The sequence below is a fragment of the Amblyomma americanum genome, chromosome 6 (genome assembly GCF_052857255.1).
Source record: "Amblyomma americanum isolate KBUSLIRL-KWMA chromosome 6, ASM5285725v1, whole genome shotgun sequence".
In the NCBI taxonomy this organism is placed as follows: Eukaryota; Metazoa; Arthropoda; class Arachnida; order Ixodida; family Ixodidae; genus Amblyomma; species Amblyomma americanum.
Window position 1 is genome coordinate 112,198,737 of NC_135502.1, and position 71,827 is coordinate 112,270,563.

A 71,827-nucleotide genomic window follows, 5' to 3' on the forward strand; every position below is an offset into this window, starting at 1 on the left:
TTGTAAGAGCACAAGCGTCACTGAAAACTAAGACCTCAAGTGTTACGTCGCTGGGAGCACCACCCTGTTACTGAAAACTAAGTCCTCAAGTGTCACGTCGCTGGGAACACCACCCTGATCGCAGAGTAGCTGCCATGAGTCACCGACGTTGTGGGGACCTGCCCTGCAGTCCCCTGTGTTTGCTTTCCCACGAAGCACCGTGCAGCAGCAGCCTCGCCTCGAGGAGGAACACATTCCCTTGTCAGTTACATTAACTAGCAAGAGAGGACGCCAGCGTCGCAGCGAGACAGACTGCTTGCAGCCCACGCGCGGGAGAGGCCATGGGGCTCTTCGGCTGAGATCGTCGGCGCGAGCAGATGTGTCGCTCACAGCTCCTTTCTTCGCCAGCGGGGCAAGGAAGCGGCGGGAAGACTGGCTCCCGTATCTCGTCCCGTCCGGCCATCGGAGTATCCCTTGCCCTAGCATGGGCGAACATTCGCTCGTAACCTACCTTGCTGGCGAGTCGGACGACCTTGATTCATTAGCGCACCTTGTTGCTAGCTGGCGTTATTGTTGCTGTAGCAATAAATGCCTGCTTGTGTCAGCTAATGTGTCATTCCTTTGTTCCCTCGGAGCAAGGCCTGCCGTGGTCGGCGAGCGCTCGGTAGCGTACGCGACCACGGGGTGGGGTCTGGTTGGTTTGAATCGTGTCAGCCATGATTAAGCGGGGGAGAAACTATTTATCTCCCCAATCCAACCCCAAAACGTCTGTGCTGGATGTGGATGGCATGCTTTCGTCGTTGTCGTCGTCATTCGCTTCACAACCCAGTTCTTGGTTTGAGTGCATGCTATCCTTGAAGCCCGCCTTTTTGAAGCAGTTCGTTATAACCTTGCTGCTCATTGACTCCCATCACCATGATAGCATCTCCAAAGCCATGAACACATCGATTTTAGTCTCTCTTTTGAGCTCAGTGTTGAGCAGCAGCCTTTCAATGACCCGCTTGCGGTATGAGCACTTGACGCTGTTAATAATACCCTGGTCCAGTGGTTGTATCAGGGAGGTGCAATTTACAGGAAAATACTCGAGCTGAACGTTAGTGAGTGCACAGCCTTGAACATGATGTGCGGAGCAATTGTCCACAAGTAGGGAGATGCTTCTTTTCTGCTTGCGCAAAGTCCTTTAGCCATTTCGTGAACAAGTCCCGTGTCATCCACGCCTTCGTGTTTGACGTGTATTTAACCGGCATTGCTTTTTGCCGCTAAAGCAGCGCGGCTTCTTGCTTGTTCCAATTACGAATGGCACGTGTTTATCACTGCCATTCATGTTGGCACAGAAAAGAACAGTCAAACGCTGCTTACTCTGTTTGCCATCATGGCACTTTTCATTTCGCAGAGCCAATGTTTTCTTTTACAACAGCAGATAGAAAAATGCTGTCTCGTCGGCATTGTAAATGTCGGCGACGTCAAAACGTGCCAATATAACCGGGACATAGATTACACAGCCAGTCGGCTGCTCCAATCTCGTTCGCTTCTGCCGACTCGGCACTGGCCACCTTTCCAACAGAGTTGTGCCTCTCCTTAAATCGTTGCAGCCACCCGCTGCTGGCCTTGAAGTTGTCGCACCCAAGAATGCAAGCGAAATTCAGAGCCTTCTGTTGTAGAATTGCCCCGCTCAACGGCTTGTTTTTGGCACGCATATCCAAAAACCATGTGAAGAGGGCAGTCATAATGCTTTCTTTCAATTTAAGAATCGTAGACATTGAACTCTGCGAAAGTCCATACCTTTCGGCAACAGTCTTCTTCTTTTCTTTTGCGAGAAGCGCTCATCTTGAACAGAAAACGCACTGCACGATGAATGGAGCCAAGTCGAAGAAACGCTGCTGCTGTTCGTAGGCTTTAGTAAAGCGAGCTTGCTCAACAACAAAGTGACTCTCTTTGGCAGCCTCCTCAGGCCTCATGCGCACGTATTTCCAGTTTGTTCAGAGTCTCCGACTGGCCAGTGGCGCCATGGCGTGACCTGTCCTGAAACTTCCGTGCCGCGGGTTTTGTATGCGCATGACAGATGGCGCAGCAGTACGTTCCTATCTTCATCATTTTGTTTTGCTCGCATATTCCCATACTGCCGGAAAAATTGGCGCGTAATAGGGAAAATGCAAAATGCGTTTTGTCTCGGCTGAAGTTTTAGCTCTCATCCGATTGTCAAGGTCGTTCTTGGCACATGCATGCGATGCGCAACGACTTCGTTACATCGAAAGTGCGGCACAAAATTATGCCGGATCGCCAGGGACAGTGGAGCCTTAGACTAGGGGCGCCAACCGTGCTCAGCCTGGAAGACATCGGCAATCTTCGGGCAAGCAGCAAGACTCCTTTATTAGAGCAATAAAGTTTATTCACTCACTCACTTCGTTCAATTGCGAAAAAAAATACATGATTTTTAATGGCAAAGTGATAGGGAAATGAAAAAAAAATGCATTACATAGCAAATTTCATTACATTAAGGTTCATTACATCCGAGGTTCGACTGTACTCTCAAATGCAGAATATAAGCAACACAGTCACTGCCATAACTTGTTTCGAGCCAAATCAGGGCTCCGAAAATAAAACACAGGATGAAGTTGGAAAGCCTTGATTAAAAGCTATAAAGGTGATCTTTGCAGTGTCTGGCATAAATAAAACACGCACAGCGCACTTGGCACGTACAATTATCACATGCAGTTGTGCTCATGCTGTACATTTTCTTCATAAAGTCTTGCACTCTACAGTTGTGTCCGCATGTTTTGCTACCCAGGGGTGAGTCAGCACCTCATCAAGAGAGATGCGGTCAGCAGGCCGTCTCTTCACCAACTGTTCCAAGAAAGAAAAGAAGCCGATGTAGTAGAGTACAGGCACTCTCCTGTGCTCGAATGAAAATGGTCTGTGCCATTTAGAAAAAGAATTTGTGGATCACAAATCCCCTATAATAATAAATTTCCGCTCATCATGGGCATGCAGCATAGAACCTGCTATTTTACTTTCACATGTGGTGCCCTCTAGGAAGCAAGTGAAAATTCGTCTGCTACCCAGGACACTGGTTGAAAACAAATGAGTGAGGTTCTGTTGTGCCTGCTACTGGCACGCTTCATTGCAACACGGTGCCAACTGTACGTGCGAAGTGCAGATGTACACTTGCAGCCATCACCTGCACCTGTCAGCAACGTGTGGTGTAAGCTGGCGATTTCTCAGCCAATTTGTTTTAAACTAGGGGACAGAGGAGAAGAAGCGTGGCATGTGCAGGAAAGCTGTGTGAAAAAGGCAGATTCAGAGATGCAGCTGGAACTTGTATGAGCGCTCACCGTCTTTCCTAGGACAGCTTTCAATGCTATTCAAGTAATTTTTACTTTGTGGCCCTGGAGGTCACTAATGTTTCATCCACAATAACACACTAGCTTTGCAGTACAATACTCTGCGCATATGGTTACACTCCTTCCTTTACAAATTCGACCTAAAGATGCTCATACAGAGCTGCAAGAAGTTGTGCCTTAGAAAAAAGAGACAGTACAAGGACTGCACATCGGTTCCAAGAATAAAGAGGAAATCTCAGGTGTTCATCGGGTACTCCTGAGTGCGGCTCAATTCTATTTGTTTTGCTTTTTTGCACAGTGGTTGCCTTCACCGGGGCTCACTTGCACGAAGCAAATTAGACAGTCTATTTCCCAGTCTAATCTTATTCACAGTCTACACCCTCCCTTGATTTTAAAGGCAAGGAATAACCGGCTCACTTTGTAGGTAGACACCAGCGGTCTAGGAGGAAAAAGAAGGCTACCTAGCAACTCAAGCTTTTAGTCTGGTGCACCTGAGGTGTCCACCGGCAAATTGAACCAGTTATACGCCTTTCCTTTTCTCAAAACCAATGGAGGGTTTAGTCCGCAAATAAGATTAGACTGGGAACTAGGCTGTCTTATTTTCTTCACGTGGTCTTGGTGTATTCAAACGAAAAGCTTTGTAGTGCCATTATGTGTAGCACGCTTGGCAAAAGTTTTGAATATTGGAATACTGCAAGTTACTGTTAGGAAATATTGAAGGTAGTGGTCACTCTTCTAATGCATAGCAAAGTCTTTCTCTTAAAGTTTTGCATCACTCACATTGAGCAGTTATAACTGGCATAGAAAACCAATGGGAACATTTTTGACGATAGCAAAAACGTTAACAAAAAATGCAAGCCTGCTGACAGGAGATCTGCCCATATATTCATTGTTATAGTGAAACCTTACAGTATATGAAAAAATTGTGTTCATAAACTCCTTCCCATTGAAGAATGGTTTTGTCCAGAATTGCACGGTACCGTATTTATTCGAATCTAAGCCGATGGTTTTTACTGAAATTCCGAATACGAAACTGAGGTGTCGGCTTAGATTCGAGGATGTGGCTGCGCAAGCACCATCGCCATCGCCATCACGTTTTTTTTTTTTTTCTCCATTTGCGTTGGGGGCTTTGTGGCTAGTGGACTCTCCGTGCGGTGCGGTTCTTTTGTGCACTTCGTCGACTTCGGTTCACGACGCGATGGCGCCGACAAATAAGCGGTGTCATTATACCGCTGCTTTCAGGCGAAAAGTTGTGCTTGCGGCGGAAAGTTCGTACAACCTTCAAGCACAGCGAGAGTACGGCGTGGACGAAACAAATATCCGCCGCTGGCGAAAACAACGGGGCCAGTTATTGAACTGCGCTGCAACCCGAATGGCATTTTCCGGACCCCGCAAAGGCCGTCACCATGCGGTGGAAGATGAAGTCGCAAAGTTTATTAGGACGCAGAGGGCCGGAGCACTTCCTGTTACGACCGGAATTATTCAGGCGAAGGCAAGGGAGGACGCGAAAGCACGCGGCATTCCCCGCACTACGTTCAAGGCAAGCAGAGGCTGGCTTCAAAGGTTTATGAAGCGGTTTGGCTTCAGCCTGCGGCGACGAACGTCAGTGTGCCAGAAGCTGCCCGGAGATTTTGAAGAAAAATTAATTTCTTTTCAACGGTATGTCATAAAGAAGAGGCTTGAGAAAGGGTATGGACTTGGGCAAATTGGCAATGCAGACCAAACCCCCGTTTACTTCGACATGCCCATGGCGTACACAGTGGCCGAAAAGGGGTCAAAAGAAGTAAGACTGCGTACTGCGGGCTACGAGAAGGCACGTTCGACTGTGATGCTCTGCTGCACTGCCGATGGACGGAAGATGCCACCTTATATAGTCTTCAAGCGGAAGACACTTCCTGCGAAGGAAGAGTTTCCTAAAAACGTCATCGTTCGTGCGCACGAAAACGGATGGATGACCGCGGCAATGGTCGAAGAATGGATTAGGCTGGTTTGGCAACGTCGACCAGGTGCATTGTTGTGTCGAGATTCCCTCCTGGTCTTAGACTCGTACAGCGGACACCTGACGGACGGCGTGAAGGCTGCACTCTCACGAGGTGGGACAGATTTGGCTATAATACCCGGCGGCATGACCAGTCAACTTCAGCCACTCGATGTCGCCATCAACAAGCCCTTTAAATCTAGAGTGCGCAAATATTACACAGATTGGCTGACTGAGCAAGATCACGAGCTTACTCCGGCAGGTCGAATTAAACGCGCATCGCTGAGTCAAGTGGCCAAATGGGTTGCAGCAGCGTGGGAAGATATTCCCGCGGAGATGATCGTGCGATCATTCCGGAAATGCAGCATCTCAAACGCGCTGGATGGTACCGAGGACAGCGCGCTGTGGGATGAAGATAGTGAGAAGGAAACCTCCAGCGAGGAAGACGACGCCGAGTGATCAGTCGGTCTCGTGAAGAGCACAGCCAGCTTTTATTTCAATACATGTCTTTCTTGTTCAGGATGGTCTCTTTCTGTCGGCTTGCATTCGAGTTTTTTTTTTTTTTTTCGGGTTCGCGAGTTTTGGGGGGGTCGGCTTGCAATCGCGGCCGGCTTAGATTCGAGCAAATACGGTATGTAAAATTTTTATCGTCCCCCAAAGGAATGAAGCAGGATTGTGACGTATGAAATAAAGCGAAAGATAAAGTCAACTTTCTAGACTTGCCTCGCCTCTGTGCCATTATTAAGTGTTAGAGGAAGAGGGTGCATGAATAAGAAATATTCTCGGTTATTTCAGAAGACCAGCATATCAGATTGCAGCACTTTACTCTACCACCTTGTGATTAAAGATGCACTAAAGAGGACTCTGAACTCCTCTTTTTACCGTGGGATCTCGGTCTACATGTTCGGAGCATTCTTATAAACTTCAAATTATTATCGTGTGCGGGCGATTGCCCTAATTTAAAGCGGATTAAACGACCTGGCTGCCGCCTTTTTTGAACTCAACACTGAAGGTAGGAGGAGGAGACAAACAACGTGTCGAGGCATTTCAGCCAGTCCCGTGGCGGCTTCGCTTTTGCTTTGATTTTGTTTTTTAGGTTTCTGTGAATAATTAGTTTCAGTCGCAGACAACACAGCTGCAAACTAGGCCCATGGTACAGGTGGACTTTTCGAGATTTACATATTGTTACGGTGCACAGGCGCGAAGCAAAGAGGAAGTTGGTCTGTCGCTGGACAGTAGACGACGACAAGGACGCTGCAGCTAGCGCTAGTGCTGGTTTCTGGTGTTTCTTCTGTGTACGGCCCATCGTTCCTCCTGCTGAACTAACCCCGTAGCATTTGGTGGAGGTGCTGGGTAGCACAGCGTCGCTCACGCAGTGCTGCCCGTCGAGGGGTCCCAAAGGCAGGTCGACGGTGGGCGACTGCACGCTTGGGTCGCAGCAGATGACACGCCGCAGGAAGTCCCACGAGCAGAAGTGCTCCCAGCGGGAGACGTAAGGGCGCACGGCCGGTGACTTCCTCGACGCAGCCTCCTTCCTCAGCTCCTTCACGAGGTAGTTGCGCAGGGACTTGATCTTGTCCTTTATGTTCACCACATTAAACTTGTTGTCCAAGCCCTGAGCGATGGCGTTGATGGCGCGTTCGCGACTGTCCTTGTAGTACTCCGGGTGATGGCTGTCCCACAGTAGGCGGTACATTCCGTACAGGCTGATCAGTCGAGCCTCCTTCTCGTTCGTCCAGCTGTGGTTGTTGCTGCGCTGACCGCCGCCACTTGTCGAGCCGCCCGCGGAGTCCATGGTCCCCAAGTAGCCGCCTTGCCGCTGTCAAATCTCCGCCGATGGCAGAGCAGCAAGCCACCACGAGAGTGGCTCAAAGGCACTCCACGCGTTGTTTGACTGCTGCTACCTTCAGCATTGAGTCAAAAAAAAAAAAAAAACGCAGGAGCCAGGGCGTTTAATCCGATTTAAGTTATGGAAATTGGCCGCACAGGACAATAATTGGAAGCTTCTAAGAGTGCTCAGAACGTGTAGATCGAGTTCCTGCGGTAAAAAGACTACTTCAGATAGTTCTTTAGTGCACCTTTCAGACAGACCTGCTTCTCTGATTTGGGCTCTGCTTTGGCCTCTAACCATAAACTTCACCCGTAGGAGTGTCCCCACCAGAATGTCACTAGGATGTTCTCCACAGCTGGGTGTGACAGCTTGGCAAAACCAAGCAAATAACAGCACTGCCAGCAAGCAGGTGCACTACAGGTCCCTCGGTCAGCTGGCTTGGCGGCAATGTTCCTCACCTTTCCAATGATATCACGAGCATCGGCGCTGACGTACGGCGGAAACTGGACTTTGGCATCACGAATGCGCCGATACGTCTCCTGTGTGGTGGGTGATTCGAATGGTGGCTTGCCAACCAGGAACTCATAGATGAGGATGCCCAAGGCCCAGTGATCGACTTTCTCGTCGTACACAGTGCCCTCGATCATCTCTGGTGGCAGGTAGTCCAGTGTGCCACACATGGTCACTCGTCTGCAAACCCAACCCCCGCACCTGAGTGTGAGCACAAAGGAATGCTGCAACCGTTGCTTTACATTCAGAGCCAGAAGCAGTTTGGGCAAACACAAGACGACAGCATTGCATTTCAGTGGCCAACAACAGACGGCTGCTTGAAGAAGTTAGCCGAGGGAAAAAAATGCATTGTTACTGGCAGTCTAAAATCTTGATGGAAATGCTAGGCAAAGATGTTGGGCCTCTGATGACACAGATTGGCATGCAAAGTCTTCACATGAGCACACCACGCATATTTCCACATACTGTAATAAACTTTTGTGAGGACCATGTGCCTCACCATTTCCAAATAGTTGGAAAATACCCCCCCACTAACAAAGCCCACAAGAATGACTGATAACAATGGCTAAGAACAATGGCTCGTAGCAATAATCAACCGTTAATGGCAGCAGCATTTCAGTTTTGGAAGCACGGCTTGGAGCGGCCAAAATATTAATTTGGAGCAGCTAGAGATACATTTGGAGCAAGTGCTGATACAAGTTTGTTTACTACTTAAACATAAAAATGCCTCGAAGAGGGTCATTCGTGCTAGCAAGGTTTATTGCACATGAAAGCAAAAAGCAAAAAAAAAAACGTTCTTTAAGTCATGACTAGGAAAGGTATGTTCAGTTTGCACCATTAACCTTCACATATAGAGGCTTTGTTAATTAATTCGGAAAAACTTTCCCTCGTTCGTCCAATTTACAAAGGACAGTTCTCTAACAATCCCTGTCACCTCTTTCCATGCAGCTAAACATCAAGACATTTCAGTTCTTTGAGGCCATGGTATGCATCCACGAGTGCTTACGACTTCGCACAGGTTGGGCACATAGCACATGAGTGAAAACAGTCTCGCATCATGAGAAACGCGCACATTTCGCAATATACTGTGTGTGCACGTGTATGTGTGGTTTGGTTTATGGTGGTTTAACATCGCAAAGCGACTAAGGCTATGAGCGACGCCGTAGTGAAGGGCTCTGGAAATTTTGACCACCTGGGGTTCTTTAACATGCACTGACATCACATAGTACACAAGACTCTAGAATTTCGCTTCCACTGAAATGCGACCGCTGCGGCTGGGATCGAACTCACTTCTTTCGGGTCAGCAGCTAAGCACCATATAACCACTGAGCCACCACAGTGACTGTGTATGTATGTGTGTGTGTGAAGGGAGGGGAGTAGGGTTTCGTGGAATCACGAATCACACATTGAGAAAATAAAAGGGAGTATGAATGGAAACAGCAAAAATAGCTAAAGAACTTTTGTTTGAGCTTGCACAGCGAATCTCATTCAAGTGGCCAATTGAAATTTGAAATTTCGAAATTGTTGAAATTTGAAATTTTCGAATATGAAGGGAAAAATGGCTTTGAATATAGAGTAACTACTCAGTATGAAAAAAAAAATAAGGACAAGATAAACAGGCAAATATTGTTGTTTTTTACAAACAGTGTCTTGTGGTCTCTGCAACTGGAATTAAACAGAACTACACTGACTGAGCGCAATATAGAAATGATGTGCACCGAAATGTATATTGCTTCATTAGATGGCATAACAGCATACAACATGCAAAATGAGTGAGCAAATGAAATCCATGAATCGACACATGACTGGCAGTTAAAAATAGCATGCTGGGTAGTAAAACCTCATTAATTCGGACCTCAAGTGACATTATGCAAGGGGCGAGTTATTCAACCTCCCCATCTCCCCTGGGTAAAAAGATGCTGAACATGGGCTGAACAAGGAGGCCCTATTGTAAAAACAGCGAACAGCCCCTGACGAGCATGCAGTTTCGCTGTGCTAGAAGAGCGGCGACGACGTCAGCGAGGGTAGCTCACACTGTCATCAGAACGGTGAGGCTGCTTCTAAAGCAATGAAGAAATGATCAGCGCCGCACCTGTCGGCGTGTGAAAGCGCCGCACACCTGTGTTTGAACAGTTGGCGAATGCGCGGCCCAAAGCCACAAGCACACAAGCTACCAAAGCTACAGGGGCACTCCGTATGTCATTATGCGTTCCGTTACGGTCATATCATATGTGCATGGGTTACAATGCACCATGCGATTTTTTACACGATCGCTTTCCTCATTGGTTACTCCGAAACTCGGCTTTCCTTTGGGATTTTCTTGTGAAATTGCACAAGTGGGCTTTCCCGCATATCACTGTTGAGCTAAACGTAATGGAAGAGCTGATGCTTAAAGTGTTTTCACGCAAGGGGAGAAGTGCCATGGGTGTGGGCATTTAGTATGAAACATGTTACAGAAGTATAAAACATGAAATATGCGTTTTGTGTTGTGGTTGTTCGAAACGGGTGGTCGACCAACATGTTTTCATCCTGTTGTGTGTAGGAAAGTCCACTTGCTAATATTCGCAGGAGATCCAAGCCTAGCCGCATCTGAATGTGAACGGTCCAAGCGCCGAACAACGGACAAGAAAGCAAAAATGACGCTTTTGCAGATTTTTTCTTGACAGTTTAAACTTGATTTTTGGGTAATTTGTCCAGATATTGTGGCATAGCCATAGTCACAGTAATTAAAGTTGGTGGTATTCGGTTGCTCTTGAATACTCAAGAATTTTTTAATATTCTGAAATTTTTTAATATCCATTTCTCAAATGAATATAAATGGAATAGTAAACATACTCGATTCGTGCTCAAATATTCGCATACGCAAAGTTCTCGGTTTTGTATTTGACAGTGCAGCGCTTTTTCAGTGAAGTGAATGGTAATGTTGGCCCGATATATTTCGTTTTTCATTTAGCCTTGTCTTGGCGCAGGTCTGGCGCAGTTTATCACTAAAATTCCTGTTTGGCACAAGATGGAGCAGCAGTTTGTTCGTGGTGCAACGTGGCACAATTGGAGCAGCCCTTCTATCACTGTTGAAAACTGCAATACTGTTCGACAAGTGTTCCCAAAAGCATCCAGCTTAGCATTGACCTGCAACAATGGATGAAATGATGATTTGTGAAAATGGACAACAAGAACTGATTATCCTTTATTGTTTTTCTTGAAAAAGCTACCTCAGACAACTGGGTCTTCACTGTCACTTTTATAGTAAAAACTGCTGCTGGTGGAAAGACTGCCTCATTTGTTTGTTCTACAATTTCACACAATTATCACATAATTAGTTAATGAATGCTAATGAAGAGAAAAGCGTGCCTGTAGCATTCAAACATACAAACATTAGAAAAAAGTTCTATTGAATGCGCCATAAATACACATTTCTTAAAATTTTTAACCTGCGCTTAAAAGGATGAAAAAAACAGAGCACTTAACATAAACAACCAACTCGCCCGAACCTGTCAACAGGAAGGTCACTGAGGCTGTGCTACTGAGGGTGCGAGCATCATCATGGCTAGTGCACCATTTTCATGACCAGCTTGCGCAGTGTCAAGTTTCGGAACAATTCACAATGTTTTTGCATGTTGCTAATTAAGTAGTAATTAAGTAATTTCTTTGTGGAATGCTATGTGTGCAAGAAGTTTGCAGCAGTACTCTACTGCACAGAGGTAGTATATCAGCGCTGTCTGCTTAACGATGCAGTTAGACGGTCACATTAACTTGTGCAACTGCTCGACAGCAAAGCCGGTAGCTGCATCGTATGCAAGAACACAACCTCTACCGTTTCATAGCAATTGATAACCGTCTGCTACTCATGCAGGATACTTTGTGAAGAAAAAGCACAAAATTAATTGACCCAAATTCCAGAACTAGCATTGCAGAAATGCACATCTCGAGTAGCTGTTTCCGGTGAACTGCCAGAGCTTCACCCACGCTATTCCATTCGAAAAAAGCAAAGCATCTTAGGTTGCTTTATTTGTGCAACAAAACAATCAAACAAATGCTCTAAGGCACACACAGCACAAATGGCAGACTAAGCGATAAGTGACTAAGTGCTGATTTTACCAACATAGCGCTCGAATGCACATATGGTCTGGATTCTAGGTCAGCAGCAGTGCAGTATGCAGCAGTTCCGCTATACTCAACAGAAACTTATCACTTACAAGTACAGCCGCAACTCGTTAACATGAACACTTTGTTCCCAAGCAAAAGTGTCCACAGAGAGAGTCGTCCGTAATAAGGAATCATGAAGAAAAACAAAAAGAAATATTAAGATTACAGACTGTTCTGTGCATAAGTGGTGGGCAGTGAGGTGGAAATCGGGCAACCTTAGCTGCTCGAAGTGCATTATGCTAGCCGCCATTACTCTGATAATCATGCGGTGAAGGATGAAGCACATTTGAAGCTCCTAGTGGTCCATGAGGCACATGACAGTGCCACTTGGTATGATGAAGTACATTCTACTATGATTTATACCATTTATACAAGCCATTGATGCAATGTTGCAAACGGTACCAGTGGCGTAGCCAGAAATTTTGTTCGAGGGGGGGGGGGGCTCATGCTACAGCGCGGCATTCTCATAATATTTGTGGAAGGATCAAACGCAACAATAATAAGTGCAGTGCCATTGACAATGCCATTGTGTATTAGATAACGCTACGCACTGTCTAGACAAGTGAAATATGTATTTTTTAAAATAAAAGAATGCATTCGTATGTCTTAAAATCATGGCAGACTTGATTACAAAACATAAAACTGAGCAGGGGACAAGACACAGCAGAGAAGGAAACAGGACAAGCTTGTCCTGTTTGCTTCTCGTCCGTGTCTTGACCCCTGCTCAGTTTTATGTCTTGTAATCATGTCATACCAACTATCTTCTTATCGTTCACTCGTAGCATGCATAACTGATACCAATGCTTCCATGTTTTTGCATATTTAATAAGTAAAGAAAATATCAGACGAAGTCTAGAACTATATCGGTCCGGAACCAGCAAAGCAGTGCATGCCGCTGATATGAAATACGTAAAGGCCATGAAATTAGCAAGTAGAGGACAAATATTTTAATGGATGATTGTCGTTCAAGAGCCTTTACATTTTTGTACATATGCAACGGCCTGGGAAAAATCTCAATGACACTGTCATTCGTTCCAGTGTACTGTGCAGCAGCAGCTGTCGCCGGTCATGTATTGCCAGTAATTGCACCAAAATTTTATTCGCAACAGTGAGCCATCGATAGGCCCTTGAAAGTTTGTGCTAGGATGGGGCCCCTTGCGTTACATGACTCCAGGTGCATGGGTGTTGCCACGAAATAGGACCCGAGTTAGCAATGTTTGAGCCAAAATGTCTTTTCTAATCTGAAAAAGACAGTGTAGGTGACAAAATCCAGAATGACTTCCGGCGCCAGTGGTTGTTTTGGGGAGCGGTACGTGACAGTTCGAAAAAAATTCGGGGGGAGGGGGCTGAAGCACCACAAGACCCCCCCACTTCTGACTACGCCCCTGAACGGTACGGCACACACTACAAAAAGGCCACTACTAAGGCATTTGCACATTCGCCTGCCTTTTGCTAATTTTCTAGCAAAACTAGTGTTCTAGTTTTGCCAGTGTTTTGCTTGTGCTCTGAGCTCAAGTTATAATGGGCGTAACATCTAGCTGAGGCACCCGTTATTTTATTCTCATCACTGTCCATATTAACAGGACAAAGATACATGGGTCCCAATGGGCTCTGTGCATTTTCACCCTGTCCATTGTCTGGAGAGCGAGTTTCCATATTAATGAGGCATAAATACATCAAAAGAGTTTCACCCCCCAGAAAAACTGTCCATAATTTGAGTTGTCCAATGGGTCATGACTGTATATAGACATGACAATTTAGGCTAGCTAAGCTAACCGACTCGTTGCAAATTACTTACCTCTCCAAAACTGGCTGCTGTCTGCCGGCATGCTCGAGCATTGTTCTCAGGGTCACCCGCATGTCAAAAATTGACCCCTTTCACAGATTTGTACACTTCGATTTCTTTGTCTATAGGAAAACATGCAAGAGGCCTCTGTATCAGTGAATTCAACAAGTGGCAGTAGCCCTGTATTAAGCTGCACACTACGCTGACACCTCTGCAGTCTTATCAGTCGATGTTTTCAATTTCAACAAATTCAAACCTTTTCAACATGTCCACTCTTGCCCGTTTCACATAGTACAAGGTCACGCAGCAATTACAACGAGACGTGAAAGATACTCACGGTTCAGAGACCACAAGGAGTTAAATGTCGCGGCTGGCTGTGATGTCCATGCACGCAACCACAAACATGGTGAATGCCGTGCCAGCCACTAGCACCTCTTGCGGATGACGTCATGTGAATACCTACTATAAACTCGTGCCCCGTAAATAGCATTATGGACAATTTTTTCAGGAACCAAACTTTTCAGATGTATCTGACGTCTTGTTAATATGTAAACTCGCTGTTTACACAAAAGAGTGTCGAAATGCACAGAGCCCATCGGAGCCCATGTACATTTGTCACTCTAATACGATCAACGATGGGAACCGACTACACCAAGCAGATGTTTCGAGTCCTACATTTTGAGTGCAGGGCACCAGAGAAAGGCAGGGCAAGTTGCAAATGCCTCATTGATGAACCTTTTCCTTGTTGCTTCATGCTTTACACTGCCAAGGTGCCCAGTGAACTTACCATTTGTTGCAATGCATGAATGTTTGTGAAAGAAATATAACTATGCAGCATTTGCAATGTTGAAAGCTATGTAGCTCTCAGCTGACTGAGTACAAATGTGTACTAGTGGTTTGTGGGTTGCATCATCAAGTCATGAGATGCCATCGTGCATCTCGTATGCATCTCATGGACCGCTGGGCATTTCCAACAGCACTGCATCATTTTAAAAATAAAGGCTACCAAGATAATGCACATGGCGCTCTCAAGATTTCATCCATTTTCACTCCAGAGTCAATTAGAATGTACAGAAGGAGGAGTCCTTAATCCCAAAGTGCAATATTTCTTTATTTGTCATCGCTATTCCTTATTATGGATGACCTACTTTATGGGCGGTTGTAGTTGTAAGAAAGCACAACTACAAAGGAAATATGAGTGCATTAGAATCCCACCACACATGCTGACCACAAAACAACGCAATTTTATGATGTGCCTCTCAATCATTCTGCAATTTACTTCACTGAGAAAATGCTCAACTGAGCCATCGCAGTACATCATCAGCTTGACTACTCCCACTGCAGGGCAAAGGCCTCTCCCATGTCTCTCCCATTAACCCTGTTCTTTGGCAGCTGCACCCACCGTATCCCCGCAACATTTTTACTCTCATTCACCCACCTAACTTTCTGCTGCCCCCTGCTACGCTTGCCTTCTCTTGGAATCCACTACTTTCCCCTTAAAGACCAGCCGGTTATCCTGTCTTCACATTACACGCCCTGCCCAAGCTCATTTCCTCTTGATTTCGACTAGGATGTCTTTAACGCACGTTTGTTCCCTCACCCACTCTGTCCACTTCCAGTCTCTAATTGCTACACCTATTTTCTTTTCCATAGCTCACTGCGTTGCCCTTGACACAAGCTGAACCTCTTTCGTCGGCCTCCACGTTTCTGCCACGTAGGCGAGTACTGGTAAAACACAGCTGTTGTACACTTTTCTCTTGAGGGATATTGGCAAACTGCCATTCATGATCGGAAGGAACCTGCCATATGCCGGATGTGCCAATGTGCTGGACAACAGCAAAGGCAAACAGACGCACACAAAACAAGGTTGGAATCCCCCTTAGTACAAAGAAAGGAGACCTGCTGGCTGGACTGTGCTTGGTTGGCACACTTACCTGGAAGAGGGTGCGTGCACGGACCAGCCGAAGTCGGCAATCTTGATCTCGCCATTGATTCCCAGGAGCAGGTTCTCGGGCTTGATGTCCCGGTGAATGACCTTCTGGCTATGGCAGACCTTGAGGGCATTGCACAGCTGGTAGATGTACTGCACGAGGGGAAACAGGCCCATAGGCACCAAATAAGTTAATAACAGTCAGGCAACGATGATCTGCAGTTTCAAACAGCACCACCTTGCGGTGGCATCTCAGTGTCTAGAGTGTGGTCACTCTTACCAACAGCATATCTCTTCTCTTCACAAATATCATCATCACCCCTGCAGAGTACTAAGGCAGCACTGAAAGAGGTTGTAAGTATATTAGAGTGTGCCAAAAGCCTGCATTCATTGTTCAAATAAGCAATGCAGGTACCACCAGGCAGCATGGCTAAAAGCAGTCATGTTCCGAAGGGCGAGCTGTCAGGCTAGTTGGTGTTGCAGTATGCAAAGAAATGAGTGCACAAAACAGAGACAAATGCAACGGACAAAGGGCAATGTGTTTCCACCGTTGTCGTTAATCTGTTTTTTTGCACTAATTCCTTTACATAGTGATGTTCCATATGAAAAATGTTCCATTTTATAAGGAATTTTTGGTTTAAAACTGACCTGGATTGTCACAATTTTAAACGGACATTGAGGAGAAATTGAAATTGGCTTGTATCGATAGAATACCAACTCCTGATCACAAAAACGCCACTCTTACTGAAAACAAAGCTCGTGTAAGGTAGAAAATAGCAAGAACCAAAATACAGGTATCGCTGCCACAGGCCGATCTCGCAAGTACAAGCATGCTGACATCATAGGACAAGAGACGCCACCTTGGAGGAATTTTCCTTCCTACATGGAGGCCGCAAATCTCTGAGGCTAACAAAGGAAAGTTGCACGGTTCAATATTGAAGTAAGTTTTGTATTAAAACCAATAGTGCACTTTTATCACACAAGGAAGGCAGACAAAAGACAACCTGAATGTTGGAAGAAAAGAAAACCGATGCTTGGCAGTGCCACAGGCGGCCAAAAGAGTTTCGATTTGTTATGGCGCTTTGCGTCTATGAGCTTTGTGTGCCCCGTGGTTTTGTTTTTGACGTGCCTCGATTTACAAGCGCCGAACAGCAGAGGAACTCCAAGAGCTGCATCAAGTGCTAGTTAACCTTTGAAGGAGATTGTTAAGGTTGGTCAGATGATCGCCACGGCCGATGAAAATCTATGATGGCACGATGGTCGGTGATCGTACAAGGCAGTTTGCAGTATAAAGAGCACTTGTGTCTTCGCACGCTCGCCCGGCGAAATATTCCCGGCTTTGCCAGTCAACTTCAAACTGCTTAACGGAAATCGTTTATTAGGGACGCGAGGCAAGGTACAAGGCAGTTAAGAAAAATTGCTGATGGCCTAGCTCTGTTAGGCCAGGATATACCTAGCGAAAGCGCGGAGATTTCTGCATCGGAAGAGTGCATTCACTAGATGCGCCTTTATTGACAGTTATATCATGAACCGTCGTGGTGGAGTGGTAGCGTCTCCGCCTCAAACGCCAAAAGCCCTGGTTCGATTACGAGCCTCGGCACAGGATTTTTTTTTTATTTAGTGGGCGGGTGGTTTCAGTGGCTCCCATAGATGCCACCACCGAATACGTTGGTTAGCGGTTAAACGCAGGCTCTGCTAGCTAAGGCGCGTTTTTACGCCGGCGTAACGCGTGCGCACTACACGGCGACGTTACGTTGGCCAAAGCGAGACCCTTTATACTCCAACTGCGCTTGACCGCCGACGCGTTCGGCGGCTTCGGCGCACTGACCGCACTGCACTGGCAGTGTCTTGGAGCATGTCTCTATTTCGCGCCGAGTGCGCCAGCCGCCGCCGGTCCGGCCAAACCGATTCGACTCCGCGGCGAGGTGCGCGTTGTGACGTAATTCAATAGCTTCGGCAGTTGGGCGGAGCTGTTCTTTTCGAGCTCTCGGCTAATTTAATCCATTCACAGTACACATCTGAAGGTACATGCAAGTGGGCGAGAAAGCCCGATCCAGTGGACCCATTGGATCTAGCGGAAGCCGTTGAAGCGTCGTGCGTCGCCTTAAGTTTCAAGCCGCCAACTTTAAACGCGACCGCCCTTGAGCACCCATCCGTTTTTTGTGGAAAAAAATAAATAAATAACCTGGCACTTGCAACCGTAGGAGAACTCAAGGCCTCCTGGTGCACCGTGCAACCACGCTGTTCAAGGAATCACAATCCGTTGGCCCCAAAGCCCCGGCCAGCCTCCGATGGGCGCAAGACGCCGACCTTGTCCTGGCCCCTCGCGACTCCCCGCACTGGGGTTAAGATACTTAATTAGCAACGGCTGCTCACTGAGGAATGGGGAAATGACCCGCCAGAGCCTAACCTAACAGTGCTCCCTCAAAAGCATCGCACGCTCTGTGGGGCTGAGGTCGCTGAAATGCAGGCCGGAGTTTTTGCGGGAACTTCGTCGTCGTGTTCGGGAACGAGATCCATCGTCACGCTGGCAAGACGCCGGTGCAAACGTAAACGAAGCGACGGTAGCAACCCCCGATAGATGCCTTCAACGTGCGGCGGTGATAGCTTTCATCACGGAGTCTGCGTTTACGTCACGTTTCACGTCACTCCGTCCTGTGACGTCATAAGAGTTCTCGAGTTTGAATCGGAGCGGAGGGAAAAACTTTTTCAACTTTGAATCCAAATTTCTTTGAAATAAATGCATCTTTCACTCCCAGAGAAGTGACAACAAAGCCATGAAATGCCGAACTATCAGACTTTGCTAACAAAAAAAATTGATAGTGTTCTCCTCAGTGTCCCTTTAAGGGTAAAGGAACACCGAGGACAACTCCATTGAATTTTTGTTCTCAGCAGGGGAGGGACTACAAAAAGTCAGTTTGGAGGAATTTTTGGAGCAAGTAAAATTGTGTTTTGGAGCAATATGGCTCAGGCAAATTTCCATATTGGAGCAGTTTGGCGCAGCCAAAACTGCACTGAGCTTCTTCGAGCAAACTAAATTTCATTTTCGAGCAGTCTGAAGCAGATAAAATTTCATTGTGAAGCAGTTTGTATAATATAGCCAGAATTTTATGTGTCAAAACAACTTTATGATTATGAGGCATGCCGTAGTGGGAGTTCTTTAATGTGAACTGACATCGCACAATACACTTGCCTCTTAAGCACTTCACCTAATGAATGCAATAGTAATAGGCAGTCTAGGTGTTTTAACAGTGGTAGCAGTCATAAAAAGTACATACTCTGCAACAACGAATCTGATATTTCGAAATGTTGGCTAAGACATTTATTTACCAATTCAGTTTCCTTTCATGACTATACGGTGTTGGTGAAACGCCTGGACGGCAGCACGGCGCAGGCTTTCACGTAAAACCTAAAACATTGGTGGCGTTACCATCGAACTATGTATCACTGCACCAGCACTCATGATGAGCAAAAATGCTCCCAATCGCGCGGTTCGATCAACGCGGTAGCATAATTTGAGTGATCGCAGACTCAGAGAACCGCACTTGACCACGGGCTGGTAAACGTAAAACTGTTCCAATCTATCTTTACTCTAAATCCGCCATGCCCTCAGAATCAACATGGCTCAGCGTCCCACTAACGCAGAGTTTGCTCGCAGCGCCCTCAACCTCCCCGCAATGTTTTGTGCGTCTTGGCCGTGCTGCTCGGCCCACTCAACCATATTCAGTTCCTCGGTGTCAGCAGCGACGACAGCTGCAACTCGGGAGTGGTCACGCACGCGCCACCACTTGCTGGAACCGCCTTAAAGAGCATGATAAATTATTATAAACTGTACAGGAGGCATCAACTGCGCGGATAACAAATGGCTGCATTTTGTTTTCGAAAAATTAATGATCATGCTGTTCCTGACTGCTGCCGGAGCAAAGATGCCCAAATCGTTCTGGCCGTTCTGGCGCAATTTTCGTCTATTCTCTGTTGCTGGCGCAGTTTGGAGCAAGAGGTTGCGTTTGTATAAAAATGACGCAATTGAAGCAGATGTCACACCCCTGTATTAGTGAAAAGTTCTATGGCTCTTTCTTTGTATGCTGACGTTTTTTTAAGCAGGAAAAGAGACATTTATTGCTGAGAAAAGTGCACCTAAAAATTTTCCCGCCGCTCAATTAGAACTCGCAACGCCGATACTGAAAAGGACTCTCTGATCACTGTCTGGATGTGAATGGCGGTGCAGCCTGGCCTCTAAAATCCGTACGCAAAAATTACCGCGGTTTACTTCGGAAATTAACCGGTGGTGGCGACACTTGTATTTTTTTTTTCAACTTTAATTTGTCCTCATTGCTGCCTTAACCCTTTCAGGCATCATTTATCATTTTGATTGAAAAAAATTTTTGCAGCCTAAATATAAATAGCACATCCAGGCCTCAAGAAAGCCAATTCATAAGTTTTTCAGTGGAAAACACCAATGGTTAAGTGTTTAAATGCACACTCTAAAAACAAGAATTTGGAAACAAGTTTACAACTCTCAAAATATTTGAATTAAAACAACAGGGCCTTTAAAGGGATGGTGGAATAATTCTGTGTTTAAAAAAAGCACATGATGCAAGAATACAGAAAAAATAATGACATTCACTAGTTGGCATAAAAAAGCATTCATTTGCTAAGTGAAGTATGCTGACTTTGCCTGAAATAAAGACATTAGTGCTAGCTAACCTGCCACGGTGGCTCACTGGTTAGGGTGCTTGGCTACTGATCCGGAGTACCCAGGTTCGAATCCGACGGCACGGGCCGCTTTTCGATGGAGGCGAAACGCTAAGTAGCCCATGTGCTGTGCAATGTCAGTGCACGATAAAGATCCCCAGGCGGTCGAAATTATTCCCGGGACCTCCACTATGGCACCTTTCTTCCTTTCTTCTTTCACTCCCTTCCCTTATGATGGCTTGGCTCAGGTGTTGGCCAATATGTGAGACAGATACTGTGCCATTTCGTTTCCCCAAAAACTAATTTTTAGTGCTAGCTAACACACACTGACAAAATGCTGATAGTTAGCAATTTATAGAAACGTCTGCAAAGTGCTTTAAAGTGTTTAGAGGGGCAATTTTTTTTCCGGCTAATTACGTTACAAACAAGCTTAGCTTGATAAATTACTGCCATTAAAGGGGTATGAGAGGAGCTCTCAATAAAGCTGTTAAAGGGCACAGTTTCACAAATATCTTCCAGCAAGCCTTTTTTTAATGCCCTTTCTAGTAGCAGAATTATCTGAAGTCAAAATTTGAATATCAGCCTCTGTGTGTCTTTCCCTCTCCTTTCATCATTGCCTTTCCCCTTCATCAAAGCGCGGCCTTCGCGGCCGGGTTCGAAACCGGGAACTACAGTTCAGTAGGCAAGCGCCCTAACCACTGAGCTACCGCGGCGAGTGCAACATAATGATTGAGCGTGTTTTGATGAGCTCTTTTCAGGTGTTTCAGAGTGCCTTTAAGGTACAACACCGGTATCATTGCAGACATTTAGATTGCCTACCGGACATTAACAGAATAAAAAGATGAAAGTTTGATTTTATTTATCTTCTCGCATGTCTTTACTATTGTCTCTGCACTGTGTGCAAGTACGGTCCTGTCTCCAGTGACTCATTTCTTAGAGCGCCAGTGCATCAGCGATATCTTGCAGCTTGGAGCTTTTGTTGCGTGACCTATACAACGACCCAACCCCAAATTTTTTTTTCCAGTTCCGGAAGCTGGGATGTCAATCTACATGGTGGACTGACCAATTTCAGAGTAACTACAACAGCCGTGTGGAGCTAACACTAGCCTGCCTTGCAGAAGTCCCGTATGAGATCAAGTTCAGCGTCATTTGTGTGCTTGTTTCCTTTGCTTCCATTAAGAATAGGCTTATTCAAAGAGGCTTAAAACCATTTTTTCAAATTTACTTTAACATGTAGCCTTGGGTGGTGATGTTGGCCAACATATTTGATGGGTTGCTCCTGCTTGAAATATGAAGTGGAGTGCATAAAAAGGACAGAAGTACTTGCAACCTGTAGTGTAATAGAGAAATTCGTGCACTTTGGTCTCCATTAACCTCAACATACAGCAATGGATTAATGAAGAAGAAAATACTATAAAACAAAACAGAAAAAAAGTGCAGGCAATTTTCAGGCAAGTACAGGGATTATTTGCTAAGGCATTGAATGTCACTGGCTACCAGCACTAGTGGACTGCATGGAGCAACAAATAACCGACACCAAAGCGCCAAGGGTGTTACAGCCAGGGGAGCATTCATGGGTCACGCTTGGAGGTGGTGGTACCATTTGAACCATGTATAATTGCGAAAGCAATACTGCTCAAGGCTTCCGCTCTTGGCCGTCGTCCCGGAGAATCCACCATTGATATTTAGCGTGACCTATGTGTGACGTCATACCAGCTGTGGAAAAGCGGGGCCCCAACTCGGCTCGTCGCGATCATTCCAGCGAATCCTCCACGGTATGTCGGATGATGTGTATAAGGTGAAGCTGCAACGATGTGCTGCAGCTAAGAAGCGGCGGCATGCAGAAGAAACGGATGAAGAGTGGGAACAACATTTAGCTAAACGGCGTGCATATTGTAGTCGTTATGGAGAGCGCGAAAGAGACACAACAACGACAGAACGAAGCGAGCAAGAGACAACGCGCTCAAGAGACGCCAGAAGAACGCGCCGCAAGACTCGAGAAGCGTCATAACGCAGATGCGGCTAGAAGAAGTGACACCTCCCTTAGTGACTCTTCAACTGCGGAAGAGACCGCTTTGAATTCTCGAGAGCGTCGGAATGAGACGCTGCATAGACGACGTGCCGAGGAAACGAAGCTTTCGCAATTCGACTTGGGTTAACCAGAGCTAAACCACAGACAATTTTTCTTAGACTTTTGTCGAAAAGTGTGGTCAAGCACAGTTTACCTACTATGCAATGTGGTTTTAGCTGCATGACATACTTGAGAGGCCTCTTGGGAGCAGCAAAGTGACACAGAGCAAGCTATGGAGGACATGGCCATTGGCTTCAGTTAGCCACATGCATTGTTTAAAAAGTGGAGGATGGTTAGCAGATGTGAGCTGAATCTTGCACCATGAGATGACAGCTCTCATCTGCATGGAGATATTGTCATGTTTCAGTTCAGAACAGAAGACTGAAGCACATTCGCAACATGCAATAAACTCAATGCCTGTTTGTGGTAGTACAACCAGAATGTAGATCTCTGGGGAACTGGAACATTTAAGTATATGCATAGATGTTTCTTCACTGCTTCAAAGGTGTCTAAAAATAAAATACAGACGTTGCCAGCACCAGGTAACTTCGCAAGTAAACTTCGGTGCACCAACAATTTTCTGGACGTTGATTTAAAGAGGTTAGGCTACACAGCCTTTCACTTCGAAACAGTGGTCATGGCATTCTTTCTGGTGTAGGTGTCACCAGATTTAATTGAGCGGTGGAAGCTTTTAAACGCAGTTTTCTCTGCAATAAGTGCACCTTTTGCTACCGGACAAACATCATGCCCAGAAAGAGCCACAAAAGATATTTTTTTCTAAGAAGAAAAATTGGATGGCATTAAAGCTGCGTTGTCTCATTGGGACCACCTAGAAGACATCACAGTGGCGCAGAAGCAGGCAGGGTGCTTACTGTCGCAGCTCTCTGGTCAGTGAATCTCCCTGCTTTGGTGAGGTGGCGGTACAGCTCCCCCTGGGGCGCATACTCCAGAATGAGGTAGACACGTGTCTCATCGTGGAACCAGTTGTACAAGCACAGGATGTTTGGGTGCCTGCATCAGGGACACAGTGGTCAGTGAGGAACTGCACCATTTCCCACTGGTCGTTACATGCAAAATCAGCTAGCACAGAGCTCAGCTAGAGAACCTGGGTGTGGCCCTTCTTGTTGTTGGAGCTGTGCTTAAGTGCAGCAATGAAGCAGCACACAGCAATGCAATGGTGCAGTCTGCCACAAACAGCACAGCCATCCCACCACTGGTGATACTAAGGAGGGACTTTCTCATAGCTTCCCGAAAGAATGCACCATAATCTCTAACTGAACCGCAAAACCGGACATTCACCAGAGACAGATATTGACGACGCACACTACCTAACTACAAGTAAAGCCACCCAGGGCAAGATCACACAGTACAAGATTTGGTAGGTGCCAAGATGCACATGTGGTGACCATATAACTAAGCAAAGAATCTGTAAAGGGACTCATGATGCCCCAATGAAAAGTTTTGTTTGAAAACAAAAGCAGCAGCATTTGAGGAGATTTGAAACTACAGTTCATTCATAATGCAATTAACAGACTAGTTTTTCACCTAATTCTTTTTGCGGAAACTTTTATGGCAATTAAACAGCTTAGCAGTGCCTGCTGACTCAGGACATTGCAGAGTGCTCTGAAGCTGCAAGATTCCTACTGCCAAACTGAGCTTGAATGTGTTCTAGACACTGCTATCATGTGCAACACGTTATCCTTTCTGATAAATTATATTGTGACTCCTCCAAAGCAACAAAGTTTAATTGTACAAGGAAAGTTATTCATTAAGAAATTAAGTTAGCAAAGAAAGACGAACACAGGTAAACTAAGAAGAAGGGGAAGATAGGAAAAAGGCTGGATATCAGCTGTTTATTCGAAAGGTCAGGGCTCAAATATACATAGAGCACTTAGTCACATGACCCTCTCACAGTCACGATCACATCAACCTTTCGTCGTGGAAACAAAATTTACAATGACCGCAACACCTATCTTACAAGTGATCTCACAGTTACTATGTCTACTTCTAGTAAAAAAAACATCTTTGCAAAGCAGCATCAGATAATCATGGCAAAAAACATATGCAATAAAACCAAAAAAGAGCAAAAATTGGAACGCTTTCAGCACATAAGTATCAAACAATAAAAACACAACATGCAGAACAGACTTTTTCACTCTTAGAACACATACATTCGCCACCAAATAAAAAATATTCTACGAAGGCGATTTCCTTACTTCGAAAGGCAACGGAACAATCACTACAGCATGCACCTCCTTTCTTTGCAATCAGAAAGGCCTTTAGAACCTCACATACTGTCTTATCGAGACTCCTGCCAAGAATCTCGACACCGTCAAGTACCGGCTAACATTTGCACTCTTTGCAGTGTAGGGGCAAATTGGACCCAGTTCCCTTTTCTAGCGACTTAGAATGCTCCCATGCTCTATCCTTAACAGAGCGACCCGTCTGGCATATATAGACCCTGCTGCAATTAAGTCAGTGGTATTTCATACACCACACCAACTGCACAGTCGACAAAGGGTTTGCCATGCCTCTTTTCACACTGCGGTTTCTTCCTTTGCCCGATACGTGTGCACAAGCCACCCTGCTTTCTCAGGGCTGAGAAAACTTGTCATACCTGCCAGCAACCATTTTTAGGCTGTCGGCCACACGGTGCATATAAGCGACCACTTGTGGTCTCCCTTGCCATGGCTTGGCACTTTTCTTCGCTTTCAGTTTTTGTAACAGGGCCTCTGCTACTGCAGACATAACAGAGCATGGGAATCCCGCAATGCACCAACTAGCCAAACAACGTGTTTTACTGCACAAGGAAAGCAAACAAATATCTGAATGCAACAAGAAAAACATCCAAGAACTTAGCTTTGATCAGTAAACTGCTCAAGAAGCACGAAATAAGGATGAGGACAAAATGGAAATTAACAAAGCAAGAAAACGAGTGGTGCAACAACCTTCATGCATCAAGTGCCATGCAGTGCAGCACAAAACACTGCAATCTATCCCCAGCCAGTTCAATCCCCCAGCTGATGCACACAGGAAGTAAACTTCAGTAAGACGGTGAGTCGAGCTAGTTGGTACATACTGACTGTGAATAACAGCACAGAGAAAAGAAGCAGCGAAAGAAGACCGCGCCGATCTTGTCTGCTTCCTCTGTCCCTTGTCTCTGCAGTTTTATTCACTGCCAGCACACAGGAAGCAGACCAGCCTCACCTGAGGTGAGACTGAATCTCGATCTCCCTCCGCAGCTGGTGCTCCACATTGTTCTTCTGCAGCTGTGACTTGAACATCACCTGCAAGAACGTTTTCCACATAGCTTTTCTTTCATAGGGATTATCTGTGGGCTAAATGGCATTGCCACAGCACGTTAAAACCAAGCGTCGGACGTTATTGCCAGCTATCAGCAGCACCAGCTTAGCATTGCATTGTGTTGGGTATAGTGGCGCGTAAGCACCTAAGGCCATCATGCGCCAAGCTCAAGGTATAGGAAAACTCTTTTCTGCAAAATTTTGCAAAAAATGTGAAAAAGCACTGGTGGTACAGAGGGCCTAAAAAGTTATTTTGTACTAGCTAGTAATGACAAAGGAAAAAATTTTTAGAACCGGCTAATAGTAAAAGCTTTAAAGAAGGTCGGGTAACCTCACCAGCCATCCTTGGTTAGGCACGGATACTGAGGCTCCCAACCAATCAAATAAAGACCTCAGCCTTCTCAGGAACGAGAAAGTGGCTAAGGTGTATCAAAATCAAGTGAGGCACTGGGTCAAATTTACAGTATATAAAAAAAGCCAGCTTCTCTTAAAAAGCTAAACAAACAAGAAATTTTAATAATTGCACTGTCACCTAAGAGCAGCGCTGGATGACAAGGGAAGCGCTCATTATAAAATCGACTAAAGTACGTTTTCCTTAGTTTTTCGAGTTTCATGCATGAGAACATGATTAACTGTTAGTTTGTCTCCACAACTTTCACAAACAGGTTTGTCTTCTTTTGTCAGCGGGAAATTGTATGTGAGCTGTGTGTCCAATAAGGAGACGGCATAAAATTACTTCTATGAAATGTTCCTGGTGCCTACCGGTTTTCCATTCGCTTACTATGGGCTTTACGAAATGATGTTCTTATTCACTTCATTGTGCCAAGTTTCCTGTCATTTAGTCATAAAATTACAGTGCATTAATCTCATGCAGTCTCTACGGGATGCGTTGACTTTCTTGATTTCACGACTGCAAGCTTGTGCAGCATATAAGTCTGCTCTTTCATTCCCATCTATTCCAACGTGGCTCGGCACCCAGAAGAATTTTATCCTATGTCCCTGTGTTGTGACTTTTTTTATGTTGTGCATTGTTTCCTACCATAGGTTCGACTGGGTTTATGGAATGTAGTGCCAAGAGCAGGCTAAGTGAATCCATGTAGATTATGCTGTTTTCAAAACTGTTATTTATTATTCTACCTATAGCTACAGAGACTGCATAATATTCTGCAGTAAAAATGCATGCACAGTTTGGCAGCCTTAATACTCATACTACCGCGCTTCCGACATAATCTGCTGCTTTTGAGCTGTCAGTATAAAATTCTGTGTAGTTCACACATTTTACTTGTAGTGCCAGGTATTCCTGTAATATGTGTTAGTGTGGTGGTTGTTTCTTTCGAAAGTGTGTTAATATGGAGTCGCATACAGAGGGAACGCTGTACCATGGGGACAGCGGGTCGTGCCTTTAAGTAGAGGTAGAGTAGAGAGGTAGAAGTAGAGGTCTGACTGACTGGGGTTTGCTTTTGAACAGTGTTCTGGAGGTGTACATTGTAACTGTCGGATAACAGAAGTGTTTCTCCAGTGAAAGGATTTTCAGGACATATGTGCATGTGAGCACAGTTCTGAGTTTTGTTTGCAAGGGCCAGTTTATTGGTTTCAACACAGACTATTCATGGGGGATGTTCTGTATACGATTGTTGAGAGGCATAAGCCTAGGTTTTGTACAGGATCCAGTTTTTTCAGGTATGATGGTCTCGTAGACCCTACAGAATGTACTCATCGTCTAAGTCAGAGCGCACTACAGACTGGTAGATTTGTAAAAGACATGTTCTATCATATCCCTAGTGTTTTCGTGACAGTACTTTGAGCATATTCAGGGATTGAGAAGCATTCTTTCTGATGATGTTTATATGTGGTAGAAATATGACCTTTTTGTAAATGTTACGCCCAAAAATTTACGTTTTTATTGGAAGTATGATTTCATTTAAATGCAGGGTGGGGTCAATCTGCAAGCCTCCTTTGAGCAAGAAAAGAACAGCAACTGTTTTTTCTGGGGAGAACTTAAACCCATTTTTGTGAGCCCAAATTGCAAGCTTGTTCAGTGTGAGTTGCATCTGTCTTCCACATGTTGAAAAGCAAGAGGATGTGCATGCAATTTGAAGGTCATCAACATATAAAGAATACATAGTGGACTTCTGAGTGATCTTAGCTACTATGGAATTCAGCTTCACGACAAAAAGGGTAGTACTTAAATACACCCCTGTGGTGCCCCATTTTCCTGAACAAAGTTCCTGGGAAGTGTTGAACCAAGGCGTACATGAGATGAACGGCCAGTCAAAAAAACTTTCAAGTAGCTGAGCATCTTACCGTGGATACTAGGTCTGCTAGGCCGCATAGGATTCCAAACCTCCATGTAGTGTCATAGGCTTTTTCCAGATCAAAAAAGACATCGAGGCAGTGTAGTTTGTGTATAAGAGCTTCTCAGATAGCATTTTCAAGGCGGACAAGATGTTGAGTTGATGAACAGGGTTTTTTGAAACCACACTGGTGGATATCAAGAAATTCACGACATTCAAGAACTTTTTTGCAACAGCCGTGGCCCAGTGGTTTGGGCGCCCGTCTCGGCTGCGGGAGGTGGTTGGTTCGAAACCCACCACCGGACACCCGCCGGTAGAAATGGGTACAAGCGGCTCCCGGCCTGGCGCCCGGCTTCCTTTAGGGGTGTCCGCTTGGGAGAAGCTCCGTAAACCCCGCTGCGCCCCTCATGGGCTGAGCCCCAGTTTCGAACGACCTCGCAGCCTGCTAAAGGTGGTACCCCTTCGGCCAACGTGGTTCGAACGGCGAGCACACCGAACCTTGATCGGTTGACACAACAGCAGTTTGCAACACTTTCAAAAGAATTAGCTAGACAGCTTGTAAGGGTTATAAGCCTGTAACTGCTAGGGCAAGTTGGTGGTTTTCCAGGTTTCAAAAATGGTACAATAACGGCCTTTTTCCACGCTTTGGGTATATTTCCTGACATCCATGTTTCGTTAAAAATTTTCAAAAGTGCTTCTACAGAAGGCCAAGAAAGATGTGCCAGCATGAATTTGATCAGGGCTGGGCGCAGTCAGTTTGCCAGCAGATATAACTCTGTTTATTTCATCAACTGTAAATAAACTATTGTACAGCTAGTTTGTGCTGCCACTTGTTGGAAGTCTGTTTCTTTGCTGTGTTTTTGTACTTTAAAAATAATTCTGTGAAGCAAGAACTGGAAACGCAAGAGAAATATTCACCTAAAATGTCGGTTTGTTCCTCTATACTTGTTTGTGAAAAGGGGCTGTAAGAAAGGGAATTGTGAAACTGAAAAAGCTGCCATTTAGTTTACGAACTTGTTTCCACATTTTTTTGGATGTTATGGAACTGTTATGGATGATATGTAGCTTTGCCATGAAGTTCTCTCCGCATTGCTATGGGTATGTCGTGCTGTTGCTCTCACCTTATTGAAATTAGTAACGTTCTCAGCCGTCTGATACCTGTGAAAAACTCCTTGGGCTATATTTTGTTTCTTTTTTGCTTCTCTGCAGTCTTTTTGTACGAAACCTTGTGGTTTTGTTGTACCACTCCCGAATACTGAATGGCTAGGCATAGCAGTAATGATACAGGATGTGAATATTTCGTTGAGTTCATCGACACTGAGATCGTCTGAAAAAAGTTTCTCCAGTGTGGCCTTTTCCTGAAATAGCACTTACTCAGCTACACGGAGCTTCCAATGACGTGGTTTACTTGGAATGATTGATGGTGGTGATGACAAGTTAATTACTACAGGAAGGTGATCACTTCCGAAGGGGTACTTCAGAACATCCCATTTACAATCGATAAAAGCAGAACGAGTACTAAAAGACAGGTTTGGGCCGCCGCGGTGGCTCAGTAGTTATGGTGTTCGGCTGCAGACTAGAAAAGCGCGGGTTAGATCCCAGCTACGGTGGTCGGATTTCGATGGAGAAATTCTAGAGGCCCGTGCACTGTGTGATGTCAGTGCACATTAAAGAACCCCAGGTGGCCAAAATTTCCGGAGCCCTTCACTACGGCATCCCTCATAGCCTGAGTCACTTGAGGACATTAAACCCCGCATGAAATAAATAAATAAAAGTCAGGTCTATGTAGCTCACACTTCCAGAACTTGGAGAGCTGTACATGGGTTTCCCTGTATTGAGCCGGCAGACATTACCGCACAGAATAAAATCTAAATTACGACCTCTAGTGTAAGTTTGTTCACTTCTCCAAAAACCAGAAAGGGCATTAAACCTCATATATTAGGTATGGCTCTGGTAGCTGTTTAATAAGTGTTTCTAAATCATGCAGTGTTACTTTTAAGTGTAGCTCGAGGTATATAGAACATACTGGACTTGTTTTAAAATGTACAACAGTGACTGCAACAGCTTCATATGTAGATTTAAGCTCAGCTTCGCGAGTTGCAACACTGCTCTGTACTATAATAGCGACGCATCCAGGGAGCCTACTTGAATGCTCTCTGCCACAGTGGAAGACTATATTTCTTTAATATGTTCTTTTGTTGAGGTCCTAAGTTTGTTTCCTGTAGGCAAAGAGCCATGGGAGAAACTGAGTTTTAAGAGGTCTATTACATCGCTGTAGTTGTTCAGTAATCCTCGATCATTCAAATAAATTAGGAATGCCATTTTTACTGTTTTTTGGGAGATTCAGTTAGGAAAATTGGCTCCTGGCTTCTTGGGGCCTGTTACCGAAGTTTTTTTGTTTCCTGGCAAGCTCAAGTGAGCTGCACCACCGCTGCACCATGGACTTGCTGGAGATTGTGTCCATTGCCTCACTGGAGGTGCTGGAGGTCCGCGGGGAAGCCGGCGGTGAGCGAGATGCAGGCCTCCTCCGATCGGGAGGGGGGGGACAAGACTTTTGGGCTGCTGATTCGAGGGTCAGTGGGCCCTTTTCTAGAGATGGCAGGATGGCCTTCGCTACGTCTACCGGGGGCACAGATGGCCCTGCCATAAGCTCACTATATATGGCCTGGGCAGGTGGCGAACCTCGGTATGGTGCCCTGCCCCTTTGGACCACATCGGAAAATTTAATTTTTGAACTGAAAGAACATACCGATGGCATGCAAGAGTCGTTGATATGCTTCTCTGAACGAAACGTTTTCCTTTTTGTTTTCCACGTTGGACAAGACCTTGAATAAGTAGGGTGATCTGCCTCACACTTAGCGCAGCACGGTGCCACTTCACAGTTCTCGGAAACATGCTCATGTGAGGCGCATTTCTCACAAGTTTTGCGGCCATGGCAACTCTGAGTCTTGACCGTATTGTTGGCGGTTAGAACATTGTTGCGGGTTCAATTTGTAGCAGCAATCATCTATTCCCAAGTAACCAACTTCTATTGCTTCGGGAAGTGTACTTGAGTGTAAGGCGAGGACAAGATGCTTTGTCGGTAGTTCTTTTTTTTCTATCCTGATTGTGATACAGTAAACATTGATGACATTCTGGTTCTTGAGACCCTCCAGTATTTCTTCTTTGGTGAATTTAAAAATGTCTGCTTCCGAGATCGCCTTCCGGATGGTGTTTAAAGGGACTATGCAATAAATTAACTGAGATTACATAAAGCAGACGAGAGATAGGCATATCATCACTCGTCAGCCCAACGCAAGAATTTTTAAGCTAGCATCAATAACAACGAAGATATAGACGATTCAAAATTATGCTCCTCCTCTCCCCCCTAAACTCGTACATGCAGGGCACCAGAGAAAAATTAAGAAAACAGCTCTGGGACTGGGCCCCCCCTGAATACGTCATCTGCTGACGTTCCTTTTGCAACTTCCGGTTGTCGCTCCTAGCCCTCCAGCAGCAGTGTCGGTGGCGTGATTGCGGCGCGCGTCGGGTTTCTTTGCTTGTAGTCTGCTGTAGTTAGCAGTAATGGACCCGGACCTCGAGGCGTGACTGCTCGCTCTTATGGCGGCGATGGGCATCGAGCCCTATGCGTTCACGCCGTACCGGCTGAACGCCAGCGACGACAGCAGCGACTCGGCGAGCCACTGCGAGTGGCTCCGGAACTCCCGACAGAAGGAGGCGGCAGAGGAAAATTGAAACCATATGCGCAAAGACAATGCCCTGGCTCGCGCTTGCCTGTGAGGGTTGCGCTGCGGCACGAGCAGACGATTTTCACGGCTACTGGAAGTGTGCCCATGACGTCGTGGCTGCCGTGGCTCCAGTGAATGACAGCGTGTGGTGGCCTGGGGACGTCATGGGTACAGTGACGTCTTTTTTCATGACTTTAGCTTCAAAATTAGTCCCTACGAGCACACCAATCAGCCTGCGAATTTAAAAAAAACGATTTTTGAAAATTCATAATAAATTGCCGGCTGAGTTCTGAAGACTCATACTTGGTGTGAATGCTTTTTAGCATCATTTCTAAGTGTTGAAAAAAATAACAAGCGACTTTTTATTCATTGCATAGTCCCTTTAGGGATCTGTGAGCAGTTATTGAAACTGGGGCTTCCCCAATCGACATTATGGTGGACAGTTTTGAATATTGGGCATTATCTTTCAGCTCGAGTAGCAGGTCGCCACTAGGCATATTTTTAACCTTGTAGCCCATGCCCAAGGCAGCTGTCAGGCTTTTTGCTACCAAGAATGGAGATATTGTTCGGACAGTTTTTCCTGTCTCTTCATAGTGTAGAACGTGGAATTTTCTAAGAGTTTCCGTCGATTTCTGTAAGTACTGAGCATTCACCTTTGTCCTCCCTCTATTGTGAGGGCAATCATCTTGAGGGAAAGGGGAACCATGAAATGTGTGTATTTTTTGGCCACGGTGCCAGCCGCCCACCATGGAGCCAACCGAGGAGATCGGACATGACCTTGAAAGCAAGCCCTGTTCAAGCCAGCTGTACACCCTAACTATAACCCAATATGGCATAACACAGGGTAGTTAGCCACACAATGTTAACCCGAGCCACAAGGAAAAAAGGAAAAGCCAAGAAAAGAGGAGGAGAGAGGGGAATTCTGAGAAAGATGATAGGAAAATAAATGGTGGAGGAGAGGACAGGAAAAGGTGACTGCCGATTGTCCCCGGTCAGGTCAGGCCAGAGGTGCCGTCTACAGGAAGCAGGGGACACAGTGGTGTGTTGCCTGCGCTGACTTAGCATTGCATCGCAGTATATGCTCTAATGTAGCGACACCCTAAGCTCATGCATTCTCCTGCTGGCTAAACCCGTTGTTATCCGGCAAACCTGAGCCATAAGAAACATGTATGTCAGAGAGGGGTGCTCTTGAGAACATGCCACCAATGGTCACTTAATGCAGGTGGATCCGGGAGCAGATGCACTTACGAGAGTGGTGAGGGAGCATGGCACAACTACCCCTGCTCATTCTTTGCTCAGGGGGACAGTATGGCAGGAGTTGCCCATTGCCACAGAGTGCACAAGAGCATGAAGTGTGTTGTGTTTCATTCACAGAGCAAGGGTTTCATCACATGCTATACATTACATAGGCTGGTGCCCTGCCATGCATCACAAATGGGGGAGCATCTCCTCAGAACTCGCGGTGCGCACGTCAATCCAACATGTGATTGGTGCACACTGGGGTTACACTCCATCTACTCACTAATGCATGCACGCACACACACATGCAGACACCAAAGCCCCAGGTTGTGAGTCAACTTGCTTCACCTCTAGCAGTAAATTTCATCTCTCATGTCAAACTCTCGCAACCTCCGAGAGTTCTGCATAATCAGAGTGAGTGACAATTAACTAAAACAAATGTTTTTAATTCCATCAGAATGGAATAGACACATGTGTGCCAGCACTTCAGCCTGTCAAAGGTAAGCCAGATATAAAAAAAAAGAGCATCCAGTTAAAATATGAACAGAAGTGAATTTGCCTTAAACAAAGAAATCATGTCCAGGCCTAGCACAGCTTCAGAAAAGCTGCAGAAAAGCTGTGTGTTCACTTTGAAGGTTTACTATGTTCAAAATTGCACTATGCCCAAAAAATGAATCATGAACAAGACAACTGAAACAAACAACAAAGCAAGGAGACATTAGCCAAGGGAAGCTCAATACCAGAACAGGTTAATTTCACTTTGAAGGTGCGAATATTCTATCTTTAGAAGTGTTAACCAACCTTACTTGTGCTTGCTCTCATAGAGCTAATGTGTTTGTGTTTGGTGTTGGCATTTCAGTTTTCTTGTTCGCATTTCATTTGTTAAGAATTGTTCAAGGCAATATGCATACAAATTAGACCCTACGCACACAACTGCATACTTAAAGGGAAGCTGAAGCACTTTTCGAAAAAAAATGAGTTCTCTACGTCATTTTGTAGCTTTTAGTCCGCCGAAACAGAATATCTCATTCAAAACGAGCGGAAATAAACGCAAAAAGCTCTTTTTTGGAAGTAATCGTGCCCCATCACCCCAGGGCGCCGAGCGAACGCCGCTCTTGCCCGCGATTGGTGGGGACCGTCGTGACGTCATCCACGGAGATCTCCGGCCGGCACGAACGGTGTTGCTGCGTCGCGCGTTGCTTTAGCGGGCTTTTAAAGACTACGTTTTGGAAACTATGGGTAATTCAAGCAGTGTTGAACAGTTTGGACATTCACCATGCATGTTCGAGCCATCAGCAGCTTCAGAAAACGGCGGAACCAACGACGCCGCAAAGTGCGCCGGCAGCAAACGTCAAGTCGCGACATTTGCACGTGTTGGAAATCTCGACTGGATGGATGGGTGGATGACAGCTTTTATTTCCACCGGAAATGGAGACCCCTTACTGCTCACTGTGCCCGGCGCGCAGGCCTGGAGGGCGGGGGCCGGAGCCTCCGTGACTAAAGGCTAACAAAGAGATTTTGTCTCTTCGCGGCATCAGCCGCCAGGCGGATTGGTTTGTTTCTGCAGAGAGGGTTCTTCGCTGCGCAGCAGGGATTCCCAGATTTCTTTGTTATCATTATCTTCGTCGACTCAGGGGTAGTCAGCGCATTCCCATATACTTTGCTTCCGGGTAACCATGGAACCGCCGGACTGTCGGAACCTGGACGAGCGCACACAAACCTATTCCGAAATCGTTGAGAACTACAGACTAAACAGAAAACTGGTGCCACCACCTGATAAGAAGCTAAGTAATAGAGAAGCAACCGCATGGCGGCGCCTGCAAGCCAGAAATTTCTTTAACCCAGTATGGGCCTTTCACATCCTACTAGGGTAACACAAAAACCAAATCTCGACTGATATGTATGTTTTGTGTAGGTGCATGCGCGTGCATATGTTTTCTGTAGGTGCAAGTGGCAGTAAAAAAAAGTAAATTGCGCTGAAACATTTTTGTGTACCGCTGCTGCATAAAAGCCTGGCCACCAACTTCTTGTAATGCCTGCAAACATGATCTAATTCAGATCACCGGCACGCTTACACCAGTCGCGCGAGGTAAAGCATTTTTTGTACATTTATTTATAGTTACTTGCCTAATTACCCCCGAAGGCCTTTTTGAACTACAAAAGAATGCCAAACTGGATGAGTTGGAGTGGGTTCACTGCTGTACTGCAGCACGAAGAGACGAGGCGACCGGGTGGAAGCTCCCGTGTGCGCTTTCCTTCTGTCGAATGTTCGGCCTACTGTTCAACCATGAAGCTTCTGCACTTAACCCTGTACGTTGATTTTTTTTGCATGCTGAACACGTTTTTGAACCACAATTATGGCTGCGTTTTGAAGCTCGCAGTGCTGCACATCAAAACTACTGTGCTGCGAGATATAGTGCTGCGAGATATACTGTGCTGCTGCTACGTATTGAGATAACGAGCAGAATTACTTGTGGCAGATATATTCATACCGCTGCTCGACCACTTTGCCGTTCTGACTCAAGGACAAATTTGTATGAATTCTGGAGCCATTTTCGATTGTCAGCAATGACCAAGGGCTCATGAATGCAAATGTTTGCTTTGCTCAAGAATACTAGGCATATATAATCGGATTTTTTGTCCAGTTAGGTGCAGCTGCATGTTCTGTGCAATGATGAAAGATTAAGAGATTTGCTTGTGCTGCCATGAGGTGCAAGCAATCAGGAAAAAGCAAAAAGGCACACAGTGCGTAACGAGCTAAAAAAAGTTCAAGACTTTGTGCCTTAAAGACAGTGCTGGAGGTGGCCTTAGCTCAGCGTGGATGTGAACCAGCTGGAAAAGGCAGAGTTTACAAACTGGTAAGAAATAATATAACGAAAAGAGAAATATTGATGCACATATTTTGTGCAGGCAGTTTCAGCATGCTGCATGCCACCAGATTGTCTGGTTAACGTGGAAGAGGCTGGGGGAGAACAACCGATGGATTATACCAAGCCGTGTGCTGAGCGCTGTTCGAAAGGAGTACCATACAAAAACTGGTTTATCTACAGGCTTCAAACATTACACGGAACGGCCGAACGAGAGAAAGTAAACGGCACTGGCAGAAGATTACGTTGATCTGTGGCTCGCCAAAGCGCGGGCCGCAGCGAAGCAAGCGCAGCCGGATGGCCGGCCGACTCTCCGTGAATGGCGTCACTTCCGCCAGTTCTCCCTCTCTTCTGTCCCCCCACCCGGCGCTTCCGGAAGCGACGAGGACGTGCCGGCGGCCGGTTTTTAAGAAGCAATTGCAGCTCTTTTTGCGGATAGAATCGGGAAAAAATTTACACACATGATTTTCAAGGTCCTTTCTTCCCAACCGCAGCGTTTCATGCGATTTGAAAACCGTTTCAGCTTCATTTTAAGTGTCTAGAAGGGTAATGCGATGGGTTGTGACCATCAGAATCACTTTCAACGTTTTTGTGGCGTCCACCGGATGAAAACTAGTTTCTTAGAGAAAGCAAGCTAGCATCTATCTACTAATTTCAAAAACAATTTCACAGGGAAACACTCATGATGCAACATGCTGAATTGTGCAATGGAACAAACATTAAGCTGCTAAATGAACGACACAACATATGCATGGTGGAAGTGAGTAGGACTTCACACCTTGAATAGTTATCAGTGGAACAGCTTTGTTACAGAAGATAAAGTTAGCACCGAATTTAGTTCTTATATGCATCTTGTTTTATTTGTCCCCCCCCTTGGTATATGAATGTAGTACAAAGGGTATACTGGGCGTTTTCTTTAACTGTTTACAGTTGTTTTTTTTTAACTCTGTGAGAGATACATCGGTGAGGTCTGTGCAGGTGGATTGCACAGCAAAGCGGGCATTATGTACGTGATAGAGTTCAGTGATGAAACGATTAATTAACTAAAATTAATAATAAACCTTTCGCTTTCGATTTCAATGGCCAACATTATGGTAGAAAATTGAAGGCCATCGAAATAAAAGCAGAGTCCAGTTTTAAATTTTTCTTTTATATATGTATATATAAACTTGCAACTTTTCAACGGTTTCTTCACCACCTCTGATGTAATGAAATGGCAACTGCTAGCAGTACCTAAGTGCTTGCATTTGTTGCATTTTTATATCCACATCCACAGTATGAAACGTCAAAAGTTACTTCAGACTAGTTCAACTCACCTTAAGGGCCACAACGAACTTTGTCTTCTTTTCTCGGGCGAGATACACATTGCCAAACTTGCCCTTCCCCAGTGGCCGACCAATCTCGAAGTCCTTGAGGCACCACTCCTTGACAGACCTGCAAGTTAAAATAGGTAACGCATTGAAATAAGGACAGAAGAAATACAAACTGCAGACAAGATCTGATTGTTATATCAGCCGTGTTTTCAACAGTCCCACCATTGCATGAAACATCGGAAATCCCTAGCAATAATTTTAAATTGGAAAACTGCGCTGACCCAAAAGTCCATGAAATACATTGATCAAATGAGACCGCCCAGATAACAAACATCTCATTGGGTTGAGAAGCTGTACTGTTAGTCTTTAATTACGAGATTTACAATAGAGAGGCGCGTAAGAAAAAGCGGTCTGGCGCTAAATATTTTCAACAGCACTCACATGTTTCAGGACGCCAAACGGCACTTGACAGCAGTAAAATGCAGCTGCGACAACTGCCACAATGACCTTTACGATAACGCAACGCAGGCAAACAGCACGGCGAAACTGTCCAGATCCGCAACCTGCAAGGATGTGTTGGTTTTTTTTGCTGAATGACCGATGCTTTCTGCGACTGACGTGTAGCGGTATTTGAATTTGCGGACATACGCCTATTCACAAACCGTTCCGAGTTAGGACATGAGGGCGCCGCCTGGGTGCGCCACTAATCGGCCTGCCTAATAAATCTGTGGAAACAATTGAATATCTTACGATCTTCCATTCGAATTTCGAATGTGGTGGTATCCACTCACAAGGAAGAATATTATTGCCTAAGTTGTTTGATATCTAAATAAACACCGGTTCTTGCCTGCATTTGGTGGAATTGGCGGGAAACAGCTTTCGGCTACGAGTAGATTTTGCAGGCGCGAGCCAAGCAGCCGGTCTTACAGGCTGCGCCATCTGCCTGACGGCGAGGCAAACGAACCCCATCATCGAAGAAAGCGCGCTTCTCGCATCAACCGAGCCGCGACGGCGAGACGTCGTTTGCCTCGCCGACGATCATAGAGTTTCTTACTATTAATAGTAAGAAAGTAATATTAAGAAACTCTATGCCGACGATCGCCGCGACGATCGTCGGCGCTGAATGCTTTCCAGGCACAGCTCCACTTCTTGAGAACTTCTGGTCTGCACGATAGGTTGAGCTTTACCGAACGCTTGCTGACTTTGCATACTTACTTCATTTTCCTGCTGCTTTCTTTTCTCCTTCATATTTTTATCCCTCACTCCATTCACCCGTGCAGGGTATCAAACGGTTTATTCCTCCGGTTAACCTTCCTGCCTTTCCTCTTCCTCCTCAATGTTTGCTGATGCATATCGGTGCATATCGGTGCATATCGTGGTCGTAATATAGCGGCTGTAATACCACGCGGTGATCCACATATTCTAATGTGTACGCATGATTTGTAAAGAAAAGCTATAGACGCAACTAAAATTAGGGAGAATGCGCTTTAGTGAGCAGCCTAGCTGTGTGTGAGCCTTAAGTTGAGAGTGGGCTTGCCGTATGAGGGCGAGCGAGTCTCGCGATGTGATGCGACAAATTTGAGCATTGGTTGTATACATTTCGCTTTTACATCGATCGCCTTCTCACTGAGTCTTCGAATTTGATTTATCCGTGGGCTTCCGCCTTCTGGAAGGCGGAGGTTCCGGTGGAGGCACGTAAGTGTGAAATGCATTTCTACCGGTGGGTGCCCAGAGGTGCAACCATGGTGTTAGATGGGTGCAATTAACCACCGAAGCGTTCTCGGAAGATGCATCACGATCTGCTATAGGTATGCTAGAGGGATAGAGGCTTTCGGACACACACACAGACCATTGCTATTTCGCCTGAATAGGACTATCCGAGGTAGCACCGAAACATTACGATAATGTTACATTTTTTTTATGGTGAAATGTTATTTCAATGTGCATATTTTCCAGACGTTACTGTAATGTTCAATATAAACGTTAGAAAAACCTTTCCCGAACATTAATACATGTAAACAACATAAATTAACATTAATGTAACATTCTAGAAAATGGTGAAGCAGCCCTGCACAAGCATGCAGGCCCATCGGTCGTGCTCGCACGTTCAACGCTTTGCAAGGGGCGACACTTCAGTTCCACTATACAGCGCAACGTACATCTCGTGTTCACTCACCTCTGAACGGATATCATGCAATCAAGCTTTTATGCTCATTACTAAGGGATCCCATGAGTGATAACGGCGAATGGGTAATAACCAAAGTTTGCTGACAAAGTAATGGGCTGTGCACGCAATCTATGGTGAATATTGTCTAAGAGATGTGGTTGCAAAGTACTGATAAGTTGAAAAACATCTTTGCTGTAAATGCATAGCAGTGGGAAATGTTCTGGAAATGAGTGCTCGAAATATATTTGTAATGTTGTTCTATATAGTTATGACTCTAAAAACTACAATAACGTTTTCGAAGATTATATTAAAACAATGTTTTTTAGAGCGTTAAAATAGCGTTTTCTATATAACACACAATGTAATATGTTAATTTTTAACGTTTTTAACGTTAACATTACAATGGGACATGTCACATTACTGCAACTTACATAATATTTTTATAACACTATTCTAATGTTCGATGCTACCTGAGGTACTGCTAACGCAGTAATACAAACCACGCTCTCTATGCCAGAGAGCGTCACGGAGCCGCATTGGCTAGAGATAAGTCGCGAAAGAGGGCTCGTCGAGTTGACGAAACCGATGAAGAACGGGACCAAGGGCCATGCTTCTGAGCCCTGCAGCGCGCCTCCTCTTGCATACTCAGGGACCCCAATCTCAAGAAGGCGGAAGGAGCTTAGTTAGGACCTTAATCCTCCCAAGTTCAGGACTGTCAAATGTGCTTAGGAGCCCCGCTACACGGCTTGGAAGCAAACCCCTTGGGCTGTATATTTTTGGCAAAAATTGTACGTCTGGAGAAGCAGCGGCGCAGGCAACAAGGGTATCTCAAGAGGAAAAGGGCAGCGGATGCTGCCAACGTCTCCACGTCGACATCGGCCACTGGTTCGGTTGCCTTTTGCTCCGTATAACCTAGCTGGCTCCGCCGAGTTGAGCCACAGCCATTTTTTTTTCTTAATTCCCACCTCCCTCCCTTCCCCACGGCGCGGTTGAGGTGTCCATTGAGAAGTGAGACAGTTACTGCTCCGTTTCCCCTCTTTAAAGAAACAATTTCAAATCATATAATTTCGACCTCTTGAGGATCTGACGTCTCGCAGCACACAGGCGCCTTATGCGTTTCGTTTCTATCGAAATGTCTCGGCAGGAGGCGTTGGCTCGGCACTGCGGGTAGGGAGCCCCCATGTACCGGCCGTCGTACGAGCGTTTTTAAGCGGATTCCGCCAGCGAGCGGGCGAGTACTGTGGACAAGAAATACTGCGGAGGTTAGCAGAGGCAGAGCCGCCTAGATCGCACTGGCAGAGGAGGGGAAGCGGTGAGGTTGGATGGAAATGAGGATGAAATAGAATTTCTTTTCTTTTCAACCACATCGCGCGCGCAGCGAGGAGCAAATTGCTTAATTCGATGAAGGGAATGTGCGCAGTAACTGTCTCACTGATTTGTGGACATCTCAATCACGCCGTGAGAGAAAGGGAATGAAAAAATTGGCTGTGGTTTAACTCTGGTTAAACCTGGTTAAATTGCGAAAGCTCGCCTAGCTGCTTCGGCTTCTCGTTTTCGCAATCGTTCTCGTTGTTTCTCTGTTTCCTGGGCACGTTGCAACCTATTTCTCTCACTCTTCCTAGCTTGCTTAGCTTTCGCTTCAGAATTTAACTGTTCCGAAGCAGTAGAGAAACTAGATCCAGATATAGACTCTTCGTCGGTAACTTCCATGGCGAGACTGATCAACCAACGCGTAGCGAAGCCGCCACGGAGCGAGTGTAAGGCGAGGTCGTCAAATCAACGGAGAGAACACCTGCTGGCGCGGCGCCGGCTCGGGGGCCACGGCACACGCGACGAGCGGCTCCCTTCTAGCTGCGGCGGGGAGCAAGCTGACGTCACGCGTCGTCATAGCAACGGAGAGAGCTGACGTCACACCACGTGCTAAGCGCAGCGCCGGCTCGGGGGGGGGGGGGGGGGGGGGCACGGCAAACGCTACGAGCGGTTAGACCTGGCGTGGTATTGCTTTCGCAATAAAAATAAAGAGGCGCCGCCGCGTCGTAGAGGAGAGCTCCGGCATAATTTCGACCACCTGGAAATCGTTAACGTGCACTGAGATCACACAGCACACGGTCGCTCGACGCGCTGACGTTCAGGCGCGGCGAGGCCTCTTGGGGAGGAAGGTTCCCCCGCATCTCGTCCCGCCCGGCCGCGAAGTATCCCCTGCCCTAGCGTGGGCGAACATTCGTTCGTAACCCGGCTGGCGAGTCAGACGTACGACCTCCAGTGATTCCTTAGCGCTAGCTGGCGTTATTGTTGCTGCACATCAATAAATGCCTTGTTTGTGTCAGCCAGAGTGTCGTTCCTTTGTTTCCCTCACAGCAAGGCCCGCCGTGCGCTCGGTAGCGTACGCGGTCACGGGGTGGGCTCTGGGCGGCTTTGAACTGTGTCAGCCGCGATTAAATAGGGAAAACGTATTTACCAATGCTAGTGGTGGATGATGATGATGCAGGGGGAGCGGCGCGCCAGCACTTGGCGCGGCAAGGATAAGCACTATTTAGCGAAGGAGCGAGGGGAACAGTCCACCGCTGCTACGCAGACGTAACGTCGCGTAACAATAAATGCAAGCAGCACATGCGCGAACGCGGCAGCTATCACTGAGTTTAGCGCATTACACCACACAGCGTAATTGTCATTTTTCGTTTAAAGCTTGGTCTTCCCTTAAACACTGTCATCATCAGCCTGACTACGCCCACCGCAGGCAAAGGCCCATTCCATATCTCTCCAATTAACCCCGTACTTTGCCACGTGCGCACATCGTATGCCCGCAAACTTCTTAATCTCATCCGCCCACCTAACTTTCTGCCGCCCCCTGCTACGCTTCCCTTCCCTTGGAATCCACTTCGTTACCCTTAAAGGGGTTCTGAAACACCTCTCGAGGAAAGCACCTCAACTCTCTCAATCACTGCATTGTGTTGTCGTGAACACCTGAGCCAAATAATACACTTCTACACGCAGCAGAGGACCGACAATCACGCGCAACAGTTGGCGAGCCCTTCCCGGCGACTTTTTCATGCTCGCACCTGCGTATACAAGTTGAAAGGTGGCTATTGCTAAGATTCTTTCAGACGTCAGACAGCTGCCATGGCCGCGGCCAATAATCCGCGTAGCTCCGGCGGGTCAGCTAAGAAGCTCCGCCCCCGTAGGTACGGCCGGCGGAGAAGCGGCGATCTTCCCAAGGTTTTTAGACTAATCTAGAAACGTTGGACCTTCTAGCGTGCAAAAAGTGACGAGAATAGAAAAAGGCGCGAATACACTGGAATTAAAATTTTGACCGCAGATAACTCAGCTTCTACGCAGCGCATTAAAAAAATTCTTGCAAGACAATATTCGTGAAGGGGTATGTTTTAACATTCCAGGCATACTGCAACTTTCTTACGGCCTCTTTCGGAGCCCATTCAAGGACCAGCGGTTATCTTGCCTTCGCATTACATTCTCTGACAAATCCGATTTCTTCCTCTTGATGTCTACTAGAATGACATTAACTTGTGCTTGTTCACTCACCCACTCTGCCCACTTCCGGTCTCTTAACGTTAAGCTTGCCATTTTTCTTTCCATAGCTTGCTGCGCTTTAACTTAAGCTGCACCCTTTTCGTTAGCCTCCACATTTCTGCTCCATAGGTGAGTACTGGTAAGATACAGCTGCTGTATACTTTTCTCTTGAGGGGTATTGGTAAACTGCCATTCATGATCTGAGAGAACCTGCCATTTGCGCTCCACTCCACTCTTATTCCAGTTATTTCCCTCTTACGACCCGGATCGGCGGTGACTATATATCTGCCCTAAGTAGACGTGCGAGATTAAAAATGAAATCGACTTCATACTATGCGCTAAACCTGGCATCATTCAGGATGTGGCCGTCCTCGGAAGGGTGCGTTGCAGCGACCATAGAATGGTAAGGTCTAGAATTAGCTGAGACTTGAAGAGGGAACGGAAGAAGCTAGCGAAGAAGAAGACCATTAACGAGTTAGCCGTAAGAGGGAAAGCACAGGAGTTTAGGATAGCGCAGCAAAACAGATATTCGGCTTTAACTGAGGAAGATGATCTTGATGTTCATTCAATGCACGTTAACCTGACATCAATAATTACGGAGTGCGCAGTAGAAGTAGGCGGTAGGACAATTCGAAAAGATGCCGGGAAGCTATCTCAGGAGACGAAAGATCTGATTAAGAAGCGCCAAAACATGAAGGCATTAAAACTACCGATAGAATAGAACTAACGGAGCTATCAAAGTTAATAAATAAGCGCAGGGTAGCCGACATAAGGAAGTTTAATATGGAGAGAATGGAGCATGCTATAAAGAACGAAGGTAGCCTAAAAACAGTGAAGAGGAAACTAGGCATAGGTAAAAACCAGATGTATGCATTAAGAGACAAGCAGGGCAATGTCATTAACAATATGGATAAGATAGTTAACGTAGCCGAAGAGTTCTACACAGACATGTACAGTAGCCAATGTAATCAGAGCGCTGATGAGAATGACAGCAGTGCACAGCAATGCGTCATCCCGCCAGTAACGAAAGATGAAGTAAAGAAAGCCTTAGAAGCAATGAAAAGGGGAAAAGCAGCTGGGGAGGATCAGGTAACAGCAGATCTGTTGAAGGATGGAGGGGACATCGTGCTAGAAAAACTAGCCACCCTGTATACGCAATGCCTTATGACCTCGACTGCACCAGAAGCTTGGAAGAATGCAAACATTATCTTAATTCATAAGAAGAGAGACGCCAAGGAAATGAAAAATTACAGACCGATCAGCATATTGCCCGTGGCCTAAAATTTATTTACTAAGTAATCGCTAATAGAGCCAGGGCAACGTTAAACTTTAATCAACCAAATGATCAGGCAGGCTTTCGTAAAGGATATTCCACAATAGATCATATTCACACTATCAATCAGGTGAGAGAAATGCGCAGAATATAACCAACCTCTATATATAGCTTTCATTGATTACGAGAAAGCATTCGACTCAGTGGAAACCTCAGCAGTCATACAGGCATTGCGTAATCAGGGGGTAGAAGAGCCTTATGTCAAAATACTGGAAGATATATATAACAACTGCACAGCTACTATAGTCCTCCATAAAGTCAGCAATAAAATTCCAATAAGGAAGGGCGTCAGGCAAGGAGACACTATCTCGCCAATGCTGTTCACCGCATGTTTGCAGGAGGTATTTCGAGGCCTGAATTGGGAACAGTTGGGAATAAGAATAAATGGAGAATACCTAAATAATCTGCGATTTGCTGATGACATTGCCTTGCTGAGTCACTCAGGAGGTGAACTGCAAATCATGATCAACGAGTTAGACAGGCAGAGCAGATCGACGGGTCTAAAAATTAACATGCAGAAAACCAAGGTAATGTTCAACAGCCTAGCAAGGGAACAACAGTTCACAATTGGCAGCGAGAGCCTAGAAATTGTGCCGGAATACGTCTACTTAGGGCAGGTAGTGACAGCTGATCCGGATCATGAGAGGGAGATAACTAGAAGGATAAGAATGGGGTGGAGCGCATATGGCAAATTCTCGCAGATCATGAGTGGCAGTTTACCAATTTCCCTCAAGAGGAAAGTGTACAACAGCATAATCTTACCGGTACTCACCTACGGGGCAGAAACGTGGAGGCTAACGAAAAGAGTTCAGCTTAAGTTAAGGACAACGCAGCGAGCCATGGAAAGAAAAATGATAGGTGTAACGTTAAGAGATCGGAAGCGGGCAGAGTGGGTGAGGGAACAAACACGGGTTAATGACATCCTAGCCGAAATCAAGAGAAAGAAATGGGCTTGGGCAGGGCATGTAATGCGAAGGCAAGATAACCGCTGGTCTTTAAGGGTAACGGAGTTGGTTCCAAGAGAAAGTAAGCGTAGCAGGGGGCGGCAGAAGGTTAGGTGGGCGAATGAGATTAAGAAGTTTGCAGGCAAAGGGTGGATGCAGCTGGCAAAGGATAGGGTTAATTGGAGAGACATGGGAGAGGCCTTTGCCCTGCAGTGGGTGTAGTAAGGCTGATGATGATGATGATGATGATGATGATGAAGAAGAAGTAGACGTATTCCTTTACCACTTACAGCACCTCGCTACCAATTATGAACGGCTGTTCTCTTGCTGGACTGTTGAACATTGCTTTGGTTTTCTGCATGTTAACTTTTTGACCCACCGTTCTGCTCTGCCGTCTTTTCTCAGTGATCATGCTTTGCAGTTCATCTCCTTAGTGTCTTAGCAACCCAATGTCATCTGTGAATCGGAGATTACTTAGGTATTCTCCATTAACTCTTATCCCCAACTGTTCCCAATTCAGGCCTCCGAATGCCTCCATGTAAACAGGCGTTGAATAGCATTGGCGAAATCGTGTCTTCCTGCCTGACACGCTTCCTTATTGGAGTTTTATTGTTGTCTTTATGGATGACTATGACAGCTGTGCAGTCGTTATAGATATCCTCCAGTATTTTCACATAACACTCTTATACACTCTGATTCTGCAATGCCTCCATGACTGCTGAGGTTTCCACTGAGTCAAATGATTTCTTGTAATAAATGAAGGCTATAAATAGGGGTTGGTTATATTCATCGCATTTCTCTATAACCTGAATGATAGTGTGAATGATAACTATTGTGGCGAATCCTTTACGAAAGCCTGTCTGATCATTTGGTTGATTAAACTCTAAGGTTGCCCTGGCTCTATTAGCGATTACTTAGTAAATAAATTGTAGGCCACGGGCAATATGCTGATCGGTCTGTAATTTTTCATTTCCTAGACGTCTCCTCTCTTATGAATTAAGGTAATGTTAGCTTTCTTCCAAGCTTCTGGTACGCTTGAGGACATAAGGCGTTGTGTATGCAGGGTGGCTAGTTTTTCTATCACAATCTTTCCTCCGTTTTCAACAGATCTGCTGCTACCTGATCCTCACCAGCTGTTTTCACCTTTTGCATTGCTCCTAAGGCTTTCTTTACTTCCTCCTACGTTATTGGCAGGATGTCCCATTGCAGTGCGCTACTGTCTGTCTGATTAAGGTTCTGCTGATTACATTGGCTACTGCATAGATTTGTGCAGAACGTTTTGGCTACTTTAACTATCTTAGCCATATTGCTAATGACATTGGCGTCTTTGTCTCTTAAGAGGGCTCACCAGCTACGAGGCAACTCAGATTTGAACTGTTTCTCTCGATAGATGGCAGCACTTAAGTACCACAAAAAGGAGGAAACTTCTACTACCCCTCCCGGTGTGTAAGTTCTAGACTCTGCAGGAGAGTGAACGGTACCGGCGAAAAAGTTCCCGAATGCACAGTTCGGCATCGTGATCCTTACGTAGGTTGCAGCACAGGAGTAGTTGACTCCATCCCTTTGTCTTGCGGCAGGGAATACATCGGCCAGACGGGTCGATGTATTAATAAAAGACTGCTTGAACACAACTCTAACTCCAGCAACTTAGCCGTCCACGTTCGTGACTGTAGACCTTGTCGCAGGTGCCCTCCGATGTATAAGGCAACAAAAATGCTGGCAAAGAGCAGCAACCAACTCAGTCGGGAGATAATTGAGGCAGGTTTCATTAACAAGCGGCAAGACGTCTGCGTCAGTACACCCTCAATAGCCCTGCTGGAAAAAAGAGTATGAGCTTCTCTCCGATTCACTTTAAATTCTTGGCGCCGTGGTTCCTCACCCGGCTCCTTTTCACAGCCCATTGTTTTCGCCACTGCTTTATAAATATCTTTAGGGACGCCACTTCTATTCTTTTCTTCTAGATTTCATCCCCCTCTTAGTTTTAGCCAGCGTTGCTCTTTTAGGTCGATTTTATGGCTAGCCCTCATCCCCTTTTAAGCCGTGTTAATTGTTGGCTAGCATTGCATAATTTTAGGCCGTGTTCTTCGTTGGCTTTCACCGCTCGCTTTTAGGTTGTTAATTGTTTTCCCATTCCAACCACCCTTCCACTTCATTCTCATTACGCATGTCTTCACGCCGCTTACCGAGATTTTAATGTCTATTCTGCGTCTTTGCCTTTTGAATTTTATTGTTTTTATCTTTTTATCCCTGTCATCGCCGGCCGCACAGGAGTTTCACTGTGTGTAGATAGTTATTTTTTTTTGCGAAGAGTTGTTATTGCGTCCCTTCCCCAGCCCCCTCTCCCCTTCGCTGCCACATCTTGATTTCGGTGTGAATGGGGGTGTGCCTGATGTTTGGCCAACCGGAGTAGGTCGGACACCATTGTGTCTTTTGTGTCTGCATGGTGTGGGTTCAAAAATGCGCCTGCGCGCTGCCCCTGCTTTTCCCTTGTTTTTTTGCCTTGAATTGCGCATGCGCCCTGTAATCACTGCTAATCTTGGGTCACTGTATAAAAACGTGCGGATCGCCTTCCTTTGATATTAAAGTTGTTAGTTCAGCGCTCTGTGTGTCTCGTCCTCCTTTCGTCCGTCGTCTGCCAGCGCTTCAGTGTTCACAATGTCAAACCAATTCGCCCAGCAACACGCCCTGCTGGAGTAGGGGGCTCGGAAATCCGCGAGCTCCTTTCTGCAGATAATGTGCAACCATGCTTAACCGCGTACAGTGGACATCACCTGCACTCACAACGTGAACATTATGGCAGAGATATGCCTGGTCGCGAGGAGAATTGGGGAAAGAGGGCGACGCTCCACTAAAGATCGGTTAGAGAACCGATGTTTCGATGCCCATCCGACACATTCTGGTTTCACTAGCTTGGAGCCAAAGCCGAACGTTGGCTTCGACCGGTTCTCATGACGTCGCAGTTGCAGTGCAGCAGGGGCTGTGCAGGAAAAGGAAGGAGACGGTCCTTTCTCCCCTTGATGTGGGCTGTTGCACTGGCATACATAGTTGTCCGCGAGTATAGCGTGAAATCGCAGGTGATTGAGGAGTGCCTCAGTGAAAGGAGTTTAATCGCTACGTCATGACAATCAGTCTACGCCATTAGCACTGTTTGCATTATCCCGATAGCGTCGGGTCGATTCGGGGGTCGGGTTGAGCATGGTCAATCCAACTCATCCACAGCGTGTTTACATGAACTCGATTTTAGCGATTCGAGACCGGTTCAGCTGTAGCGACACCAAGCGTCGAGCAAGCAGTAGCAGCCTCCAAGATTGAGGCACGCCATCGCTGTGTCGGAGGTGCGACGGCGCACGTGGAAAACAAGTTTGCATTTATCCCCTTCCCTCTCAATCCGCCTCGTGCGCTGGTATGGTGGCGCCACTGCTCCAGAACAAGTGGTGCCACCTCACGCGCGGCGCACGCGGAAAGCGGCTGTTCGCTGTCGTGTGAAGCAGAGGAAGGAGCCGCGAAATGCGTGCTTCCCGACAGCGTCAGCGCGTTAGAACAGGGCTTCTTTCTGCCGCTTTTGTGTTTGCGTCGCACGCACATTCGCATACACCGTGTTTGTGTTTCAAAATAAACTAAAAGCAGAGCAATGCAAGTCACAACCCTTTCTCCGCCAGGCGCGCTTTTTGTGCCCCGGCGCCTTGGGTGCGTCTCTTGTCGCGAGCGCTTCTGCTGGCGGCGCTTCTTTAGGAGTTTACACCCAAACAGCCATTGGAAAGGTGTTGCAAAAAGAATATTTTTTGCGGGGCGGGCAGACCACACACTTCCTTAGTAACACGGGTAGCATCTGAAGGTTAGAGGTAGTCAAAATAAACTGAACTATTTGCGATCGCGAGTCACGGGAAGAACCGAGAGATTCGAAAACAAGTTTTCGCATTTGGTATGCTTGCCTTTTCGTGTACGCGAAAGCAGAAATAGAGAAGTCGGGAATTGGGCCACCATGCATACGTGAGTTGCGTGGTAACACGCTGGTAACAACATCGCTCTAAAAGCGTCGTCGGTATCCACCAGCAGGTTAGGTCACCACCACCGCTTTTTTGCTTTCTCGCTCGCTCGGTCCAAACGACGGCGGGGTCGCGCTTGAGCGCAGTCGCCGGAAAGAACAGCATGCATGACCGGCTTAATTAACATCATCATCGCGTGATGATGTAGCTTTCGGACGAATGGAAATGTTGACGCGTTTTTAAAAACAACGGTTTGGTGCGCGGTCGCAGATTCTGCGACCATAAGCCTGTGTATGGCGCGGTGAACCTTTCTGTGCAGAAATGTCCACGGACACCTGCGAGATATGTGTAGGCTCAGTTTTGAGGTGAGTTTAACTCTTTTACGGCTCGTTTCTTCACCGTCTGTTGGTTTCGAGCACTCGGTACAAACATCGAGCTGGAAATCCCTCTTGCTCATCGCCAGGTATTGCGCGCAGTGACGTGAACGCTCAGCGGGCGATCAAATTACTTCGGACGATATGCGGCCGGGTGCATCACCCAGGCTGCTTGCAGTTTGCCGCGTGCGGGATTGTTAGCGACAGGGTGCTACGTACAGTCCGCGTCACCCTTGTGTACAGCGCTCGAGCAGTGCGTACCTGGTAACAAAAAGGGAAATTACAGAGCAGCCCCTGATTTCTCGGCAAACTGGTCGTGTCTACTTTGTTGGCGGTTATATCTGGCACTACTTCATCTAAAGTGTTTCCTCTGGGACCTGGCGTCTGCGACAAGATCTGGATCTGTTTGCACGGTAGTGCACGGCCCGAGCGCTCTACACAAGGATGACGCAGACTGTACACGCTGCTTTGTATATACAGTGCTTTTTTGTTTTGTAAATTAGGCCAATGGTAGTCGCTCGCGCAGTTTGTTCTCGGAAAGTGCCCGAGACTCGCGCGTACGGCGCAGATTTCTTTATTTTTGGTGTACACAGCTCTCACTTGAGAATTTTCTCTATCGCTTCTCCACGCTGGCCTGTTTACCCTGCACGCCGTACTGCTCTCGGCAGCGCTGTTTGTTTTGCGCTCGTATGATTTCCAGGAAAAACGATAAAACCATCTTTAACTGCTTCCCGGCGGCATTTTTGCAGCTATTAGGGCACCCATCGAGGCAACAGTAAATCAACTTGCTTGTTTCAAGGGGCGTTTTCTCTTGGTTCTTGTGGGTATCCAGTTCGAACGCCTAGCAAGCAAGCAAGAAAGCACTGTTGCTATGAGCTTTGCTACCAGTGGGGTGCGTCTACGGCAGGATAAATTAACTGCCCAGAAGCAAACGCTGCGAACAGCAGGAAACGGTGATGGAAACGGTCAGCAGGTCATAGGAAAGCGTTCCTGCAGTCCGGACAGACGTCGTGTTCGCTCATTAACGCGGGTCATGTCTGAAGACTTGCCCTGAGGCGTCGAGTCAGGCATGTGTGCAAAACAGTCCGACTCTAACGGCTCCATCTGGATTTACAGCTCAGTGGTTCTTTTTGCTTCCCTTCACTCGATTCATGCGATAGCTCGTGCTGTTACTGCGCAGTCCCGGAAAAATAAAACGTGACAATGCGCAGCCCAGAAAAACGAAAACAGTGTACCCGAATTCAGGTGTGGGATGGCCATAAACGCAACAGTAAACGAGGTGGGTGTTTTACGAGGCATTTCCAGCTTGTTCTTGCGAAGGGTCACGACGAGGTCAGAGGAGCACAGCGTCGGCTGCAGCGGCGGCGTCTGATCGGAACAGACGCTTTTTTCCCGCTGCGCCTCCCAGGTGGCACCACATGTATGGCTGAAACTGCAGCGCACGAGGCGGATAACCCTACTTTTCGACCCACAGCGTTTACAAGCACATCGGTTCAGGGTCGAGTGAGTCACCTACCTCTTGCGGCGGAATTGACTGGACCCGACCCGTCGACTCCCGGCTCGGCGTGCGTACTGGTACCGGTTTTCAAACAACCAGGCGTGTGGGCTCATAAGCGCCGGCCGCTATCGGCTAGAGGCCCTCCTATGAGGAATATTTGAAGCTTCATTCTTGACTTGTATCGACACCTGGGTCACAGCGCCCTTGCGCTGGGCAAGGAACAATGCTGTTTTCCCACACATCCTGAATAGGGAGCCCCCATCCTGTGTTCTGGCACTAACAAAGCCTTATTGTGTGGCTGCCGGGAGGAGAAAGGGGGGGCACTTTTGGGTGTGGCCTTGCATTCCACTTCCTTTCCGCACCAAGAGCTCGAGCAAAGAAGAAACGCAGAAATCCTTTCCGAATGAAGCCCAAGCAAGAAAAAGGAAAGAAAAAGAGCTCGGCTCCGTCCAAGTTCTGAGTAAAAGTGTAGAGTAAAAAGTAGCGTTCTGAGTAAAAGGTAGCCTAGTCTACACTAGGCTACCAGTCGAGCATTTAGCGGTACATGGGAGAGGAAAGTTGTGCGCATGCGCCGTTACCATAGAAACCAAAGAGGACCGAAGTGTGGCGTGCGCTTCGCCGTCGCTGCGGCCGCGCTCTCGCTCCACCGTCAAAGCCGAGCGTGGGGTCACGCGGCGTCACGCGGATGCCCCGCCGCGGTGGCTCAGCGGTTAGCGCGCTCGACTACTGATCCGGAGTTCCCGGGTTTGCTGCGGAGCTGCGTTTTATGGAGGCAAAACGCTAAGGCGCCGGTGTGCTGTGCGATGTCAGTGCACGTTAAAGATCCCCAGGTCGTCGAAATTACTCCGGAGCCCTCCACTACGGCACCTCTTTCTTCTTTCACTCCCTCCTTTATCCTTTCCCTTATGGCGTGATTCAGGTGTCCAACGATATATGAGACAGATACTGCGCCGTTTCTTTTCCACCAAAACGAATTATTATTATTATTATTATTATTATTATTATTATTATTATTATTATTATTATTATTATTATTATTATTATTATTATTATTATTATTATTATTATTATTATTATTATAACGCGGATCAGTAGTTGTGCGCATACGCCGATAATATGCTAACCAGAGAGACCCCACTGCTGCGCTGCGTTCTTCGTCGCCGCCTCGCCGCACGCAGCTCTATCATCCGAACCCCGCGTCGCATGCGCAGCATTGCGTATTAAAGTCGGAGATGTAGTGGGCGTCTGTGTCACAACGTTTGACAGGCATGCGGAGAAGGAGAGTGCAGCCGCTGCTAAACGGCGATATAGACAATAGAAGTTTAACTATTCCGATCCTGAGGTTGTCGCCTGGAGGTTGGCTTGAACCAAATAACAACGCTGGAGTCTGTGTGTACATGAGACAAGGTATCACCGCTGTCAAACATCTCCCTCCCTTCGATCGCGGTGAATAATGGTGAAGCCTGCTGTGTTCGGCTCCTGGAAGGCGGCATTATCATCCAAGGAGTCTACGTGGCACCGGCAACATCTGTCAAGCAGACGATGTGGTTGCCACGTGTATACCAGCCTACGGCACGGTTTCACAGTTGTGTGTGATTTTGGATGATTTCAACAGGAAACAGGACAGCCTTAGTCAGTGAATGAAAGAAAAGTTTGACTTTAATGTAGCTTCGGACCCTCACGTCCAGACTACACAGTGGGGAACTACTATATAACTTGTATACTAGAGGCTCTACTAAATCCACTGCATGCTACTTTACAGATCATCGGGCAGTCTTCGTCTCTATCAAGCAAAATGAATAAAAGATGTGTATACCCAATGTCTCTCATTGTTCAGCGAGGGAAACGCACCTCTCGCTACCTATATATATCCTGGCATAGCAGAACAAAGCCAGAGCCATTTTTTTTATCACACTCATCACTCTTGCCCAGTGCAGGGTAGCAAACTAGAACACCCTTACGGTTAACATCCCTGCTATGGTGTGGTGTACTTACACCTTCCAAGTCGGCCAGGCGAGGCCCGGCGTCCGGGCACCAGACAGCTAGGGCCACTAAAGAACGCCACTCCGATCCTGCTGCCGATAGGAATAAAGAAAAGTTCACGAGCCTGCCTACTGGCTCAAGACTATAACCACGCTCGCTGCCGCGTACTGAAAGTAGGAGAGTAAAAGGATAGAAGAGCTAAGATAGAAAGAAAAGGCGCGCGTTAATATGCCCCGGCCCGATCCAGGAGGGAGTGCAATACTGGGCCGACCAGTGCCAGAGCGCTTCAAGCCAAACACTCCGCCATATTCGAAAAATAAGTTTAATATCTTGGGTCCAGGGACCCGCAGCAGATATTAAAAGAGGTGTCAGGAAGACACCTGACACATGTTTTAATATCTGCCACTCCAGAGTTCCGAGTGGGAGAAAGTCCGGCGCGCGCCCTTTCCCCACAGTTTTATTGAGACAGCGAACAATGACAACCAATCACAAGGCTGCACGCCCACACCATCACGGTTATTCGAACACGACCGCAGAATTAAGTGGTACAATCAAGTTCTAAATGGTCCCCTGAATTGGTGTGTTGATCCTAGAGGGCGCCAGAAAACAACTGCCTTCTCTTTTCCTCTTTATCCCTCTTTTTTTCTCCTCCTTCCGGTGCAGTTCACACGTAGAATAATAATAATAGAGAGAAGTGCCAACTCATCCTCGCCGCTGCGATCCCCGCCGTGGGTATGTACTATTTAGGCTGAGATCATCATCATCATCACCATCGCCGCCGCGAGCGCTCCTCGTTCTGAAGCAGCTACACGTATCACGCCATGCATGAGCCATTTGTCGGGTTCCAACCTCTCCGGTAAGAATTCTATTCGGCGCCGCTGCCTCACCCAGGTTACGCTGCCACGAGGGAAGCTCAGGAGGACAAGCTCTGCCCTCCTGTCCAACCATGGCCGTTGGCCGAGCTGCTTCGGTCACCCCCAGCAGCAGCTACGCTGTCGCCCAGACAGCGCGACGCCGATGCACCTCCTGCCGGACGCCGGGCGTGTTCGACGCTTTGAGCCAGCCATCGAGTTCCTGGTCGCCCCCAGGAATATCGTCACCGCTGGCCTCGGAACGGACTCCGCCACCGAACGGGCAGTTCCACAAGGCCATCATCTCTGCTCTGTGGTGTGCAGTCCTGGACGCCGTCGGAGCTGCTGCGGTCGGCCGCCTACGCCACAACTCGGGCAGCGCGACGCCGGTGCCGCCGTAGCTGACTCCGAAAATAGGTATGATACGAACGCCATGGGCTGATTTGGCTTCTATATCTTCCCCTAAAAAAAGTGCACGATACTCGACCTTTCTGACGCTTGATAATGGCACCCGTTTTTCGTGTTTAGGGTTTGAAATAGCAAGTTTTTCGAGTGATTCCTGACGCGCTCGCTTCTATTACGAATACCACCTCTCGCTTTTACGACTCATTTGACATATAACTAAAAAAAATAACGTGGATCAGCTCAGCTAATTCATGATATACAAAGCGAAAGATATCGGCGTTCACTGTGTTCATTGGCGTTGGCATTGACAATGTTCTAGACGGTGATGGCTTTGAGCAAAGGAAGGGCGCATAACTGGCTCCCTGGATATGTGGACGCCTCCTTCGTGCTTTGATACATGCGGCGGTGGTGAGAGAGAGAGAGATGTGGCCTGAATGCATTAGCGCTGACAGCGTTGTGGCTGACATGCGGCACTGCAGCAATAGCTAGGCCGCAGCGTTCATTTGGTGATCAATCTCTCGCGATCAACCATTACTGCATGCAACCTCCCAGGGTGGCAGGGAGGGCACGCTGTCTATCCAGTGTGCGGAACGCAATCAAAGCACGCTTTTGCAGTTGGACGCCAACGCCACGTACATGAAGGCGAGATTGAGGTCTCCACTCACCTCTTTCATTTCATTTCTCCATGCTGCCTGCTATCCTTTATTTCCTCAGGTGATTCAGTGTCGATGGCAGATGCCGGGGCTAGCAAAAACCTTTTCCTTCCTTTTTATTATTATTTTAATTAAAACTACTTACTACTACTACTACTCTCCCCTGACCCACGCGGAGCTGGTTGTGCGCCTTCCCTTTCGTGAAAATGAACGGCCTTTGCAAAGATGTCAACGCCAGTGAACTCTACGAACGCCGTCGGCTCACCTGTTTTGTTTTTGAGGAAAGGAAATGGAACAGTAATGTCCGGCGGACACCCGAACCGCGCCGTAAAGGAAGGATAAAGGAGGGAGGGAAAGAAGAAAGAAAACTGAAAATTGGATTTTGAGGAAAGGCGCGCGTTGTGACGTCATGTGCCTCCTCGGAGCACACCCATGGCGAAATCGCAAGTTCGCGGCCAGTAAAGCTTTCGCTTTAAAACGGCCTTAGCAGCTCAAGAGCAATGCCCTAGCAGGAGTTCTGCATTAGTAAAACTCTGGACGAGAATAGGTGTCCAATAACTACGGTTGAAACACCTTCAAAGGCATAAAAAAGTAAGCTCAATTCGTATTTTTAAGGTGCGTAAATAACCTCGGCCCAAACACATAAAAGAAGTACTACTTTCGATGGAGTCCGCGGTACACAATTTTACACCCATTCGGGAGTAAAACCGCGGCGTGGCATCAAGCAGGAGCAGCGCCTCCTCTCTGCTGGCCGGGGACAATGTGCTGCATGTAGCTCGCAGAAAAGGATTCCAAACTGAGACTCCTAAAACGAGGGCGCGCTGCCTATCCAGTGCGAAACGCAATCAAAGTAGGCTTTTGGCACCAACGCCATGTACATGAAAGCGAGATTGAGGTCTCCACGGACCAACGGAGCCGGGGTGGGGCGCCCTCTACGAGCCGTCTCCAGTTGTAAAAACGACGTCGTTCGGCGTAAAAACGGGCCCGTCTTAGCTTTTATCCCCTCCGCCACTCTCCGCTACACACGCGGAAGCTGGGTCTCCTTCTACTGCGCGCCTTCCCCCCTCTCTCCCCCATTCCCTCGTCCATTACTCCGTTACAGCAACGGGCCCACAGCAAACGTCGCCTTCCTCAAAAGAGGAGCGTCCGGCTTGGCGGCTTTGTTTAAGCCGCCCCGTCGGGTGAAAGAGAACGCATCGGAACCGGGACGCAGAGAAACTATCGTCGGAACGGCCCTCGAAGATACGCGTTTGTTGGGGTGAGGCGCTCTATTCGGTCGCCAGCCTCATCCTTTCACAAAGCGACGCCCGATGGATACGCGAGGGCCTCTACGATGTCAGTGCACGTTAAAGATCTCCAGGTGGTCGAAATTATTCCGGAGCCCTCCACTACGGCACCTCTTTCTTCCTTTCTTCTTTCACTCCCTCCTTTATCCCTTCCCTTACGGTGTGGTTTAGGTGTCCAACGATATACGAGACGGATACTGCGCTGTTCCCTTTCCTGAAAAGCCATTATTATTATTTTCACGAAAGACGCGGGGCTGCGCAGCGGCGGAACACCTTTGTCTCGGTGCTATTAGTGGCGCATGCGCAGTAGTGACTAGGGAGCGAGAGAGATATCCGCGGCGAGGCGCGCGTTGTGACGTCATGTGCCTCCTGGGAGCACCTCCACGGAAATCGCAAGTTCGCGGCCAGTAAAACTTTCGCTTTAAAAAGCTTGGCTAATAATAATAATAATAATAATAATAATAATAATAATAATAATAATAATAATTGGTTTTTGGTGGAAAGGAGATGGCGCTGTATCTGTCTCATATATCGTTGGACACCTGAACCGCGCCGTAAGGGAAGGGATAAAGGAGGGAGTGAAAGAAGAGAGGAACAAATAGGTCCGTAGTGGAGGGCTCCGGAATAACTTCGACCACCTGGGGATCTTTACCGTGCACTGACATCGCACAGCACACGGGCGCCTTAACGTTTTTCCTCCATAAAAACGCAGCCGCCGCGGTCGGGTTCGAACCCGGGAACTCCGGATCAGTAGTCGAGCGCCCTAACCACTGAGCCACCGCGGCGGGAAGCTTGGCTTCGTTTTTCTATGTCGCGCACGTTTAGCTACTTGGCGTCGCCTCTCTTTTCGAACTGTGTTGCAGTGCCTTCGGCGCCCATTTCGAGCAGTCCGCATGCGCTATTGTACTCTGGCAAGCATTTTAAGGCGAAAGCCTTTCCTGGCTCATGAGTGCCGTGGACGGAAATTGTAGACGAAACCTGCAAACCGAAGCTGTAGACCGAAGCTGTAGACGGAAGTTGTCCGCACGAACTCTCAGTCATAAGTTTTGGGGTAAACAAAACAAAAATGCAACAGTTTATTGTGGAACGTATATGTAATATGATATAAACCAGAAATTAAAAATAAAAACAACGTAAAAATAAAGAACAAGACGTGAAAAGAAAAATAGAGAACAGAAAATAAATGGAGGGCGCTTCAGCTTTGTCTTTAAGAGGGAGACGCGACAGCGTGTTGCACTGTTGCCAAGGGGTCCACGAACGCCATCGCGCAGGGGTCCACGAACGCCACCGCGCGTTCGGCGCGACGCGTTGCCCGTTGGACGTCGATGGATACCCGAACCACGCCTTAGAAATGAAATAAACATTGTTTTTAAGGAAAGCGAATGACACCTGTCTCACATATCTCGGTGGACACCCGGGCCGCGCAGTAAGGGAAGGAAAATAAATAATGGTTTTAAGGAAATGAAGTGACGCCTGCATCACATATCTCGGTGGACACCCGAACCGCGCTGTAAGGGAAGGAATATTTCCGACGCGTGGTGCTGACTGCTAAAACTACCACTTCTACTATACTACTGTATACGCTGTCGCGTAATAAAAAAACGAAAAAGAAAGCAAAAATTAGAAAGTAACAAAATGAAAACTGAAGGTAGAATGAGGACAGGAAAAGGCCTTCGCATTTGCGCTCCTATTCAGACTTAAGTGCAATCCTGTAATTTTTCTTTTTCTTCGCCCTTTGGCACAAGGAAAAAGACACACAGCGGTCGCCACTGCGCGACCGACTTTTGGGAGCTGAGAGTAACGAAAGGAAGCTCTGTTTTAACGCGATAGCGTTAAAGATGCCGTTCTGTAAAAATCCGGCGTCATTAGTGTCGTCGTTGGGGTTGTGAGCGAAAAATCTCCGGAGAAGCAATCTAGGTAGGCCACCTAGGTCACCTGGCCTCGTAGCGTCATCACAACCTGCCCAGCGAATTTTGAGCAAACTGACCGCCGGGGTACGGGGTAGTTAATGACCGATCGCCATGCAGAGGTTGCTCGGAATGAACAACCTGGGTCGCAGAAACCCCACCGGGGGCAGCACCTGCCATCGCCGGGCAGTGGTGTATCACTTAACCACTGCAGCACTGCTCCAGGATGTATGGTAACTCACAGGAATCTAGAATATTCTGTTCTATCTAGAATACCTAGTAAGGTCTAACATGATCTATTCAGCATATATGGCCATTAACTCGTTAGGGCTATTCCGCCATACCCTCAAGGCGGTGCTTAAGTGTCCCCTTAAATTACCCCCACCTTTACCTTTACCCGTATGTGCAGTGGAGCTGTGAATTTTAGGAGTCGCGCGTGAACGGCCCCCATGCAACGCAGATACGAAGCTGGCACACCTTGGAGGCCACTGCCCATCCATCTCTTGTGGTCGCTGCTGAGGGATCACACATGCTCGTAAATGCGCTTGGAGGCGTCTAGGCAGTGCGATTGCCAGCGAAGCCTGTTGCACCAGTCACTTGCTTCCATTAAGCAGCTTTTTGTTAGAAAATAGGCGAATTTGAAGACATTTGCAGTTTCCAGAAAGTTCGAGTTATTAAGATAAGATTGCAATACTACCAGTACATGGCAGTATTAGTGTTGATAGCAAGAGCACACATAGTGGGCCGATCGCAACATAGCTGGCGGCACAACTCTGAGATGACGAGGTCACATTTAGAACAATCAGAATAAACAATTGCCCTGTTTGATCGTCTGTTGGCCGTTTAAACTGCCGTTTGGTCATGCAAAACATGATTAATGAGTTGGACAAACAGAGCAGAACGGTGGCGCTGAAATTAATACGCCGAAAACCAAAGTAATGTTCAACACTTTCGTAAGGAAACAGCAGTTTACAATTGGCAGTGAGGTGCCGCAATAAAGGAACACTTACGGCAGGCAGTCACCTGAGATCCGGATCACGAGAGTAAAATAACTAAAATATTAAGGATGAGGCGGAACGCATACGGCAGGTTCTCTCAGATCATGAATGGCGCTTTACCAATATACATGACGAGAGAAGTGTATAACAGCTGCAGCTTACCGGTACTCACATATGGGTCAGAAACATGAAGGCAACGAAAGGGTTATGGAAGGCTGTGGAAAGAAACATAATAGATGTAACGTTACGAGACACCCGCCGCGGTGGCGGGCACTCGGCTACAGATCCGGAGTTCCCGATTCTGAACCGGACAGCGGCGGCTGCGTTTCGATGGAGGCGATACGCTAAGGCACCGGTGTGCAGTGAGTTGTCAGTGCACGCTAAAGATCCCCAGGTGGTCGAAGTTATTCCGGAGACTTCCACTACGGCACCTCTTCCTTCCTTTCTGCTTTAACTTTCTCATTTATCCCTTCCCTTATGGCACGGTTCATGTGTCCGCCGATGTGTGAGACATACTGCGCCATTTCCTTTCCCAAAAGCCAATTTTCAATGTTACGAGACAGGAAGGGGGCAGAATGGATCAGGGATCAAACACGCGTCAATTGCATCCTATTCGAAATCAAGAGGAAGAAATGTGCTTGGGCAGGGCATGTAATGTGAAGGCAAGATAACCGATGGTCTTTAAGGGTAACAGACTAGATTCCAAGAGAATACAAGCGTACAGCAGGGGCGGCACAATGTGGCCAGGGCGGATGAGATTAAGAAGTTTGCGAGGTTTGGGGTCGCTGCCGCTGGCAGAGGACAGAGTTAATTGGAGAGATATTGGAGGGGCCTTTGTCCTGCAGTGGGCGTAGTGAGTCTGATGATGATGATGATGATTAGCCATGCGATCCAGATCTATAATATTCAATTGGCCACCGGGGAGCGATGTGGGAGGCACGGCTGTCGTGCTCGCTTCGCCTAAGAGAAAGAATAGAAGTGTGGACTTTTTTTTACTTGTTTCTAACCTTAGAGGGTCAAATTTTCTAATTACGCAAACTTTATGAAAACGCTGCTCTCTCTGTCTTGCCATTGAAAGCGAGGTTAAGCGAATTTAGCTTCCAGTGTTGCATATGCGCTGATCGTGAATACCGCGTCTGACCCAGGTACAGCGCCATGCGTCCAAGGTCGGCTCTGTCCCTGGTCAAAGGCTGCAGCGACTGGGACCCAGACCTCCGGTCGCGCAGTGCCCAGACAGAGCCCGTTGCAGAGAGCAGAACATGGGCGGGCCGCCTGCGCTGTACTACCGATGGCCTGCTGCAGTACTCAGCGCTACAGCTGCTGGCGCTGTTGCGTGCCTGAATGTGTGAACGTTTATGTCAATTTATGTAATATTAAAAGCGTGATTACTCGAGTTCGATTTCTGTGCTGTGGCCGGTGCGCCAGGATAGGAAGCACATCTAAAGAAATGCAACGTGGGGTAAAATATTCTCAAACTTTGCGTTTCTTCTCTCTGAATGTGCAGCTGCTGCAGAACGAAAGAGAATCCCGTGAAGTTGCGCACGAGTGTTGGGGTTTTCTGATTGATTCAGCCAAGTACGCCAAAGAAATGTGGTATGGAACAATTCTGCCGACCAAATGTCATGCCTGTAAAATATCTGAGGTCGAACAATTCACCGGTTTATCTGTGAGGTGCAACAACTTTTTAACTGGACTGGAGACTGCGGAGCCGCACGCCCTCTCTCCTACGCAGCGCGATATAGGCCCCACTTGCAGTCATTAGCTTCATTCGAAAGCTGTATATTGTCAGCATACATTATTTGAGGCATACTTCTAATACAACGTCCGAAGTCCAGGAAAACAGTTTTCTTGATTAAAATGAACATTAGTTTTTTGAGGAAAGGAAATGACGCAGGAACTGTCACATATCGCGGTGGACACGCCAACCGCGCCGTAAGAGAAGGGAATAAAGGAGGGACTGAAAGAAGGTGTAGTGGAGGTCTCCAGAATTCGACCACCTGGAGATCTTGAGCGCGCACTGACATCGCACCGCACACGGGCGCATTTTGCGTTTCGCCTCCATCGAAACGCGGCTGCCGCGGTCGGGTTAGACCCCGGGTAATCCGACTCAATTGTGGGGTTTTTAATTGGGGGGAATATATACATTCCACTTAACCGCGGCTGACACAGTTCAAAACCGCCAGTCCCCACCCCATGATCTCGTATGCTACCGAGCGCACGCCGACAACGGTGGGCCTTGCTCTGCGGGAACAAAGGAACGACACACTGGCTGACACAAACAGGCATTTATTGCTACAACAACAATAACGCCAGCTAGCAGCAAAGTACGCTGAGGAATCGGGGTCTTCGAACTCACCAGCAAGGTTACGAGCGAATTGTTCGCACACGCTGGGGCAAGGGATACTCCGAGGCCGGACGGGACGAGATACGGGAACGTGGCTCCACGCAACTTCCTCGCCCCGCTGGCGAAAAGCGGAGCCGCGTGCGAAACGTCCGCTCGTGCCGACGACCCCAGCCGACTAGTCGGAGCAAGTTCCAAATCCCGACATACGCAAGAGAGAAGATCCATGTACGCAGGCATATGCACCACGAGCGGGAGAAGGGTAGAAGGAAAGCCAGAATCCAAGCCCTGGCAAAAAAATGCCTAAATGCCCGAAATTAGCAGTCTACGCGGACAACGGGGCCTATGCCGATGCAAGAAAGTTCACGAGAGCCGCGGTTGATAACCAGAAAACTCCAGTTATCAGGGCTTCGGTGAATGCCAAAGAGCCTAGCCGTCGCCACCAAGACCAACGTAGAAGTCATCGCACGTAGTGACGGACTCCCAACATGCTTGTAGGGAATACCTTGCTGGAAATCCTTACTTGAGCACATTACTAAGTTCTCCCACTCAGAATAGCCTGGATACTAAGGCCTATACGCAAAGGGTGCGAATTATAATGCCCGAGTTCTCACAAACCGGGCGGATCCCCATCTATACCCCACCCCTTTCCTGTATAGATGTAGTATGGTGACAAGCTACAACGTATTTGGTTAGAAAGAAGACATTTCTCACAATTACACAACTATACTCCTCGGACGCTTGTATAGACTGAAGGCGAGTATACAAAAACATTTCCTATACTTCACATTTTAAGCAACATTAGTTCCACAAAATAACCAGGCCGCTGGGAGCAAGCCACACGCTCTGTCATACCTCTTGAGAATGCCAGGACATAGCAGACCAATGTAAACAGTGTCATACCCGACACAAGCAGTGGGAGACGGCCCTGGCATGCGACAACCTGGATAGCAAGCATGGATAATCTAACTAGTCTCCAAGCCAGTTGCCGCCAGCGGAACGGAGCCCTAGACTAGGGGCACCGACCACCCAGCTCCTACAAATCCTTTTGCTTAACAAAAGTTTGCTCTCTCTCTTCAACATGACGGCGTACGTGCTTCGAAGCAGGACCTCTCGCTTCGGAGTGATACTGTGTCATTTCCTCCCCCCCCCCTCCCCGGAAAGAAATGAAAATTGGTTTTTAGGGAAAGGAAATGGCGCAGTATCTGTCACATCTCAGCGGACACCCGAACCGCGCCGTAAGGGAAGGGATTAAGGAGGGGTTGAGAGAAGGAAGGTGCTGTAGTGGAGGGCTCCGGAATAATTTCGACCACCTAGGGATATTCTACGTGCAATGACATCGCACAGCACACGGGCGCATTTGCCTTTCGCCTCCATCGAAACGCGGCCGCTATGGTCGGGTTCGAACCCGTGTACTCCGGATAAGTAGCCGAGTGTGCTAACCACTGAGCCATCGCGGGGGGTCCCTCAATAATAATAATAATAATAATAATAATAATAATAATAATAATAATAATAATAATAATAATAATAATAATAATAATAATAATAATAATAACTTGTTTTGAGAGAAGGAAATGGCGCAGTATCTGTCTCATATATCGTTGGACACCTGAACCGCGCCGTAATGGAAGGGGGAAAGAGAGAGTGAAAGAAGAAAGGAAGAAAGAGGTGCCGTAGTGGAGGGCTCTGGGATAATTTCGACCACCTGGGTATCTAACGTGCACTGACATCGCACAGCACACGCGTGCGCCATTAAAACGCAGCCGCCGCGGTCGGGTTCGAACCCGGAAACTCCTGATCAGTAGCCGAGCGCCCTAACCACTGAACCCCCAAAAAACCAATTTCAATTTTCGGGGTATTCTTGCCTTCCTGTGGTCGTGTGAGAGAGGCGTTCGTAGTGAGCTGCAAGATACGCCTCAGCCGGTTCATCGACCGTGTTATGTAACCCTAGCTGGAGCAGTTTTGTAGTGAGAGCTACACTGGACTACCAGTCGAGCATTTCGCTGTGAGCCAGGGGAGGCAGTTCTGCGCATGCACCGTCACCATGGCAACCAGAGAGGAGCAGCAGGTGCGGCGTGCCCTTCGCCGTCTCCGCGGCCGCGCGCCCGCTCCACCGTGGTTCCAGTTCCCAGTTCCAAAAACTTTTATTTCCATCAGAAATGGAGGCCCTCTACTCCCTACCCCTGGCGCGCAGGCCTAGAGGCAGAGGCCAGGGCCTCCGCGACTAGATCTTCTTTGTCCTCGTCTTGTACGACGTGTGACGCCCATACCGCGGGGTTATGAAATTTCCGGCCTGTAGCCTTCTCCAGGTTACTGCCTCTCTGTTCCCGAGCTCCTTGTCCGGAGGAGGGACAGTTCTTCTCTGCAGTCTGTAATTCTCTATGATTTCTGTGTATGTTTGTAGCCTCTCGTCGAGTTCCTTGCAATCTGGTGGTTCCGCTTCTGCTCGGAGGTAGATATCTCGAGCTGGAAGGCACGCCGCTTCATTGCCTGGTACTGACGTATGAGCTGGTGCCCATATTAGGCTAATTTTTCTACGCATTTTTTCCCCGTTAGAATCCGCACCGCTTCTGATGCGACTCTACCTCTTCCATAATTGTAGATGGCTGTTTTACTGTCACTTATTATATAGTTTGCCTCTGTTCCCACGCAAGCAAGCGCTATTGCTACCTCTTCTGCTACTTCCGAATTGCGGCTGCGTATCGTAGCTGCTGATATTGCTGTACCCTTGCCATCCACCACTGGGGCTACAGTTGCTCCCAGTCTACCGCTCGCCGCATCCGTGTATGCTACCGCCTCCTTATTCATTTCGTTGAAGCGTCTCATGAGGGCTTCGGCTCTCTTTTCCCTCCTCTCACTTTTGAAGGTGGGGTTCATGTTTCTCGGAAGTCGGCCTATTCTGAGATGTTCCCTGACCTCCTTCGGGATGTCTTGTTTTTGCTGCATGCCTCTGTCTGCCTGCAACCCTACCATCCCTAAAATGGCTCTGCCTGTATATGTCTGGCTAAGTCTTTCCTGCTGAGCTGTTCTGACCGCCTCGGCCGTTTCCTTCCACGTGTTGTGTATCCCCATAGCTAGGAGTCTTTCCGTTGAGGTGCTTATGGGTATTCCTAACGCTCGTTTGTAGCACCTCCTAATTATTGAGTCCAACTTATCTCTTTCTGGGGCCCGGATGTTAAGGTATGGTGTAGCGTAGCTGAGTCGACTGATTATGTATGCTTGCACCAATTTTATTAGCTCCTTTCTTTGAGTCCTCTCCCTTTGAGCGCTATTCTTCTGAATATTCCAGTTACTTGCACTGCATATCCTTCCAGTTTCTTTATTGTTTCATCGTTGTATCCATTTTCCTGAATAAAAAGGCCTAAAATTCTTGTCTTGTCAACCCTATAGGCACCGGTTTGCCTCCTATCATAATGCTGATTGCTATCCCTCCGTAGGAGCCGCGCGTGACGTCACGCGGGTGAGCAGTTGTGCCCATGCGCCGATACCATGGTAACCACAGAGGCCCCATAGGTGCGCCGCGCGCTTCGTCGCCGCCACGCCGCACGCCGGTCTATCCCCCGAACTGTGCGTCGCACGCGCAGCATTGCGTACAAAAGGCGGAGATATAATGGACGGCTGTATCACAACGTTTATATGGATACAGAGAAGGAGAGTCCAGCCGCTGCTAAACGGCGGTACAGAGAAGAGAAGATTAACTCTTCCGATCCTGAGATTGTCGCCTGGCACATGGCTACTCAAGAAAGAGAGAATGAGCGTCAGAAGGCGAAGAGAGCAGCGGAGACGCCCGAAAAAAGGTAGGAACGGCTTGCCAAGCGGAGATGCCAGACTACAGAGCGTAAGAGACGGCGCATGGCCGCAGAGATGGAGCCAGTGTCTCTCATTGCTAAACATACAGTGACCACAAAAAAGCTCAACCAGGGAAACGTACCTCTCGCTACGTATATCCTGGCATAGCCGAGCTAAGCCACTGCCAATTTTTTTCCATGGGAGTACTTTTTGGGCAGGTGGAGGGCCGTTTTATATGCTGCGCGAGTTATTCTGTCTGTGGACTCTTTCTCAGCTCGGGAGAGATGAACGTAAGGGATAGTATAGGTTATACGGCTGAGGACGAAGGCCTGCACTAGTCGCCGTGTGTCCGCCTCCCTCATTTCTCTGTGTTAGTAAGGCGTCGCGCAGAACGGGCGATGGCGTACCGTCGCCCCTGCATGGATGAATGAATGAATGAATGAATGAATGAATGAATGAATGAATGAATGAAGGAACGAACGAATGAATGAAGCTTTATATATGAGCAAAAAAATAGTGGAGTGCTTAGTCCAGGACCCCATTGTAGACGGCCGCCTGTCTCGCCCGTTGCACCAGTGCTTTCTGGTCCTCCAGGCGTGAGCTGGTCAGCATTCCCTCCCACTGCTCAACTGTGTGGCTTTCTGATCATCGCTAGCTGTTGGTTTTTTTGGCATGCCCACACCACATGAAATATATTCGAGTATTCCTAATAAAATTGGCGTTTATCTGAATATAACGTGGGATGTATCCTATACAGAAGGCTGAGGTGTAGGTATGTATTAGTTTGTAGTTGTTGTTGTTGCCTCAAAAGCGATGGCACATAAGTTGCCTCAAAAGTGATGACACATAAGTTTGTAGTTTCGTAACACTGCTTCTTCCTCTGGCCGCCGCGGTGGCTCAGTGGTTATGGCACTCGGCTGCTGACACGATGGTGGTGGTGGTAAAAACTTTATTTTCGTCAAAATTCATTCAAAGGTGCTCTTTCGTATATCGTGTGGGGTCTCCATTGCGCTTTTCTTCTTTCCCTGTGCTCTTTCGTATATCGTGTGGGATCTCCATTGCGCTTTTCTTCTTTCCCTGCTTCATTGCTGGTCGCGTGTTGCGGCCAGCAGCCCTTGGCGCTTGGCGACTTCCAAAGCTATGCTCACGGCCCGGAATTGGGTCTTCGGGTCGAAGCTGAGCACCGCAACCTCCCGCGCTTCGCGGTTCGAGAGCTGCAGGTCCATCGGCGGTGTGTCTTGTGGACATTCATGCAGTATATGAGCTAAGTCGGCCCTATCTTGACCACACAGCTTACACTGGGGCGAGAGTACTCCCGGATACATGATGGAGTTTTTATAAGGGTTGGGGAAAGTGTTTGCCTGGTATTGTCTCCAGGCCACCTGCTGAGGTTTGGTCAAAGACTTATCGGAAAGTGGGTATTTAAGTCTATTATTACGATAGTGTATATATAGTTATGCCGTGACACGTGACCATGCGCTCCCTGGCCGACCTCAGGTTTGGGCAGGCACAGCCCGGTTGACGAATCCTCGGGCAAAACCGTGGGCTGCTTCGTTCCCCGGGTGGGACGAGTGCGCATGCAGGCACCCAGATAATTTGAATCTGGTGGCTAGGTGCTAGATTGGACTGTCTCTCGAGAATAGACATGGTGGCAGCGTAGACTCTGTCTTTCGCAAAATTTCGCACGGCTGTCTTGGAATCGCTGAGAATATATTCCGCTTCTGTTGAGGCGATGGCCAGGGCGATAGCCGCCTCCTCGGCCTCCTCCGCGTGCTTCACCTTAACAGTGGCCGCTGCAAGAGAGTTGCCCGAGTTGCCGACTATCCCTATCGCGAAAGCCGCTTCCTGGTCAGGACACTCCGCGACATCGACGTAGACTGTCTCCTGGAGCTGAGAATAGTTCTTGTGTAGTGCTTTTGCCCGCGCTTGCCACCTTGCGGCGTGGTGTTCAGGGTGCATTTTTGGGGGATGGGATTAATATGGAGCTGTTTGTGTATATCGGTGGGGAGCTGGCCTAGGGAACTGTGCGTGGATTTGTATCCAATCTGCAATTCTCGAGGTATACTTCTTCCCGCTGGGGTTCTTGATAGACGCTCGTACTGAGCCACACGATGGGCTATATTCCACCAGTTCCGTCGTCGTATTGTGTGTCCCTAGCTGTAGAAGTCTCTCAGGGGGTGTACACTTGGGGAGATGAAGGGCGGATTTGTAGGTTTGCCTGATGATCGAGGCACTCTACTTTGTCCTTTTCTGATTGATGGAGATGTAAGTAAGGTAGAGTAGACGATACGACTCAGGACGAAGGCTTGAACCTACCTCCTGAGGTCCGCCTCCTTCATATCCTTGTGCTTGTTCGCAATACGCTTGATTAATCTGTTTGGCTGACGCAGCCAATGAGTTTGTTTAGAGTGACGGTATATTCCTACCATTGTTTTGAATGTGCATGCCTAGAGCACGGAGGGTAGCTATCTCGGTAACCGGGACCCTGTCTACATGCACGAAAAAGGGTGAGGGAGTGCTTTTGGGCAAAGGGCGACCCCTGATCACCAAGAGCTCCGATTTCTGAGGGGAACATGAAAGACCAACGCTGCCGGCATAGCGGACGACGGTGTTAGCCGCCGCCTGCGACGTCTCCTCCATTTCTCCACCCCTACCCGTCGTGACCCATAGAGTGACATCGTCGGCATAAAGAGAGTGTGAGAGGTTGGGGATGGCCGAGAGAGCTCTAGCATTCGGGATTAGGGTAATATGTTAAAGCGGGAAGGCGAGAATACCAACCCTTGCGGGGCTCCTCTACTACCTAGGGGGAAGGTGCCAGATTGCAGAGACTCTATCTGTATCTCCGCCGTCCTGTCAGACAGGAAGGTTTTGATATAGCTTTGGACTCGTTCACCTACACTGAGTCCGGAGAGAGTGGTTAGTATTGCCTCGTGGTCGACATTGTCGAATGCCTTGGTGAGGTCAAGAGCCAGGATGGCCGTAGTTCTCTTCTTATGGATTGGGCTAAGCACTTCTTCCGAAATGCTAAACAGTGTCCTGGGTCAAGAGATGAGTTCTAAAGCCCAGCATGGTGTCTGGAAAGAGACTGTTCGCGTCCATGTGGTTCTGGAGGCGGTTGAGGACCACATGCTCCATTAGCTTACCCATGCAAGATGTAAGCGAAATGGGTCTGAGATTTTGTAATGCGAGCTTCTTGCCGGGTTTTGGAATGAAGACAACCTTCGCGTGCTTCCAGGATTGAGGGAGTTCCCCTTCAGGCCAGAACTTGTTCATGAAGTTGGTGAGCGCCCTCACTGACTTCCCGTCGAGCTTGCTCAGGGTGCAATTTGTGACTCCATCCTTGCCAAGAGCGGAAGTACTGAGTCTGTGAAGGCTGCTCGCACTTCTGAATCCGCAATCCCCTCGTTCAGTCCAGGATTGGCGATACCCTCATAGCTCGGGAGGGGTTCCTGAGGGGACATGTCTAAGTATCTGTTTCTCAGCTCCTCCAGAAGATCGTCATCCGGAAGGGGGTTCTCGTGAAGGATACGTATTATGTCCTTCCTGTGGGCGGACTTGCAATTCTCTGGGTCTAAAAAATAGCGCAGCAAATGCCACGTGTCATTCAGTCCCAGTTTACTGCTCATTTGATCGCAAACCTGGTCCCATTGCTGCTTGGCCAAGTTCTGTGCATGGCTCTCGATGTCCTTAGCTAGTCGACCTATTCGTACGCTTTCCACATATCGAGGAGACGACTATCCACCGACGAGATCTCCGGAGAGGGAATCTCGTGGGTGACAATCTCCTAATCCTGCATCAGACTCAGGCCCAATCCTCCAGGTTGTCGATAGTGTCAGAAGCAGTTTGCTCCCTTAAGGTTCTGAACCTATCCCAGTCCGCGATGCGGGCCGGTCTCTTGTTATTTCCCTTCAGAGAACCCTGCGTAACGATGGACATGACGATGCAGTGGTCACTCCCGAAAATTTCCAGAGTGTTGATCCACTCTACGTTCGGGATATTCTTGCCTAGAGTGAGATCCGGGGCAAGTGTTCGCTCCTGCACTGTTTCATATCCGTGTAGGCGTCGTGGGGTCTGTGTACATGGTGAAACCCGTGTCCTGTATGTGGTTCCATAAATGCGTGCCCTTGTTATTATTCCTCTTGTATCCAAAAGCTGTGTCATGTGCGTTGAAATCCCCCACCACAAGGAGTGGAGAGGATCCAGCCTGCATGACCGCCTTATTTAGGGCATTGATGATTGGGGGGTGGTCAGCTTTTGGATTACTGTACACGTTAAGGATGTATAAGGAGCAGAGGCCTCTCATTTGCGGGAGGAGCTCAATCAGGAGGCAGTGCAAGTCTATGCCGTCGAGCGGGTGTGTTATTGCGGTCAGATTCCTCTGAAAGAGGACAGCCGCATATGGTTTAACCATATCTGGAGGGGAAAATGACTTATAACCCAACATTTCGACCTCGCAATCGGCCTCCTGCAGAGCTATCACATCCGGAGCTTCTGGTCCTAGGTTCTTGATACAAAATTGCAGATTGTCCCGCTTAGCGCGAAAGCCCCTGCAATTCCACTGCCATACTCTTATTACTTTATGGTTCACCGCCATGGTGGAGTCTGGCCTGGTTAATGGGGTCGGATCTCTGGGGCTGGGAGCTACCATTCGGCAAGGGAGCAGGTGGTCCCAAAGCAGAGAGGGCATCCACTCTTTTCTTCGGGGTTTTTACCTCGTTAATATTGGTGGCTTGTGTGGCCTCTATATTACTGATACGCGTTTCTATAGCATCCATGCAGCCATTAATCTGGGTTGAGAAAATGGTAAAAAGTTCGACCATGCGGGAATTTATTTGATCCATGAACACTGCGAGGCTTTCCTCGATCTTGTTAGCGAAGGCTTGGAAGAGGGGAACTAGTCTCTCCTCAAGTGAGTCGGTTTCCGGTTCCTCAACTGCTGAGAGTGCCCTCTTTTTCGCAGGAGGGCTGCGTTGTGGAGATGATGCAGGGGAAGACGACACTTCCGAGACTGAAGAGGTTGCCTCTGTTGATATCGGAACTGCACTGGGGCACCCCGCATCCGGGGGAGAACTCTAGGAGTTCCCCCTAATCATGCGGATCTCGGCTTATACGGCGTCTAAGCTAGCCATAAGCTGCCTATTCTCATCTCTTATGACCTGCAGCTCCGAATCCAGAGATGTACTTTGTTTTGATTGAGAGGCCACGTGTGCCCAGCTCACCTTCTTGTCTCTCGACCTGCCGGCAGCTGGTCCTCCCTGTCCCCCTCTTCCTTCTTGAAGTGGTGGGAAGGACGTGGATCGGCTCCGGCTCCTCCGGTAGCCACTGTCCGGAGTCTGGTACCCGTGGCTGGAGTTGGATCTTGATCTTCTCCGGGAGCGGGTGCTGACACGTAAGACACGGGTTTGATCCCGGCCGCGGCGGTTGAATTTCGATGAAGGCGAAATTCTAGAGGCCCGTGTACTGTGCGATGTCAGCGCACGTTAAAAAACTCCCGATGGTTGAAATTTCCGGAGCCCTTCATTACGGCGTCATTCATAGCCTGAGTCGCTTTGGGACGTTTTTGTTGCCTTGGTGACATGGCACATACCCACGACGGGGGATTGGCCAGGGTTCAGTGGGGAGACCCCATAGAATAGGGTAAACTGGTGTCAATTAAGCTAATGATTGTGCCTTGGGTGAAATTTCAGAATAATTTAAAAGAAAAGGAAGAAACAAAATATCGGGAGAGAATATCTGAGAATTAAATAGTTAAATATGTGAAAATACCCAAACGCTCTTTTGAATGCGGAAATTTTGGAAACAATTAGGAAGGGAATCTGCCGGTAGCTGTTATATAATTGTGGAGGTATTCGCAAACTTGATGCAATGCAAAACCCCTGGCGCTCGCGTCGAAAGAGAGGAGGAGGGGAACTGACAAAGTGAGACCCAACTTCGTAATGGGAATTTCTAGGTGTGCTCTCCTCTGATATGCAAACCTCAGGCAAGAGAGTAGGAAATGCTCCAATGTCTCGACTTCACCACAAGCCACACAAAGATTTGTAGGACTGAACCCGCTTCTACATAATTAAAGAATTAAACGAGGAATCCTGTACCGCATGAGTGTCATCGCTACCTCACACTGCCTGATTTTGCACGCACGAGCCTTCCATGGGTACATGAGATGTTGGCTGTCAACAGTAGAGAGTAAGGGATCGTTGCACGTGGCGGTTATAAACTGAAAACGTTGAAATCGAGTCATACCGAAGAGAACAAGATTAGGGACGCTACAGGCAACTGGTGCATTTAGAGCTGATTTTGCCAAAAAGTCTGCTGCTTCATTTTGTAAAATACCGCAGTGGCGTAGTATCCAAACGAGGCGCACCTCTTTCACCCATCCAGGAATAAAAAACTTTAGTGAGCGTCTCAAAAAAGCGTTTTGTGTGGACTCCAGCGCCAACAAAACAGAGACAAAATCTAAGAGGAATATCACCTGAGAAACAGTTGTGGGAATTTTCAAAGCGGTCAGCCCCAGAGCCATAAGCTCTGCTAGAAATATGGTTGTGTAATCCGGGACTCTAACCGAAATGCTCCGCGAGAGAGACTCTGAAAAAATACCGACCCCTGCCTTCCGGTCGGCCCCGGACGCATCTGTAGCAATCACAGTATGTTGCGGGTAACGGGCAGGATGATCAAAGAGGAGTCCAGTTAATGTCCTTGCAGCAGATGCTTCGCATTAGGTGGGAAAATATAATCAAAAGAAATATCCACAGGGGAAGCTGCCCAACCAACTCT

The 71,827-nt window shown here is 47.5% G+C and overlaps 2 protein-coding genes across 2 annotated transcripts; one reads left to right on the plus strand and one right to left on the minus strand.

The window, feature by feature from the left end:
- Positions 1–2,390: 2,390 nt before the first annotated feature.
- On the minus strand, positions 2,391–37,686 carry LOC144093999 (aurora kinase A-B-like). The gene is made up of 7 exons (XM_077627824.1): positions 37,452–37,686; positions 37,014–37,131; positions 25,475–25,554; positions 23,140–23,278; positions 15,506–15,654; positions 7,588–7,819; positions 2,391–2,823 (listed from the first exon to the last, which is right to left on the minus strand). Coding segments are annotated over exons 1-7 (825 nt in total). The 5' UTR covers positions 37,454–37,686; the 3' UTR covers positions 2,391–2,718.
- A 15,955-nt stretch (positions 37,687–53,641) lies between these two features.
- On the plus strand, positions 53,642–60,299 carry LOC144094928 (uncharacterized). Its single transcript, XM_077628797.1, has 2 exons — positions 53,642–54,091; positions 60,069–60,299. Exons 1-2 carry the CDS (start codon positions 53,649–53,651, stop codon positions 60,262–60,264), a joined length of 639 nt encoding a protein of 212 aa, XP_077484923.1. The 5' UTR covers positions 53,642–53,648; the 3' UTR covers positions 60,265–60,299.
- The last annotated feature ends 11,528 nt before the right edge of the window (positions 60,300–71,827 follow it).

Excerpts from the sequence above, each read along its gene's own strand:
- LOC144093999 (XM_077627824.1), bottom strand. Across the intron at positions 23,279-25,474 it reads GAGATTCAGTCTCACCTCAG|GCACCCAAACATCCTGTGCT; the intron begins GTGAGGCTGGTC and ends TCCCTGATGCAG. Across the intron at positions 7,820-15,505 it reads GTGCACGCACCCTCTTCCAG|ACGAGTGACCATGTGTGGCA; the intron begins GTAAGTGTGCCA and ends TTGGGTTTGCAG.
- LOC144094928 (XM_077628797.1), top strand. The coding sequence starts at position 53,649 with ATGAGCCATTTGTCGGGTTCCAACCTCTCCGGTAAGAATTCTATTCGG. Across the intron at positions 54,092-60,068 it reads GTAGCTGACTCCGAAAATAG|GTACAGCGCCATGCGTCCAA; the intron begins GTATGATACGAA and ends CGTCTGACCCAG.